This window comes from Mastacembelus armatus, chromosome 7 (assembly GCF_900324485.2).
Source record: "Mastacembelus armatus chromosome 7, fMasArm1.2, whole genome shotgun sequence".
Lineage (NCBI taxonomy): Eukaryota > Metazoa > Chordata > Actinopteri > Synbranchiformes > Mastacembelidae > Mastacembelus > Mastacembelus armatus.
This window is the reverse complement of record NC_046639.1, coordinates 1,209,501-1,278,659: the sequence shown is the minus strand read 5'-3', so window position 1 is coordinate 1,278,659 and position 69,159 is coordinate 1,209,501. Positions and strand designations below refer to the sequence as shown.

At 41.5% G+C, this 69,159-nt stretch overlaps 7 protein-coding genes across 15 annotated transcripts; 5 read left to right on the top strand and 2 right to left on the bottom strand.

Moving 5' to 3' along the window:
* The first annotated feature begins 10,731 nt into the window (after positions 1–10,731).
* LOC113145846 (uncharacterized) lies at positions 10,732–12,758 on the top strand. Its single transcript, XM_026332962.1, has 4 exons — positions 10,732–10,843; positions 11,367–11,697; positions 11,788–11,862; positions 11,946–12,758. Exons 2-4 carry the CDS (start codon positions 11,391–11,393, stop codon positions 12,224–12,226), a joined length of 663 nt encoding a protein of 220 aa, XP_026188747.1. The 5' UTR covers positions 10,732–10,843; positions 11,367–11,390; the 3' UTR covers positions 12,227–12,758.
* A 319-nt stretch (positions 12,759–13,077) lies between these two features.
* csad (cysteine sulfinic acid decarboxylase) lies at positions 13,078–16,508 on the top strand. Of its 3 annotated transcripts, none has more exons than XM_026333586.1 (14): positions 13,078–13,202; positions 13,287–13,432; positions 13,519–13,645; positions 13,724–13,814; positions 13,992–14,214; positions 14,305–14,384; positions 14,661–14,715; positions 14,876–14,992; positions 15,099–15,163; positions 15,330–15,411; positions 15,531–15,730; positions 15,898–15,949; positions 16,036–16,125; positions 16,240–16,508. In XM_026333586.1, the coding sequence occupies exons 1-14, from the start codon at positions 13,187–13,189 to the stop codon at positions 16,411–16,413; spliced, it is 1,518 nt and encodes a 505-aa protein (XP_026189371.1). In that variant the 5' UTR covers positions 13,078–13,186; the 3' UTR covers positions 16,414–16,508. The 3 variants fall into 3 exon arrangements, with proteins under 3 accessions (XP_026189371.1, XP_026189373.1, XP_026189372.1); XM_026333587.1 differs by having other exon boundaries at positions 13,095–13,202; positions 13,290–13,432; XM_026333588.1 differs by lacking the exon at positions 13,287–13,432 and having other exon boundaries at positions 13,081–13,202.
* An 857-nt stretch (positions 16,509–17,365) lies between these two features.
* On the top strand, positions 17,366–22,401 carry znf740b (zinc finger protein 740b). 2 transcript variants are annotated; one of them, XM_026333724.2, is made up of 7 exons: positions 17,368–17,527; positions 19,373–19,524; positions 19,704–19,937; positions 20,350–20,484; positions 20,585–20,714; positions 20,999–21,117; positions 21,476–22,401. In XM_026333724.2, exons 2-7 carry the CDS (start codon positions 19,480–19,482, stop codon positions 21,623–21,625), a joined length of 813 nt encoding a protein of 270 aa, XP_026189509.1. In that variant the 5' UTR covers positions 17,368–17,527; positions 19,373–19,479; the 3' UTR covers positions 21,626–22,401. The 2 variants fall into 2 exon arrangements, with proteins under 2 accessions (XP_026189510.1, XP_026189509.1); XM_026333725.2 differs by lacking the exon at positions 19,373–19,524 and having other exon boundaries at positions 17,366–17,527.
* A 10,839-nt stretch (positions 22,402–33,240) lies between these two features.
* copz1 (COPI coat complex subunit zeta 1) lies at positions 33,241–37,513 on the bottom strand. The gene is made up of 9 exons (XM_026333258.1): positions 37,421–37,513; positions 36,867–36,935; positions 35,931–36,012; positions 35,750–35,841; positions 35,001–35,056; positions 34,829–34,906; positions 34,667–34,718; positions 34,538–34,576; positions 33,241–33,873 (listed from the first exon to the last, which is right to left on the bottom strand). The coding sequence occupies exons 1-9, from the start codon at positions 37,436–37,438 to the stop codon at positions 33,826–33,828; spliced, it is 534 nt and encodes a 177-aa protein (XP_026189043.1). The 5' UTR covers positions 37,439–37,513; the 3' UTR covers positions 33,241–33,825.
* A 5,274-nt stretch (positions 37,514–42,787) lies between these two features.
* On the top strand, positions 42,788–47,149 carry nfe2 (nuclear factor, erythroid 2). Of its 3 annotated transcripts, XM_026331652.2 has the most exons (6): positions 42,788–43,029; positions 43,423–43,439; positions 43,818–43,860; positions 44,676–44,754; positions 44,867–45,004; positions 45,656–47,149. In XM_026331652.2, exons 4-6 carry the CDS (start codon positions 44,707–44,709, stop codon positions 46,925–46,927), a joined length of 1,458 nt encoding a protein of 485 aa, XP_026187437.1. In that variant the 5' UTR covers positions 42,788–43,029; positions 43,423–43,439; positions 43,818–43,860; positions 44,676–44,706; the 3' UTR covers positions 46,928–47,149. The 3 variants fall into 3 exon arrangements, with proteins under 3 accessions (XP_026187437.1, XP_026187438.1, XP_026187436.1); XM_026331653.2 differs by lacking the exons at positions 43,423–43,439; positions 43,818–43,860; XM_026331651.1 differs by lacking the exons at positions 42,788–43,029; positions 43,423–43,439; positions 43,818–43,860 and adding an exon at positions 44,295–44,583.
* A 342-nt stretch (positions 47,150–47,491) lies between these two features.
* On the bottom strand, positions 47,492–51,000 carry hnrnpa1b (heterogeneous nuclear ribonucleoprotein A1b). Of its 4 annotated transcripts, none has more exons than XM_033325291.1 (11): positions 50,872–51,000; positions 50,233–50,349; positions 49,858–50,004; positions 49,542–49,752; positions 49,363–49,455; positions 49,233–49,283; positions 49,097–49,150; positions 48,878–49,018; positions 48,654–48,794; positions 48,500–48,566; positions 47,492–48,321 (listed from the first exon to the last, which is right to left on the bottom strand). In XM_033325291.1, exons 1-10 carry the CDS (start codon positions 50,881–50,883, stop codon positions 48,511–48,513), a joined length of 1,023 nt encoding a protein of 340 aa, XP_033181182.1. In that variant the 5' UTR covers positions 50,884–51,000; the 3' UTR covers positions 47,492–48,321; positions 48,500–48,510. The 4 variants fall into 4 exon arrangements, with proteins under 4 accessions (XP_033181182.1, XP_033181183.1, XP_033181185.1 ...); XM_033325292.1 differs by having other exon boundaries at positions 49,372–49,455; XM_033325294.1 differs by lacking the exon at positions 48,654–48,794 and having other exon boundaries at positions 48,500–48,594.
* Positions 51,001–51,379: 379 nt separating this feature from the next.
* On the top strand, positions 51,380–56,363 carry cbx5 (chromobox homolog 5 (HP1 alpha homolog, Drosophila)). The gene is made up of 5 exons (XM_026331659.1): positions 51,380–51,648; positions 52,145–52,310; positions 52,879–53,104; positions 53,745–53,845; positions 54,749–56,363. The coding sequence occupies exons 2-5, from the start codon at positions 52,180–52,182 to the stop codon at positions 54,888–54,890; spliced, it is 600 nt and encodes a 199-aa protein (XP_026187444.1). The 5' UTR covers positions 51,380–51,648; positions 52,145–52,179; the 3' UTR covers positions 54,891–56,363.
* The last annotated feature ends 12,796 nt before the right edge of the window (positions 56,364–69,159 follow it).

Genomic DNA, 69,159 nt, shown 5'->3' with positions numbered 1-69,159 from the left:
ACCTTCTTGCTGTGAGGCAATAGGGCTAACAACTAACCCACTGTGCTGCCTGTAGATGACCAAATTACTGCAAAAACACTTAAACATATCCAAACCTGCTCCCACAGATTCACAGGTGAAAAGGAGAGTATTTGTTCTCTTATCTCTGAATGGGTTTGTGGGCGTTCATTTGCAATGGACATCAAGTATAATTACCTGGGAAACAACATAAAGGTGACTACCTACTAATACAAATTGAATTGCATTAGTCTAATACTACTACTACCAATAATACTAATAACACTAAGCAATATTGGCATTTGTATATAGCAACTGTGATGAAACACTGCATTGCAAAATGTGTCTCAAAACAGAAACACACAATTTGTCCTCTGAATCTCTGTATTGGTTATAGTTGTTCATGTGTTTGTGTGTGTGTGATATTCATGACACACTTTTCATTCTTCGTTATCATTAAAGCCACTATCCAAGTCGATTACATTTTAGCCAGACTCAGTACCAGCAAACCGTAATGATGAAGTCTTTATCACGGAAAGACAGAGTAACCAAAAAGGCAGGGATAGACAGAAATGGCTATTAGGGGCTGTAAAATATGCAGGTATGGCCTGGGTCTTAGAAGTGAATAATTGATTAGGATGGGTCGATGGTGATATGTATCATTGTTGTTTGATAAGCTAGTACCGTCTGCAAATAGCCCTAGAGAAAATCTATAGGTAAGAGTAGACTATTGATCAGCACATATCTAACAACTAAATGTGTGTTAGTGAAATATACAGAATAATGTCATTCATCAGAATACTTCAATAGGGAACGCTCATATTCTCCATTTGGTTTCATTAAATTCTTAATTATTACTGAAATAAATAAGCACTGCTGTTTCTGATGCAGTTTATAGTAGTTCGGAGTTTTTGTATTGTAAAAATATTGTCCAGATTCATTCAAGTCTGCGTTTCTTGATATTCAAAGCATCTAAACTCTTCTTTCAGATTCAGGTTTTGTTGATAAGTACAAGGTGCCGTGTGGAACAGATTGCCTGGATGATACACAAACATTAATGCGTGATCAACAAACACTCTTTGAAACGAAAACAACATACTGCTTTTTAAATGAACATACGTGATATCTGTTTTGTTCATCCATACCGATGGGTCATAAGAAAGTCCTGAAAAATATTACAGACAATATGTTTGGTTGTAGGAAACAAATTCCAGGCATTGCTTTAGGGAACCATCTGGTCTTGAGTATCACTATAATGACCAGCTTATGAAGGTTCTGTCCTGAAATTTGGCCGTATCTGTATAGCAGCAGACAATGAGCTGTCTGCCATCTGGGAATCACAAGTCCACTCTCGAATGCACACACTCACTGTGTTGGAACTGAGCTGAAGAGGTTCTTCAAACAACCACACAACATATTGGGAAAGGCATGTGCTTTGGACAGATCTAATGTCTTTGGTTCTCATTTTTGGCACCGGAAAGAAGAATCTGGATCCACTGTTCAACTTGTCAGACAACGTACATCACTGCAATAGCTGCATGTGTGTGTAGTTTTCTCATCTGACATCAGACAAACTTTACTTTATTCTGCTTCTTTGTCTCTCACACACAGTCTCTCATGAGGAAGTTTCAACTCAACAGCATGTGAAAATGTTTGAGTTTGAGGTGTTGAAATTTCACTAAAGTTGGGAAGCCTGGGTGAAAAGGGATCGTCACTTTAAAGTAAGATGGGATCACGTCGTTGTGCTTTGATACGGTGGTGGGAAGTTCAGCTGAGTCATGCGCACAAATGTGTTCGTACAGACAAAAGCACGTGTGCTAAAGTGTGAGGGGATATGCACTTTGCAGCTTCAGTATCTCTTTGTATTAGCTGAGGTTAATGTCTGCACCTCAGCTTGGAAAGAAAATGGAGAGTGCTCTGCATGTGTGTGTGTGTGTGTGTGTGTGTGTGTGTGAGTGTGGAAAAGAGCACGGCAGGATTGACCATTTTCTCCCCTTCTGTAACTTCATTAAAGAAATATAAAATGGCAGGCCATTAGGGCAAACGCATTCACCAGCCTCTTATTGAGAGATGCTTTTAGAAGAATCTAATTCGCCATGAATTGTATAGCACTCCAACGCCCCACACACATACACATTCTGCGAGCTCAGTGAGGGCTGCAGGAGGAGGAGATGAGGGCACTGCGCTTCCACAGTGATAAAGTGGCTCCTCAAACATGGCCGTCTGTTCGCCCTGCCCTATTATTAAACACATAGAAAAAGAATGAGGAAGCAGGAGAACTGGATTCACATGGACTGCAAAACAGACAAATCTGAACTTCACACTAATTTTTCCTTTCTGTGGCTCGCCCTCTAGCAGCCTCTGTGTTCTCACCTCTCTCTTCTCAGTGTGTGCTTCCATCACTCTTCTTCTTTGCGTGAGTTATTAGGGATGAGAGGAAGTCATTCTCTGTATGTGGTTATTAGTATTGATCTGAGCGCCGTTCAACAGCCGTTTCCTGCTGATTTCCTTTCGTTCGCCCTCTCTTCCTTTCTTACTTTATCTCCTTTAATAGTCAGAGCCCCGCCCATTCGTCTTAGCTTCCTATGTCACTGCTCCACAGTGCAGTTTGAACATAGTGCTTTGTCTGCCATGTCTGACTGATTTACTGGATATTGTGGTCTTAATACTGCTACACGCATTCACACATACACACAGTCAAGCACATGTAACTAACTGGAAACAATAAATTTACACTTGAGCTCAGGCCTGAGTGTTTTATTGGCCAATAAAGACTACACACACATACACACACACGCACACACGCACACACACACACACACACACACACACATCCACTTCATTCCTGTCATTTGCACACCATGCAGTTACTCAACAATCACTATTTACTATGGGGTCCTCTGACTCTCCTCACATGGAGGCATGAAATACTCTGCCTGGTTTGCAGCTGCTGCTGAGTCTGTTGCTTGTAGACTCAGAGTAAAGAGAAATGCATCTCACAGATTGACATATAAAAGGCAATAAATCACATAATCGTTTTCTAATTCAGTTAAATGAAACAACGTCAGCTTTAATCTGACTGCAGCTACATTCACTGAACCATTCCATTTCAATGCATATGCAGACGTGCACATGAAACGAGACAAGCATACACACTCTATGTGCCACTAACGTAGACGGTGCACTGGTTCAAAACTCATGACCACGTTGATGCACGTTTATTATTCATGGTGTTATGGCTATTCTCACTCAACGCAGTGGATTCTGCCAGTATCACCCTTACAAGTATGCACACATTTGAGCAATTTCATTTTGCATCAATTACAACAGTGTGGTGTGTTTATTTGGCCACTGGCAAACAGCTGGCATTGGCCACTTGACAATTTACAAGAGTCACTAACCATGATCAATTTTTTATCCATTTCACTAGTGTTAATTTGTAACTCTAACCTCAACCTTTAGCCATAATCTTAATCCTGGCACCAATCTGAAAGATCATTAACATTAGCATATTTAGTGCTATTGGCATGTCTGTCCTCTGTGACCGTGTCTGTTGGTTTTGGCTAATAGGGAAGCTATTTGTAATTAAGACAAACTGCTTCTGTTCTTAACGGCCGGTGGAAGATATGCAAACAAGGTAAAAAGTAAAGGCAGAACAGCTCATCTCAATGGTCATCATCACAGCCAGGCACTAACCTGGCCCACAGCAGCAGTAACAAACAAAAGCTAATGGTAAAAGGAGCAAGAGGCCTGTTCTGTGTGTGTGTGGGGGGGTCATTTTGCAAAAGTATGTTGTTTACAATAGTTTACAGTTCAACTTACTTACCGAGAGGCCAAATAGCACAGTGTCAAGTGTCTCTTCCAAGCATTGGGCTGCTCAGCAGGACACCATTAAAAATAAGTACAACTTAAAATCGAGGCTAATTTCTGAGGAGACAGAAGCAAAAACAGTCACTTTGACAGAGAACAATGCTAAACATGGGCTGCAATGACAGAATCTGAATGTTTGAGCTGAAAAGTATGACTGAGTTGAAAGTGGCTAAATAAATAATATCTAAATAAGGCTTAGTGCATTAGTGAGTAAAGATGTGAGTCTAAAACAAGGTGACCAGTGAGTTAAGTGAAATTTAAGTCTATAGCTGATAGTTCCTAAAAGATCAAAACTGCCTCATAAATTTTTGTGGAAACTTGGACACAGGACATTTTCAATGACTATGCCCTCGAACAAGTTGGGAGGGGAGAAGGAAGGGCCCACACTGGAAAATATACATTACATAAGATACAGTAAATAAGAAACAACACATGAATAAAAAACAGCAAACTGATTTGATGATGTTGAAAATGCCTTTATATTGCACCACGTTCATGTGTGTTATAACGGGCATATTGACTTCTAACCTATGTGTGCATTAAATTCAGTGAATGCTATAATCTACACTGCACCTTCAATTCACTTTCAAAAGGCTAATTGATGCACACACACATAAATGCACTTCTTCTACTGTCACTGTGAATGTCAATAAAGGCACAAACACTCTAATGTAAAGATCTAACCGGCTGCTCTATTTAGAAAATGTGCACAATATAACAGCCTTTCGTGCACTTGGCAGCCTATCAGAACAAAATGCTGAGTTACATATCTTTCTCTCATTTGTACTTCTTCTCTCTCACCATCTCCCCCCCTCCCTGTGAAGGTGAATGATAATCAGTTGCATGTTAATCCTCTGTGGATATTAATTACAGTCTCCATTAACATTTAATAAATACTTCCCAGGTGGGCTTGCTGTTGAGTGAACTGAGAGCCTTATCAAATATTAGGCCTTTAATTGGCCTTTCACTCCGATGAATGGCTTTTTAATTAGCATGCAGTTATCATCCCCCACCAACCACAGGGCCAGGCTGATCAGCACACGCAGATGTGCCAGTTTTGCTGAGAGAGGGCATCTTAATGACCTGAGGTAGGCCACTCGTTGCATAACACTATTCCCGTGGCCAAGGGAGGAATAGTGCAGTCTGTGGGATAAGGCCACAGCCAGAGAGTAAGTGATTGTTACAGCATGCAGGTGTTTGGGAAATGGAAGGATTGCAGTGTTTTAATAAGACAGAAATACATGCAGTTGAAGGTGCAGCCACAAACACACACTACATATCAATGCAGAATTTAACCGTGTGCAGTCACAGTAACACATGGTCACTTGTGTAAACCACACATGCAATACGTGCTTTATAATAATGCATTAGTGACTGACCGCTCGAAGGACACATGCACATTTAATGTCTGTCTTAACAAAAGTCAGACGCCTATTTTAGAACCTAAAGTCCAAATAATGAAACTTATTCTAGAGGATTTTTCAGCGAATCAAAACAAAAAAAGATCAAATTTACAGATTTTGATTCTTGTACAAAAAGTCAATGAGTTAACTGGTCTTAAAGTATGCTGTCGATGTGAGCTGTCATTGTTCAAATACTAAAAAGAGGAAACACTCCAACATATTTCATTAAGAAGCACATATAAACACATTTCTTTCTGTTTCTGAGGCTCTAGAGCAAAGCTTTTCTTTTTTTAATTGAATCAACAAGGAGACTTCCTCCTGCTGGGCGATGTTGGGTGCCTGCCTTCAGTAAATGTGAATCCTCACCATATCTGAACTACCATCAATTATAATACACACACAGGTGCCAATACACCAATGTGCACTGGAAACACAGCAGGAGAGCGTGTTGGCTGTCACCAGCACTTAAGATCACAGAGACATCGACACCAGGGCGAAGCTTTTTTTTTGTATTTCCATGAACAAGCACATACAGGACAGACACAAATCACTCAAAGTCAGACGTCTCTTTGCTGAATCGCAGTGTTTTTAATTAGCTTAAGTCGAGCAGAATGATGTTAAAATGCAAAGAGGAGAAACACACCGAGCATATATCCAGTGGACGTCTTCAGCCCGGTCAGAATTCACAGTTTTCCCAGCACTAATGGGATTACCAGGGTGTAGAAGGTGCAATAAAAATATGTGTCTTCATTTGGCTGGAAAAGAATGAAAGATCATTTGCTCGATCATACAGTTTTTACGATGGCACAGAAACTAACAGTATGGGATTTGATTTAGTCAGGAGCAGCACAGTTTGCCACTATTGATCAGATCAATAAAGTTCAGTTGATGATGAGCACTGAGGATAATTTAAGCCTTGAAAACTATTAGTCCCCTCTTGATGAAATAAAAAATAAATATGGCTCAAAGCAACACAGCTGATTCAACAATAGTCTATAATGTCTGTGTTTTATGAGTATTTCAGCATAAACTTTACAAATGAGTACTGCTTTGGAGTGTTTCACTGTGGCTGGAAATTCTCAAATGAAGTCAAATAATTAAGTTTATGTATATTTCCTTATGTGTGCAGAGCATATGGGGTCTGTAACTGGGAAAACTGTATTTTATTTGTTGTTGTTCTCTGTGTTTGACCTGCTCTCATTAATCATGAGGAAGTTAAATATCATACAAACCACTTCAGCACACACACACACACACACACACACACAGAGAGAGAGAGAGAGTTTAGAGAGAGAGAGAGATTTCTGTACATTTTTATCTGTATTTTATGTTCTGACTTTTAAAGTAACCAGAAAGCATAAACAGAAAATACAACCTCCAACACTTTGGTGGTTTTTGTTTTTTTTTTGTCATAATACTATTGAGATCTGAACAAGAGTACAGGCAGGTACCAGTGCACACTCCAAACACTGTGCCTGTGTGAAATAAAATAACTAATCATTCCCTTTCAAGTGTTTCTGCCAACCTCTCACTACCAATCTGTGAATATTTGTACGACTGTCAAATCTGAACACAACTTCTCTGCACTGTGTTCTCACAGCCACACTCTGACCAAACTGCAGGAACAATCATCATGTGGAATATATATATATATATAGTTAATGTTATATATAAACACAGTGATCAAACTAATTGAATGTTGCTGCTAATAGATGAAAATGCTTAGTTACAGCTTTATGTTTTTAAGGTTTTGGAGCCTGCCACAGACCTTGTGTTACATCTTTAGGTTTTCTTTAGGTGCAGTAATTTAAAGCACTAGGGAGACATCCTGACCATTTCACCCTGAGAGTTGAAACCTGCTGCATTGACAGAACTCACTTGATGTCACAGATGAATGTCGCAGTGGGGGACAGTGGTTTAAATGGTCAAACTGAGACAGACTTCACAAAGTCCAGAGTAACTATAGTTCTTACACAAAGGATGCTGAGTCTCAGACTGTCCACATTTCACTCCAAAGCCACGGAGTGAGGGTCCATTTTTGCCACTGGGTTTCTTCTGGGAGCCCAGGAAACCTGGCTCGCTCTCTTTTGCCAGAGGGACCTTGTCTCTCTCATGTCCAAAAACAGAGAAGCTGCTGGGCTGAGAGGGGTCTGAGGTTTATGGTTGAAACTGTACAAAAAGCATGCTTTGAATGAAGAGCTGAGTGAGGGAGCCTACAAAAGCTGCTGTAGAATGATAAGAGCTCCCTCTAGAGGGCAACACGCTCACGCCGCAGCGGTTTGCTCTCATTGCTCCTTCCTTCACTTCGCTCCTTTGCTCTTGATCTAATTTTGCAGATTTTTCCCAGTCTCTGATGTGTCTTCATAAATCCTGAAGTCACTGAATCAGCTCAGCTGCTCTAATGAATAAAATATATCAAACGCTAACATCAGATGACACCTGCGTCTCCCAGGGTCCAGTGATTTCAGCTCAAGCAGTAGGAGCATTATTTTTTCCACTGACCGTTTTTACTCCTCTGAACCCCTCAGCCCTGTCCTCCTTATTTAAATCCCACCTTTGACCTCCAACTCTTCTGCTTCTCTTCTCGTTCTGTCCTCTCTCACATACACACAAATACACACACCCTTGTTTTTGGCACTTAGGGAGGAGACTTACCTGAACTATAACACTAACTGTTTAACGCCAGCTCTTTTTCCTGACCTTGACGTCATCTCCATAGGATTCAATGACTCTATGGGGACCAGCAGCCAAATTCCCACCGTGTTGGCGGGCTCCTAGTTTTGGGACTATACACAACTATAGAAAAGCAGGACCAAACAGTCTCGCGTTCTCCTGCATTTTATTCTGTCTGCGAATGTGTCTCTGCGAGTCAGACTCACTGTCTTTTCTGTTCATTAGATTTAAAGCAAGGAAACTGCCTTTGTGTTGGCCATTTTTCAATATCTTCTCTAAGTAAGGGTGCTAAGGGGCACACACACACACACACACACACACATAAATTATTTACACTTCTATCAGTGTTAATGGGTTCATCAATTACATTATGGGCTCAATCTATAAATCCTCCACAAACCTGCGTCTTCCCCTAATGAGCAGCTTCATATATATTTGATCTGAGAGAATATGTACATAGATAAACATGATTATTTAATATATGACATATTGAATGATTATAGATGGTCGTGATACCTTTATTCCATGTTATGCTCATCTTTCCTCTGACAGTGAGGATAATAACAGCTCAGGTGGCATTACTGCACTGATCTGGCTTGAGCCTCACTGAACTCTCTTTTTCTACTTCTGTATTTTTTTGCACTTTGCTCTTCTTCTTCCATCAAAGTACTGTGTCTTTTTGCCGAATATTGAAGCTTTCCACCTACAGTTGGTGTGTTCACTCTACTGTGACTAGCAGCTTCCCTCTGCCCTCTCCCTGCCTGTCTGCGAGGACTCTCTCTTCTTTCCCTCCCTTTGTCATGCTGCCCTGTTCTCGTGCTCGTTCCTCACTCCCTTTGGTCTTTCATATATAATTCATGTTAAACAAACAGGCATGTCAGAGCCGCTCAAATGCATGGCTGTCCCTTTGCTGCTGCTCTATTCGCCCTGAGACGGAGAGGGTTGTTGCGTCTCAAAGGTGTGCAATAGCCTTCTGCATCCAATGCAAACCCTGTATTTCAGAACTAGGTATATAACAAAGGTGGTGTCTGAATCTATTGGCAAAGCCTCTTTTATTAAAGGTTTCAGGTCCAAAGCAACTGTTTACGTCTACGTTTGTGCATTTGTATACAAGTAAAAGTCTGTGCTCGAGTGAATACAGGGCATGTTTCGTCTCTACAGATGCAGCTTCTTTAAATTGAGGTTCAGGGTGCTAAGGCCTGACAGTAAGAGGGAGCTCTCTTGTCTTTTCTTTTACATGTAAACCTTATTTCTCTGTCAAGGCAGAAAGGGGGAAAGCTGCTGTGCTGGCTCACTCCTGAATGGTACACATGCAAAAACAAGCACTGACAAACACACCCTCATCTACAAAATCCCAATTTTCCAGGTGCAGAGGTCTGTAGAAAGGAACCAGAGCCACTCACCAGTGTGCACATACAAAATGGAGTTTACCACTCGACAGAGAGCGCGATGGGGGCGGAGAAGCACACGAGTACGAGGGGGGATCCTGCTCGATCAGCAAGTTCATTTTCATCTCCCATACAAAATATGGTCCACTTGTGTTGCAGTGATATATTCACAGTGCACACTTCACAAACACACAACTCAGCATTTGGAGTCGAAAGCTCCCACAGTGTCAACATGTGTAGAATTTCATTAGATCACTGTATATCAGCCATGTAAGTCTGAATACAATGCTAAACCACAGCATAATAAAGTCATCAGAAGAACATAAAGGTGGATGAATTGTGCATCTCTCTTACACAGCGGGCTCACCTGGATGGTTAGAATAAATAAGAATAAATGATGTTTCTCTCTAGTCTTTCCACTCACTGCAGGTAGAGAGAAAACTGGATTTATTCAGACAGCTAATACACACAGTGACTCAGAGTGTATACTGTGTATGGATGAAATAGGCTCCAGTGTCTTTTCCTCTCACCCAAAGCAAATATCTGTCCAGGAATAAGATATTGATTTGTCATTTCCCAGAGCTGAAGCTCAGTAAACAGACTAAACATGTGACCGCTGGTCGCCGTTAATTGTTGTCTGCTAACAGTTTTAATCATGTTCTCTGAAATGACACGCTGAATCCAGATCTGATGTAAACGCGACTTAATTCACTTTGCCTCGTAAGTACATGTAAATCATGCAAACGCATACATGCGTCTTCTATTTAGTATTCACACACTGAGTCTTTTTGCTCAAACAGGACAATCAAATATTTATTCCCACCTTTACAACAATCCACTTCCCCAGTATAAACAACAACATCTCTTGGCGTCGACATGAATGTTTGAGCTCCTTGTTCTGAGGAAGAGCACCCGGGCAGAGGAGCCATTTAGTTTACCGTTTAACACTTTAGATGAATTACAGCAGCAGCAAGTGTTTCTCTCCTGGTCCAGGGATTTAAAGTCATTTACACAGTTTTCATATTGCACATTATAATATGCAATATAACTAACATGATATAACTGCTCTCCCTCTTCTTATTGTTACATCATGGTGTACTTTTCCACACATAAAATTGTTTATACTCCATATATCTACAGTAGATGGCCCAGGCCTATTCTAGAAACATTTTATTATTATAGTGCTTTTATTTTTCTATTTATTAAATTCAAATGGGCGGTTATTTGCTGCTGTAGTAAAGTAAATGAAGCTTTTATTTGTGTGAACACTGAGCTCAATGCGCCATCACAGCCACCAGGTGTCATCGCAGGGTCTGGCTGCTGCAGTTAAACATCCATCCGCTGGACGGAAGCACGCAGAAAGAAAACACTGGCAGCAGCAAACATTTTCACTGGAGTCCAAGAAACAGCAGCAGGAACAGAGGAACAGGAAGTCTGGTGCTTGTGACCCAAAACACGAAAACAGAAACCGGCTTCTGTGTGTTTCCAGTGCTCCAGCTGTCAGATCACATGGTGAGTGTCTGATGGGGATAATGAAAGTTTTGCTCGTCCTGTGAAGTTGGTCACGTCTTAAAAGTGAAAAGCGCATCTGGAGCTGGACCACGACAGACGACGGCGGAAAACCAGGAGGGTCAACATGTAGGACTGAGTAGTCTTTGGGTCCGCACAGATGCTGTAGTCACGTCGTCTCATAATGTAAAAATTATTAGTAGCGTTATTTCTTCCAGGACCATAGTCCAGACCTCCCACCTCCTTTAGACGCACGAACTGTAAAACTGTCCCTGGATCAGGTTTTGCAGAATCCGCAAGAAATCAGCCACAGCAGGGTCACTGGGTCCTGTGCTGAATCACCAGGGTTTTACTGTGGATGCTGCCACAGTGACATGTTATAATCCATCAGTGTTTTATAGGACAGCACCACCTCACTCTCAGTCAAAATGGAAAATAACTATAAACTTTTTATTCAGTCTTTGGTTTTGCTGCTCTTTCAGTTTTATTTCTGATCTTGCACTAAAATAACACTTTAATGTCGTAGGAGCTTAATAACTGACGTTCACACATGGAGAGGGAACCAGCTGCAGAAATCCAGCTCCTCAGAACCCAGAAGGTGGCTCTGATAGAAGTTCTGAGCGCAGATGCTGATTTTGTCCTGCAGCACGCAGACTCTCGCGGCCTGCTGTCTCTTCACAGCTACCGGCAGCTGAAAGCTTGTCGTGGTCCTAGTGAGAAGGTAACAGACCTGATAGATCTTATTATCCAGACGGGGCCTGAGGCAGCACAAGGACTCCTGGAACTGCTGAAGGACCAGGCCCTGCAGGAAACCTTCCCAATGCTTAAGGATCTTCAAATCAGCACACTGTGTTCAGGTTAGAGCCAAGTGTGCTCAGTATGCTCACTCATGTCGTTATTAAATATAGTTTGACTTCTGCTATAAAGACGTTTTCTCTATTTACAAGGAGAAAACAAAAGAAAGAGAAAACAAGCTCCTGAAGTGCAAGACACCATTTCATCCAAAAGGATCTGCAACAGTGGTGAGTCACACTACACTCAGAGCTGCTCCCTTAAAAACACTGAGAGCTGCACTTACTTTATTTGTCTCTGTCTTATTGCACAGGTTCTCACCTAGTGACGGAGAAGCAGCTGATGAAAGTGGCTCGTGCCATTGGCAGACGTTGGCGGGAGATCGGCAGACTAGCTCTGGACATCCCCTCTGTGAAGCTGGAGCAGTTCGAGGAGGACCACTCTCAGCACGTGGAGCGAGTATTTGCCATGCTGCGTCACTGGCAGACCTGCCAGAGGGAAAAAGCCACAGCTGCTCGTCTGCACTCCCTCCTCAGCCAGGAAGACTGGGCGCTGCCATCTGAAAGCATTGATTTTCTGTTGGAGACAGACTGAGGCCTTCGCTAGCTGGAACCTGCAGGGACATGCAGGGACATGCTGGGACCTGCTGGGACCTGCTGGGACCTGCTGGGACCTGCTGGGACCTGCTGGGACCTGCTGGGACCGAAACCCTCACGCTCATACCGTTACTCCATATAGGGAAAAGAGAAAACAACACTTCTAGATGGGATCAGACGAGAGTCCCGGTTTGACTGACTGACTGAGCTGACTGTGCAGCTTTACAAATTCCAGTAAGGAAACGGTTTGTGCGATAGGAGCAGGCACAACAAGCTCCTGCTCAGGCTGCAGCTTTTTACCAAAGGCTTGGTTTTTACTAGTTTTACTGGTTTTCATGTTCTGTCAGTTACAAGATGATTCGGTTTTAAATTGTGTGTAAGTGTACTGACTGTATATTTCCAGTGTGTGTACATAGATATATGCAGATCATGTATGTGTGTGTGTGTGTGTGTGTGTCAGTTTATTGTTTTCTTGTATTTGCAGTACTGTAAATACCATTTGACCAGAAAGATAAAATATTCTATTTTTTCATGTGTTTAATGATTTTTTCAATTTGACATGTAATAAACATTTAGTTTGTCAGAGAAATGTGCTTTAGGATCTACATACTTAGAGCCAGTTGATGCTTTTAAGGATTTTATTTTATTTTAAAAATCAAAATAATCTTTTAAAGCAGTTAAAATCCAGTAAGAAACATTTAATGAAATCATCAATTACTTCTCTCATTTCTGAGGTTTTCATGTGAACTGATAAAACCAGTTAACTCCCTTTTGGTCACAGAAAACTCAAACTCGTTTCTCTCATAGTCTTCTCTCAGTCCTGACATTAATTAACTTGAAGGCAAAGGTCGACTCCTTCCCACTCTGCTGTATCAGGCCTTTGCTTCGTTTGCTTCGTTTTCTGCCGAGCTGAGATTCACCAAGTTTTTGCTTTTTGAAACGTGTGGATACAACAAACATGTTTCCATCATCATGTAAGTACAGTGAGCTCTATCCAGTTTTATTTCTAACCTTGAGTATTGGGGGCATTATTTTGAATGTAATTGTTATAACAATAGCAGATGGGCAGGGGAGGGAAGCAGCTAAACTCCATGACCTGAATGAGCCACTTATTGACCATGCAGAGGGACAAGACTTCTTAAATGAAGCCTTCAAAGTTATTATGGACGAAGTGCTCTGCAAGGGGACAGATGTCAAACAGAAGGTCTCTCCTAAAGCCTAAAATCACAATTATGTCTTAATTACAGATCGTTCTGAACAGAACTCATGGTCTGTGTTTTCCTCCTGCAGGTTTGTGAGTGGAAGGAGCCGGACGAGTTGGCTCTGCTGCTGGATCTGGAGTTGAGGGCGACAGGAGAGACGCAGCATCGACTTCTACAGAGAGTGAGAGATGTCGCCAAATACAGCACCAAGACGTGTAAGGCTGCTGCAGATAGCTGAGAACAGTGGAACAGACTGATCCTTCTCACTCCTGATGAGACTCTTTTCATTTCAGGCCACCCACGTTTTTTTAACCAGCAGTTTGCTGGAGTGGACTACCATTCCCTGGCTGGACAATTCCTCACTGATGCTCTTAACACCAACATGTAAGATAATACTGTACTGCAAATTTACACAGGGGATGCCAAGATGTGTCTGGAGAATACACTGCAAATAATATAATGAATAGGGCATTGATACTAGGCAGTGGTTTAACACCGTATAACACAATGCAGTATGAAGTACGATGTTTAAAATGATCAAACCTGCTGTGTTAACTGCAGCTGCACCTATGAGTTGGGCCCAGTGTTCGTGCTGATGGAGGCTGAGGTTCTAAGAGGACTGCGTCAGCTCGTGGGCTGGGCCGAAGGTGACGGTATTTTCTGCCCTGGTGGATCTATTTCTAACATGTACGCCGTGAACCTTGCACGATACCAACTCTTCCCAGAGGTCAAAACCAAGGGACTCTGCAGCCTCCCAAAACTCACCATCTTCACATCTCCAGAGGTCGGGAATCGCTGTTCAACGCTGTTCAACGCTGTGTGTGTTGTCTCCACATGAATGTGATTATAATAAACGTTCCTGATGCTTTTCCAGAGCCACTTCTCTGTGAAGAAAGGGGCTGCATTCCTGGGTATTGGGACAGACAACGTCATCTTGGTGAAAGTGGATGATAGGTAATGTATTTTTCATTTTCAAAACTAAAATAATTCAGTCAGGTAATTCGCTTATCAACGCAGTTCATCATTTATTTTTTATGTAGAGAAGCCCCAAATTTTCTTGCTCTGTGCAGCTGTCATTTATAAAGTACAACATCTTTGGGCTTTGGACTGTTCGTCTGCCAGAAGAAGCAAGTCCTGACATTTTATATACTAAAAGCTCAGAATATATGGAGAGATTATTTACTTATACCTGTACCTTGTGTTTTTCCTCCTGCTCTATCTGCAATACAGAGGACGTATGATTCCAGAGGACCTGGATGAAAAAATAAAGCTGGCAAAATCTCAGGTGAATTGGTATTCTGACATGTCAAATATAACATTATAGTTCACTTTTGAAACTAATAATTCTCCACAGAATATAACTACCCATAAAACCACTGCGTTCTGTTAATCTTGCACAGCAGAGTGCAAAGCAAATGTACTCACTTTCAGTTCCTTTCTGCCAGGGTGCAGTGCCGCTCCTCATTAGCTGCACATCCGGGACCACAGTTCGAGGTGCCTTTGATCCACTGGATCACATTGCTGATGTCTGTGAGAGGCACAAGCTCTGGATGCACGTAGACGTGAGTCCTCCTGTGGAAGACATGTCTTACTTTTGTGTGAGCCTGGGTTGTATTTGTTAAAATTTAAGAAGGTGCAGAGTTCTGTCTGTTCTGACGTTTGTTTCAGGCTGCCTGGGGAGGGAGCGTGCTCTTTTCCAAACAACACACACATCTAATGAAAGGGGTTGACAGGTATTAATATACATAGCAGAACCGTGCACGTTGCATTTTGAGGGCGGCAGCATTTTGTCAGTGCTTAAGTAGAGCTAGACATCTGGGTAGGCAGGGTCATATGGAAAATACCAACAATACCTTGTTTATTGTGTGTGTTTCTGAATGTGCCTGTGTGTTTACCAAGAGCAAATTCAATAGCCTGGAATCCTCACAAGATGCTGCTGGCTGGCCTGCAGTGCTCTGCCTTCCTGCTGAAGGACACTACGGTTAGGATTCACAGTTTGTGGCAACAGACTCTCCTGACGTACATCATGACGTACATTATTGGATTTATACTTTTGCAAAAAAAAAAAAAAAAATCAGTCGTTAATGTGTTTTTTCTCAGAATTTGTTGAAGCGCTGCCACAGCGCCAACGCCACATACCTCTTTCAGCAAGACAAATTCTATGACATGAACCTGGACATTGGGGATAAGTCAGTGCAGTGCAGCCGCAGGGTGGACTGTCTGAAGCTGTGGTTGATGTGGAAAGCTGTTGGCTCCGATGGTTTGGCGGAGCGTGTAGACAAAGCTTTCATCCATGTAAGGTAAAGCATAGCTGTAGTACAAGACACACAAGATAAGACGCTCGTAGTCAACTTTTGACAGCTAAGCTTTTAATTCACAAAGTCTTTACCTACCTGTAAATCTTCTCTCTCATGGTGGAATATTATTATAAAAATCTCACCAATGGCACCAACTTATGGTCGTACAGGTATCTTGTGGAGCAGATGAAGAAAAGAGAAGGGTTCCAGCTTTTGGCTGAGGTAAGGAAATATCTCAACATGCGTAAAAGATGAGTTGCTCTTATTTTGTCATTTCTGATGGCATGTCTGTGTGTGTCTATGGACAGCCAGAGTTTGTGAATGTGTGCTTCTGGTATATACCACCCAGTCTGAGAGGGAAGGAGGGAAACGCAGATTACCACGATAGGCTGGCAAAAGTAAGTGTCTGCAGAGAGATTTCACTTCACTCTGTCACACACGCAGGTTAAATATTTAACTTTTTAATTATTTGCATTGTGCCAGTTTTAGTTTTTATCTCCTTGCATTAAAAGGTGGCTCCAGTCATCAAGGAGCGCATGATGAAACAAGGCACTATGATGGTGGGCTACCAGCCTCTGGGAGACAGAGTCAACTTTTTCCGTATGGTTGTGTTCTCTCCCCTTGTTTCCCAAAAAGACATGGACTTCTTTCTCAATGAGATTGAAAGACTGGGAAGTGATTTGTGACCAGAATCACAAGCCCAAAACTTGGCATTGTAATGTCACGAAGTCACAGACCAAGATATGAATGAATGAATAAACAAAGATGATGATGGTCTTTACTCTTGATAAATGACTGACATTCATTTTAAAGGTGTTTTAAATCATTGCCATGGATTTATATGTTCTGCTCTGAAATCATGTCACCTGACACTTTTTAAAAAGCCATGTTCCAGGTCTGGGGAGCAGGGCCAGAGAGTTACGATCCTACTGTTAGTGGGGAATGTAGTTTCTGAATGGTCCGTTCAGATACATGATGACATTTGGTCTCTAAAACATCAGAAAACAGAAAAAAACAAATCCTGCAGATATGGATTAATCTCATCCAAATACAAAGTTGTTTTTCAGTGTTTTGATAACGCTAACGCTATTAGCCTTCTGTGAGGGCTCCAGTTATTCTGATTTTATAATTGACACTGTAGCTGCTACCTCAGTTCAGGGGTGATTGTAGTATCAGACTTTCAGGAGTCCTCAGCCCCCAACGAGGATGAGCCTGCTCTCTCTCCTTCTCTGTGCTGTCCACCAAATAACAAACTTAACATCCAATCACAGTCTATAATCTAATAAGCAGTATGAATTGATCCATATCGATTTAGAACATTATTCCTATGGTCGATATGAGCAGTGCAGTCAGGTGGTGTCATTTTGACCTCACTCTCTGACCTGAAGCCAGTTACTTTTATTTCTAGTGGTGCTGATGAAATGTAGAGCACCAGATGAAGAAGGTGCAGCCTGGTTGTTCATTACATTTGCAGGTTCATCTTGTGGAGAGACTTTCGCAAACACTAAAAACTGTTGTGACAATTGTCCGCATCGACATTATAAGGCAATAAAAACGTGTGTGCGTGTGCGTGCGTGCGTGCGTGCAGCACAACGTGAGGTTTGCATCCACGCAGCCTCAACCACTCCCTCACAAACATGGCTGCAAAAGTGGATCGCCCCGCTCCGATCACGTGACTGGACGTCTGGCCAATCACCGCTCTCCCCGGGGAGCACTTCCGGTAGCGTTTCCTGTCAGTGTTTGTAAACTGAGGAAAAATTGGAAGTGCGACAAGAAACAATAATCCGCGAAACTCGGAAGGTAAGCGAGCGGTTTTCCAACCTGCGTGTCCGTGGACGTTTTGTAACGTGCTGCCCGTCCGTTTGTAGCCGGTGAGGCCGGTGTTGTTTAGTGTTCGGATCCTGCCCGGCTGTTGTTGTGTTGTCTGGGTCGGGGGTGGGGGGGATCAGTCACACCAGAGTTGTCCCTTAACCCGGGTTAAGTCTCTCTAGATATAATCCCGTTTTACTAATAAAGCTCACATGTTCAGGTCACTTTTCCGACAAGGTACCAAATGTTTTTGGTCCGTTTGCATCGTGGTACCGGCGGGACTCACAAACCCACCAACATTATATTATTCCCACATTTAACCTGCAGGTTTACAATGAAAGGAAAGGCGTCCAGTGATAAATAGCGATGGGTTTGCTCCAGTGCAAATAAAAGGTCATAACATCGCGGTGTTTCTACAGTTGTATGCAAATGTCCGGGTCCTCCTGGGCCAATTAAACAGAATTAAATATGCTGCTGATTTGTCAGTGGAAAGAAGTAAACAATGCATGGTGCAGACACCACAAATGGCCTTTCTTCAAATGTTAGTGCTATTGCTGATATTATTTCTTATTCCAATAAAGAACCAGTCATATCTATGAGCTGTGAAACATCAATATGACCCGCAGGCTCATTACAGCCATTAGCTGCATGAATATGTTTTAAAGCTTCAGGTTTTTTTTTTTGTCTGTGTTCTACTTTATGATGCCTGAACTAACATAATAAACAGTAGCTAAAACTGTGTTTTACTGTACACTTACTGCTTTAAAACCACAGCAGACAATATATTTTATATATAGTTGTCTTTTTATATACAGCGCCAAGAAAAGGTAAACAAACCCTTTGAAATGACCTGCGTTTGTGTATTAATGTGTCTTAAAATATGGTTATATCTCCATCTTAAGCTGCAATAATTTACAAATACCATCTATTTCATCCTGTTGTTTTTGTCAATATTAAATAAATGAAGTGTTCCCAGTGTAGGTTAGACAAACTATGTGCACCCCAGGCTAATGATCAACAAAACTTAGTTGGAGTCAGGTGTTACCAATCCTGCCAATCAGCCAATCACTGAAACAACATGAGAACTACTCCGACCTGTAATAAAAAAACCACTGGAACATTTGGAGTTTGCCATTTAAAAGAAGCATTTTCCAACGTGGACCACACTCGTAAAACAGATCTCAGAGCACTTATAGTAAAGCAGCGGTGATTTGCATAGAGTTGGAGAGGATTAGATAGATTAGATAGATAGTTCAGATATTCATCAGTGCATGTTGTCTAAAGATGAAACCATTTATCACTGTGGCTACACTCTGCAGAAGCAACTGTTTGGCTAAAATTAGTCCAAAGGCCGAAGACTAAACACGTAGAAGCTTGAAGGAATCATTGCTCCTCAGCATCACTGTTCGTGAGTCTGCCATATATAAATAAGAACCACAGAGAACATGGCAGAACACCAGCACAGAGAAGTCACTGCTCTGATGCTCCTTAACGCTACTGGGAAAATGTTTCGTGTACTGATGAAACTAAGGTTGACTTGTTGAAGAACACGCAGCGTTTACATGTGGCATAAAATGTTTGTTTCACACTTCTACAGATGGTTTTTCACTTTTTCATCATATTTCATTCTTTTTCTTCTACCTGTTGTGTTTTGCATCAACCATGGAAACATATGGCCGCACCAAACCACTGGGGCGTTGCCTGATAAGCTGCACATATAATGCTGGACCAACATCTATGATCATATCATATTTGATCATATTTGGTAATTGGTCGCTCTGATTGTCCAGCTCTTGTGAATATTTTAGTTTCATGTTGTCGTGCCTTTACTTTCAGGCTTTGGCCCCTGATGTTTTGGGTGGGTGTGGTCTCTTCTGTGACCCTTCATCCTGAGTGAAGCCCCTCTCTGTTCCCCCAAACACACACGCATTCAAACCACGGCGATGACACACCATTCCAACAACTCTGTTCGAGACCACATGAAGTGGGTCAGTGAAACTTCGTCTCCAGAATCACCACTATGGTTTTAGCGTGTCCTTATGCCAGTTCATTTCACTGTTAGTTCCCTTACTCCACTCCCCTGGCTTCTCCCTGACTCCTTGTCTCTGAGCGGGAGTCCAGTTGCCTCTTTCTTTTTTTTCCCCTGACATGATGTTTGTGTTGTCAGGCTGGGTTGCTGGGCTGTGAGGCGGTGCTGTCCAGCATGGCCCTGATGCAAGCCAACAACATCCCAGGCCAGAAGAAGATGATGTCACCCCTGGGCCAGGGGCACAGGGCCAGTCCAGAGAGCCACCAGTCCCACTCGCAGCACAGCCACAACCACCATGGTCACCAGGCTCACCACGGACAACCCCACCACAGCCACATGGGCCACGCTTCAGCCGGCAGTGGTCCACCCCTGGTGAGAGCCACAGCTCCGTGCTCACGATGGGAGCTTCTTTGTTTTTTAATTTCTCAACTTTGCTTTTAATTGTTAAATCAGATGGATGTTAGCCAGTCAAAGTAAATCTTGACTGCTGGAGCATTTAGAGGCACTGTAAACATGTCAATAAATGGTTTATAACACACTTTAATGTGGCTGTAGGCAAACAGAAGGATATTTTACAACTTCTCCTGTGAAGACATTTTATATTACCAGACCTGTGTTTTACCAAATTGGCACTGCTTATCTGTTTATACACCAGCTTTCATTTATAGGTGTCACAGGAGGAGTTACAGTTGTTGACAAATGCATCGAACAGAAAAATGGCTGTCGCAGTGGCAAAGTCTATGGTCCTGTGCAGTTTACCAATTAATACCAATGTTTTACTTAGCTGATCCGTAAAGACGGCGATTATCAGTCAACGAGAATGATGGATGGGAAGGACATGCAGACAAACCAGAATATGCAACCGAAGAAAAAGCACAAAAAATCAGGATCGTCCAACAAAGTTAAAGAGAAAATAGAGGTAAGTTGTTTTTTTTTTTTTGTAGTTTAAAAAGTGCCTGGATTCATGACATTACAATGATGTCTAGTTGAGATTTGACTAATCTTGTTATTGTTCTCAGCCTTTACTTCCACCAATCAATTTGGATGACGACAGTTCCTTGAAAGTTCAGAAGAACTTCATCTGTGACCACTGCTATGGAGCTTTCCGGAGCAGCTACCACCTTAAGCGACATATTCTTACACATACAGGTGAGAACTGACTAGGTAACGTCCTCACTTCAGCGTGGCATTTCTGTCCCCTGTGCATTTAGTACGTTGGTGTACAAAACAGGTTTTCAATCTTTTCTAATGTTGTAAATGTATTTCTGTCTGAATATTGGTTCTTTGTTAGTTGATGTAACATAAGTATGTAACTCTTTTGACCAGGAGTCTCACAAAAGAGATTTGAATTATAGATGAATGAATTCCTAAATTTTAAATCAATAAATGTCTTGATAAACAGTCATAAAGGATCATCCTGTGGTTGTTCACAGGGGAAAAGCCATTTGCTTGTGACGCATGTGATATGAGGTTCATTCAGCGTTACCACCTGGACAGACACAAGAGAGTGCACAGCGGGGAGAAGCCATACCAGTGTGATCGCTGCCATCAGGTTAGTCAGTCATTCTATCATTAACCAATAAAACTGATTCAGTGCAGACACAACAACGGTAAAAACAGGAAGTTACTTTGTGCAGTTCTATAGCAAAGGAAAATTAAGGGTTAAAAAGAGAAAAATATAAAGTTGCAGATCATGTTTAGTTTTGTGACACGTAAAATACTACACAACATTAAAAGTCTATCACTACAGTTTATAATTTCTGACATGCCAATAATCCACTTGACCACTTTGGGGTAGTAATCTGTCCTAATCTGTACTCCTGTGCCCTACATGTCCTCTGGGTTTTAGTTGTGTCGGCATTGATCTGCTACTTTCACTCAAACGCGTGTCTCCCCCCGCCTGGTTTCAGAACTTCTCACGGACGGACCGGCTGCTGAGGCACAGACGGCTGTGCACAGTTGGGCTGAGCAAAGAAGAAAATCAGTATTCACAGGATGCATCTGCCCATCCAGCTTCCTGGAGCCCCCTGCAGTCTTCCAACAACCGCCTGACTGTCTGACCTTCAGCTCCTCGCAGAGGCCCCACAGATAACAGCAGTCTGCAGCTCAGTAACACTGAAGCTCTGGAGCTCAACAGCACTGTAACCCGAAAACAGCCGAACTCATTCATAGAGCCTGATGGTAGATTTTTTTAGTACCTTTTTGTATCTGCTGTTATACTCATGGTAACATGTAAAAGTGGAAGGACGACTACATGATCTTGGGCAACAGGTCATGACATTATGGCAATAACTGAATGAAAAATGCACAAAGGTTGGTATTTTTTGGTTTCGCTGCCAAGGGACTGCAAGTGTTTCTGGCGGCATAGACCGTCAATGAATTGAGCAGCTCCCATTAGGTATTTTGTCTTGTAATCAACCCCAGCCTGCCTGCTACTTCAGATGGTTCATCAAAGGACACAAACACAGGACCATATAGCGTTTTAGGGCTGAAGTCCAGCTTATTTTGTGTTCATTATGCTACAAGGTCACAGGAGACTTGATGTCCACGCTGCCTGGAGGAAGCATTTATCCAGTGAGCATAACGCCTCTGACAATAGATTTGTCATTTTTAGTAACACGGCTGTAAACATGTAAGGGGCTTATTACAGAGTAAAACACAAACTCCTCATTAATTTCATGGATGTATAAGCTCATAGTTATTACAATTCACAAGTCTTTAATGGTCCGAAACTAATTTCTTACTTTCCGATCATCCAGCTGTAAAACTCAAAGATGATCTACAGATAAAACCGTGTTGGTGTCGTAGGAGAAAATGGGTTAAAAACACTAACGGGTAACTAGATGCTCCTGAAATGACTCATTTTCAACTAATGTTGCTATTAGTTAAGTTGTGTAGCAAATGTTCACACACACACACACACACACACACAGTTCTACCTTGTTTTAAAGGGACTTTGTCTATTGCGTGTTATTACAGTAGAATGACAGCTTTTGTAGGAATAGGCCAGTCTTTTGATACTCTCGAGTAAATGAGCCTTTTTTTATAACGTTAACTGAATGGAGGGGCCGCCTGTCCTTCACAAAAATTATGTGTTTTCCTACAGTACTTCTCTAATAAGCCTGTCAATATAAATTTGTGTTTACTTTGTGTCTGTTCATAAACGCCACCGTCGGTCTTTTTTTTTTTTTTTTCTTCCATTGTGTTAGATCCTCGTGACTTTAAAAAGACTCCTGTCCTTTGGTGAATAAGGTGGAGTCGTGATGTGTGAAATCCTGACATACGCCTGAAAGTTCCTGACTACATTAGATTGTGAGATTTTGCCATAACTGATTGTTAATAACTGTATTGGCTTACACTTGGATTAAAACTGGTTCTAGGCCTAAAATGATGTCATTTCATCTCCAGTTGAGCTCTGACTATCTTCAATGAAGATTGGTGTATTGTGTGTATTTGAAGAGGGCCATATGTGGTGTAACCTACGTCATGTTACTGTATAATCAGGCTTCTGTAGGATTAAATAAGTCTGTAAACACTGGAGTGAAGATGTTAGGTCATTTCTAAAGGCAGACAGGAGTTTTAACATTTGGTATGTGTTTAGACAAACATGTTTTATAGTAGGCTGGTAGTTCTCCGACTGTCAAATCTTTAGATTATGTGAAAGGACGGCCCATCATCATCATACTCAAAGTACTGTTCATGAAGTTAATATATATTTAAATGGTATTAGGGGTAGACAACAGTATGTTTGGGACCTGCACTGCAAAAATGAATCAAAGCATTAAAGTTATGAACAATTGTCTTCTGATAACAACTGAAAAGTCCCTGGTGATTCATCTTCAACCTGCTATTAGGAATAAAGTAAGAGCTGACACTCCTTTAGTATAGTGAACAGTCAGCATGTTTTTTTCTTTTGCATGTATCTGAATGTTTTTTATTATTTTTATTTTGTTAAGGAGATTTTTTTTTAAAATGTTGGCCCCAACATTTGTTTGTAAATTCAGGAGATAAGTCACTTTCAACTCAGTCATACTCTAGTGAAAACAGTCTCAATAAAGCTGTTATGTATTTTGAACCAGTTTGTGCTGTTCACATATTCTACAACAGCGGTTGGATCCCAGTTACTCCTCGTTCCCCGCACAGCAAGACTGACATTTAGTATATTACAGCATATTCTGGCTTTGCAATATGAAATACCTATAAGTTACTGTGGCCTGTCTCAGTTAGCATTAAATTGCATATATTATACAACATTAGCACATTTCATAGAGAAACTACAGAATGTTTCAGAAATATGTAATGCTGCATTTGTGTCAGCAGATGGCATCCATGACCATATGAGGGACACAATAACACTACACAGTGAAGATGAAGAAATGCTTCCAGAGGGTTTTAACCCCCATTTGTGGACATTCAAGATTAAAACACAATGCACTGCTTACAATGATCTAACTAATGAGGTGAGAGGAGACACTCCTTATTTTTAGGAGTAAATAAAATGTATTAGACATAAATGAGTCCTGGGTGACAAATGTGAATGAGACAAATTTCCAGAAAGGGAATCAGCTTAAAGTTGAAGGCACGTACTCATTTCTTATTTGAGAAATGAATAAATAACAAGTTAAACCACTGATTGTTCAATGTATTTAAACTGATATATTTTCCAAACAAAATGAGAAGGTAATAATATCTGCTCACATTTGAGAAGCTGCAACTAACACTTTTTTTTGTCAAGAGGATTTAAACAATTAATTGCTAAAGAAAATGATCAGTAATTAACTGTCTTTATCCACCTATTTATCAACTAGCTCACCACACACTGCAGTAACATTTCACCCTTTAATGGGTTTATACAAAGCCCTGTCTGCACCACCGATCCATAAACCTCCTTGAGACAGTGAGAAACATATGGTGCTTGAACTATGCAAAGCAAAGCGTCCTGTAGTTTTCAGGGGTCTTTCTTAGGTCTTGTTAAAGCTGAGACAACTAATTAACAGCCGTGAGGAAGTGACTGATAATGTGACCCAGATATGGCTGAAATATGTACGAACCTGATGTGACGTTTCATTCCACTGAAACCTGTAAAGACGCGTAAGAATTTAGGAAAAAGGGGGTCCGGACCAAAGCCGGCAGTTTTTATGAGTTTGCATTTCTAAACAGATTGCAGCACAGTAATGGGTCTTAAGATCACTTATGGTGTGAAATATAGTGTGAAAGTGGCCAATTGAACAGACATAACCATCTGTGTGACGATAGCTGATATCCACATTTCTCAGGCCGGAGGAAAGAATTTCTTCGAGTACACTGCCCCGTCATCCTGCCTGCTTGGCTATTGCCACATCAGTCGTACGTTAGGAACTACAGATCATAGCCTCTAGCACCTTCCTCTTTGCTATTGACCAGTTCTTTAATTAAAGCATTAGGATCTGCAGGATGAGATCAGTCTGAAGGCTGCTGGGAGTGTGCACCTTCCCCCCATGGGAGACATCCCCTCCCTCTGCAGCCTGATTTACAGCACCCACAGGCCCCCGGCACTTAACAATGGACCTCCTTAAGTGAGGTAGATGGGGAGGAGATCAGAGAGGGGGAGATAACACTCCATCTTCATACACAAAGTGCTGAAATCATCTAGGTTCGAAATCATCTCAGCGAGACAGACTGATCATGGAGTCAGTCCAGAGGTAAAGTGTAGGAGTGCTGCCTTGTGTTCAGTCTGGCTCACTCTATCAGTGAAGCGAGCTCTCCTTAAGACTGATAGCCAGCTCTCTACATGCTCACCTCTGCTGTCAGAGGGATAAAAAATAGGTCCTCCAAAAGGAAATTTCCCCAACAACCAGTAAATCTCAGCTGACTGCACATACTGTGGTTCTGTCAACATATGGGTCATTCAGAGGTTTACAAAAACAAGCGCTCAGCAAAAGAAATGCTCTGTCTCCTACAAATGTTTGGATGCCCCCTGATCAAATACATCACGGGCTCATGGCTAATGATTGAAACCCTCCCAACAATAGCTCCTGCTATCTCCCTCTCCCCGAGGTGTGGGAGAGCCTTTTCATCTCAGGCTTTGATTAATAAAGAAATCGCTGGTAGGTTGAAAGCAACGATCTGCCCCCCCGAACATCCATCACGCCTGTGACAGCCCACCTCTCTGTGTTAATTAGCGGTGATATTTAAGCTGTCTGAGGTGTTTCATGGCCGTCAGCGAGGTAGTGCTTGTCATTAAAATTTCAATTCCTCTGTCCAGGTTACTCCCGATTTCCTGGACACTTCAGTAAAACAATGTCTGTTTTTTTGTCAAAATAAAACACACAGATGTAACGATAAACTAAAAGGGGCAGTCTGGAATGAGATTAATGAACTTTAAACCCGACCCTGTAGCTGCACTCGCTGACTTTACACATACATTTGAGTTTTACCCAACTGCATCAGCATGAATGTAAAAACATTCACTTGACGTATTGCACTTGCTCAGTAATTATTAGATATTACACCAAAGAATTTGCCATAAATTTCAAGTTCTTGTAAAACAATGAGACAAGAAAGTGCGAATGCATTACTTATTAATAATTACCAAATATTGTAATATTCTCTAATACTGGGGGGCATTATTCAGAAATAAATTATGTATATAGCCAAATCCTACTACGGTTCTACGTTAGAACCAAATGGCATCATGAGAATATGAGAACTTCAGTGGTGCAAAATTAAACAATAGCTGGGTTAGAGGCATCTTAGCAAACAGCAGCCACTTTACACCAGATGGACCAAACTTCTTGGTGGTTGGTCCATACGGTTTCTATTACTGTGACAAAATGATCTGGTGAACTTATGAAAATCAGCAATGGGATGTCAACGGCCACCTGCCTTACAAAGTGTCTCTGACGGAGAATGTTCTGTCATATCATGCTTCAAACTGGCCCATATTCAGTTGTCTGCCACCACATTTCTAATTAGTGTCACTCAACAAGATTAATTGCTCTCTGAACATCAGTCCCAATACCCATCTCACAGGTAACACGGGATAAGTATAGTTTGGCCTATTTACATGTTTTGATACATTCAGATCATGAATATTCATACATGAAAACGAACCTCAGGAGAAGTCAAACCTTGCACCCTAGTATATGTGATAAAGGGCTATTACACACTTTATTTCTGAACTCCAGCACAGGGGCTTCTCATGAACTGAAAGAGAAGTGTGGGAGTGTAGAGATGCTACTGATTTGAATGAGTAACTTTAACAAGCCAGGGGGAAATTGTTGCTAAATTCAAACAATTGCCCGATCTTGTTCTAACGCTTTAGAACTGTAGTACAGAGTGCTGACGAAGAGACGAGGGAGGAAAGAGGCCTAGAGGCTGCTTGGGCATAGGGGCTTCCTGCTCTAACATCTCCAACTTAGCTGAGGGTCTGCAGCGTGCACATGTGTTTACAAAGATCAAGTTCAGGTGATTTATTTGGCCCAAGAGCCATCCACATTCCCCTTGACAGGACGGACACGCCGGCGCCCTGCTGACTGTGTAAAAATCACTTTCCAAAAGAGGTGCGTTCAGCCTCGACAGATACATTAACATGCCTTGGCCTCTTGCCACCCTATTAATCTACAGCTTGTTGGGACACATTTGGACTGAACTGCTTCTCCAGGGAACAGCCAACCAGCCACAACATGGGACTGAACGCCACCCCAGATTTCAGTGCTTTCCTTTCTTCTGATCTTACCATCCACAATAGGCCTTTAAAGGGGGCAACATGCCAAGAGGAAGGGTTCATTTAACTTTACATGCAATGGCTTCTAATCCTTTATGGTAGGGAGGAGACGGTGCCGTTAAAGTTTTATATAGTTTAGGAGGATTCATTATCATCAACTGCAGGATTAAACAAGGCTTGTCACTGACACCACATGGTTGTTATAGCAAACAACTCTGCAGCCAAGCTAAGCTGTGCAAATATACAGCTTTATTTGCAGTTTCCCCTGACCAAGTAAAGATACGAGACATTCAGACAAACGTCAGCTTTCATCAGCTCAATAGACTCTCACATAAATTCATTTTAGGACTGTTTGAACAGACTCGGGTGTAGTGTAGGTGATTTAGTGACACAACAATGCCACTGTTGTTGCTTTTAATAAATATATAGCACAGATTTGGCTATTTTTAGTTCGCTAGCATGTCTCTGGGGATTCGTAGGGTCCTAGGAATTATTAGCATTAGCAGGCTAACATTTAATTAAGTGTTTTGCTCAAAGCATCACCGTTCAGCCACACAGAGCCGCTTAGCATGGTTGTAAACAGACAATTAAAACATGATAAGGAGGCAAAAAAATATCTTTACAGCTGAAGATGATCTCACACACTCACACACACACACACACACACACACAGTCAGTATTTGAGCTTCAGAGACACTGAATGCTCAAATAAACTCAACAGATCTAATGGGGAGAGATTAAAATAAAACCATCAACTTCTTCTCTACTTCACTGAGTTTATCGGAACACAAACTTTGAACAAAACTTTTCCGTGACCTCTAAACTGTAGATCTGTTTTTTTAAAAAAAGCCCCCATAAACACCTCACTGGTCTAAATGTTAAATACACAAACAGCAGAACAACAAAGACAAGGGTTCCCACACAAATCACGGGTCTGCAGAAAAGGTCTCATTGAAACAGTTAACTCTTTGTAGGTATTTGTCTCAGCCTCTTCTAAGACACCGCCAAATGATCAATCATCCCTCTGAGTTCAGAGGGATCATGTAAAACCTGTTTTCTTTCTCTTCCATGGCACATTGTCATGTGGCATGCTGTGTAACCCCGTGTTATCAAGTTCACAAGAAGGTCTCCTATGAGATTACACAATCCCACTTGACAAGACAAGTCTAGGGCTTTCCTCTGTCTATTTATTTTCTGACAATTCTCCACTTCAGCAGATGACCTCAAGTGTGAAGCAAAAGAGTAAAGAGAAGGATTTGATATCCAAGGGATCCAACGATGCAGGACTTCACTAAGGGTCGACAGACAGGGCAGGGGCAAACATGCTATTTACCCTCGGAGATTTCCATGGGTCGAGGCTGTTACAGGGCCACATTCTCACCCCTCTTGTCTTCTTGATCTTGTCAGGTTGATGAAGAGATAGGCTGCAAATAGATGATGGGGTTGCACGAACACTGCAGCTACAGCGAGACGTCACCGTCACTTTGGCAGTCTTTGCGATACAGTGATTTACTCAGTCATTTAGAATTTCGAGTCAACAAAAATGAGCTGATCATAAGAGATGTGACATGAGAGGAGAGATTTATGCACCTCCAACATGAATGTGGAGAAAAGTCAAATCTGAGGCAGGATGGATGCAGGCACAATCACTTTTTCCATTTCTTTCTCTCTCTCCATTGGCTCTCTCAGGAATTAATGGAATATTTTGTGAAGCATTCCTAATATTTTTTGATAGACACCTAGTGTTTTAATCTACTATACATTTCTCATCTTCCTCTGTGCTCACAAGATGCTCTCTTCTCCTGTCATGACGTCAGGACTATTATACTCCAGGGCCACCTCCCTTCAGGATAAGATTTTACAATTGCAACCTGACACCGTTTCTGTGTCCTATAAGCGACAGAGCTGTAACTCACTTCAAAGGCAGGAGGCATCAAATCACAGTGCACCCATAAATTAACCTGTCAAGCCTTGGCCAATGAGAAGGCAGCTTTAAATCTCAGCTGTCACGCTGGTGGCCAATGGAAAGACGATGGCAGTAAATCTGTCAGGGCCGGGTCTGTTAACGGTGTTGTGGTGGGGTTGGGGAATCCATGAGGAAGGAGGGGAGAAAGTGAGAACGAGTAGATGACAGAGGGAGGAGGGAGTAAACGGAGGGTTCAGATGCCACAGAAAATTATTTCTTTATATTCTTTAGCCCCTGCTATAAAAATACCAACACACAAAGTGTAGTAAAACAGTGTGATGGTGTGTGGTGGAATTGTTTTGAGCAAAACAACACTAAACAGGGCCAGAAAAGGGGAGAAAGAGACTGCAGTGGGAGTCGAATAACACCAACAGAAAGACTCATAAAGCTTTACGGCCACCACGGCCCTGTGCGATGTTGACTGTTTACAGTGAAAATGACTTATGGCCCTTCTTTAGTGCTCTTTTGCATCACCACTAGACCAAAGCGTAGTGTTGACTGTTTGATAACAGCTGTAACCCAGTAACCCCCGACTGTCATGACACAGCACCATCAGTAGCGAAGACAGACGTCTGGGCACCCGTTGGCCCCAGGATTACAGTCTGTGAAGGTTTGCAGGAGCTGTCCGCCAAGGTCCAGTTGAGCGCCATCTAATAAACAGATGTGCCCCAGTTGTGCAGCTTCAGGGGGTGATGGAGTTTCCCACGTGGCACACCAAACCCACGCAGCTCTGTTTGAGGATTCTGCTTTGCCATCTAATCTCAAAGAAACACAATATGGCCCTGCTGTATCACCCAATCTCAGTTTTGACCAGAGAGCATTTACACATTCATAGTGCTTCCACTAAAGTGTGCTTTCAGTAAAGAGTAATGCACTGCACAGGCACCAGAGAACTGTGGGGAAAGCAGCAGAGGGAAAACACATCAGGTAGAATATTTCCTCGATTAACAATGCCCTTGGTGGTGCACTTTCATTATCCTATCAAAGTTGAACATTTTCATGTAATAAATCTTACAGGTATCATAAAATAACTGGTTCTGCAATGGCAGTGCTATTCCAACCCAAAGGAAAAAGCTTTCCCTTAACAAAGCCCACATTTTTTCACCAACCTGTAACGACATACAATAAACCAGCCACATTTGTGGTGACATTTTTATCTTACATCAACAAAAAAATTAAACATTAGCATCAGAATTTACAGTCATCTTATGTCATTACTATGAATACTTTTTTTTTCCCCTCAGAAACATAAACAGCACGTTGAGTTATGGCAAATGCAGGCAACAGTGCAGCGGTGGAGGTGTTGTTTTTGGCTGACTTTTCCTGGAGTGGCCATGATTCTCTATTCTATGGGAATCCATAAACAGACTCGGAGAGGGCACCTGGGGCCATAAACCATGTCAGGATGCCGAGATGTTGCTGAGGCACTGGCAGCAGGTCTGGGCCCATACCGCCTCCTCGCTGCACATGCACACACACACACACAAACACACCACACCACATGGGCTCGAAGCTACTCCTGCACTGCTTCTGTAGAAAATATGGTGTTTTAGTTTGTTTTCAAAGCTGCAGTAAAGCAGTTTAACAATACAAAGGTAAAATTAGGTTGTTTTTTTATTTGCAAACATTATGTTAAGATGTTAAATCTTACTATCATCTACATATCCAGGGTCATTAAACATCATGTAGGTCATGCCCTTTGTCCTGCTCAGACAATAAACCAGCACTTCCTTTAATATGTTAACTGTATAGGATTCAGCATGCTGCCATTGTTTTGCACAGGGCTGTTTCTCTTTACCACATCAAGTCACTGGGTGGGTGCTCAGGCCCATTGACTGTGACATAAAGACTGCAAGCCTACAGATGATGATAATTTATTGACTCTAATTCGCATAGTCCACTCACTCACACTCACACACACACACACATGCACACACACGAGAAAGAGAGTGACTATTTTCACTGTACGCATCTATCAATTACAAGGCTCTAGTCCACATATCTGACAATTTTACTGCATGTTATGTACAGCATGTCAAGCCATGGCATTTCAAACTGTTATACTCATTCCTGTATAATTAATATAAATTACCTAGCTGTTTTTTTTATGATGATGCAACTGTAATTAGAAGATGAAAGCGAGCCGCTGAGCTGTCGATGGGGCTGCAGGGCGATCTAGATGAAAAGTGACGGTCTGAACAGGCACCTTGGGTGGAATCCTTTAACCCTCGCTCTTCCCTGCTGTGCCCACATTGAGATCTCACCTAATCACATTTAGTCCCGTCTACTCCTCGTTCTCTTTGACCTTCAGCCCCCAACGTGCCGAAATTACACACTAAGACAGAAACTGTCCTCATTATAACAGCAAAGCAGTGCAATAACAGTAAACTGGTGATATAATGGGCTCCATTTATAATCACTGCTTATCCCTTTCTCACTGCTTATTCTCCAGCAACATAGACTCCATTCATGCTATCTCTGCAGCCATAAAGAGCCACAGATCCAGGGCTGAATCAAACTGGAGCAGAGCCAAGACAATAGATCCACAGGTCAGAGCCAATAACAGTTTCATTGACTACAATCCTTTCTGTTAAGTGAAAACATCACACAGACACACACTGTTATATTGTTTTACATCACCTGCTGTCTAAAAGCAGTTCACTAATTGATGTACGACATGCTGACATCTTTGGAAAATATCGCAGTATTATATGGTCCTACTTTTTGGAAACAAATGTTTTGTCTCAGTGGAGCTGACTAACTAAATGATTATTTCTTTATAGCAGAAATTTCCCTCACAAGATGTAGCATCGGGACAAGATTGATTTAACTGGGACATTTATGTCTTTTCTCCCTGAATGTCTCAGAACACCATTATTGCGTTTCACACTTTCAAGGCCACAAGGTTTAACTGATTATTTGCCACTGGAATAGGTATGAAATTTTCCATGGGGCAAATAAATGGAGCAACGCTCATATTTACCTTCTGCATTCCGACATTACCACCACGTGTGATCTTTTCCACAAACAGCTCCAGGCCACGGACATTTCTACATCAAGAGAATTCACTTCTAAGCCATAAAGACTTTGATGTCTAAGCTGAATGACTTGTTCAGATATAGATAAGAGAAAGAATCTCAAAGAAGGCAGACGCCTTTAATAAGACAATTTGAGAAAAGGCCATGAACAGTAGCTAAATGACGTGTCACAACAGAAGTACAGGAGATGCCCGATAGCAATGACAAAGAGGGTAGACATGAGCTGCTAACAAGACCTGCTGCCTAATGTGATTCAAATTAGATATTGTTGGATCCATTTTCTGCTCAACCAACACAAATCTCTGCTAGCAAGAAATACCTTAAAGTGTCCAGAATGAGAACATATGGGGACACCCAGCTGGAAGAATGCAGATAGATCAAATCTTCTCTTGTAATATTCATTAGGTACTAACATGATGTAGTGCTTCTTCTCACGTCCATTTCTCTCTGGAGTGTATCCTTCATTTGCATTAAAATGAGTGTATGACATTAGAGTGTGCATACATGAAAGCACACAACTCATGACACACACGGTGGCCCACTACAGAGTAAAAATGATCAAATCAAGTAAGGACCCATAAAACTTACGGCATGTCAAAATACATAGTAGTCTAAGCTCCGGATCATAACTGCATGAAGAAGCCCCCCTCCCCCCCCCCCTCCAGAGACCCTATTGTCTACACAATTCATGCACCTCAGCCTTGCACTTTGCTGCAAACACCAGGAGATGGAGCTCCCGCTCCAGTCTCTGGAAGAACAAAGTGCACACAGCTTATCAGCTCTGAAATAAGGAAAGACTAACTCTTAAGAGCCTGCTAAAGTTGTGGATTAAAAACGGTTATCATAAATGATTTTAATATCATAAAAACTAAACTATAGTCCATGACTATTAATGGTGTGTGTTACATTAACAAATCTAATAATCAATGAAGATCCACTGTTCAACACAAAGTCGAAGCGTAGGACGTATTACAACTGTCATTGTCAAACATTTATTAAACATTCCTGATGATGGAACATCTCCAAACAAAGAGCAAAACACACCCCTGAGATCAGTGGTATGACTGCTGCATTTGTTGCACACTTTTTAAATCACAACATTTATGGAAATGAAATCAGAACCGGAGCCTCAATACTTTACACAGTAATATGGAGTAGATGACGGGGTGCTCTCAAACAGGATCTTGACACTTGGAATGTCGTCAAAGGCTATGATGAGGTTTATCAGTGTTTTGTATTGTGACAGGTTGCTTTGATAAACACTGAGGTTGTACAAAAAATTTACAAAACCCACAAAACAAGACAGGCCCGTCCTGATACTGGAATGCACACCCTCGACTTCCTCAGGTCGATTATGTCATACAAAGCTTGAACAAAAACATAACTGGAAAATGAAACTTTGTTGAGCAATAGTCCTGGAAATGTGAGTAGATGATTCAGTGGTACTCCGCACAGCTTTGATAGAAGAAATAGAAACTGGAGGAAAAGAAGTATATTGACCAGTGCCATGAAGACAGTAGTGAACAGGGGCTAGACCAGTTCAGGGGGTGACTATCGTAGAAGTGACCACTTGATCTGTTCTTTGGCAGACTGAAGAACCTGTGGAGGAAAACGAGTTTTGACAAAGCAGATCACCCCAATGACAAAACTGTAGTCACCAGTGTAAAAAACATCTAGAGTAATAAGAAAATATCAAATAAACAAAATGAAAAGCAAATGTAATCTTGTTGAAGAGGTAAAAGAGGAGTATGGTAAAAAAGTTACATATAAAATGTGAACAAAGAAGGATGACCGAGTGATGAAAATAAAGAGAAATACGCAGATCTAATTAATCATCTTAATTCACTGAATGAAAGTCAAATCATAACCATAAAGTACGGGGACTGGGGACAGCAATTAATCATGGCCAGAGGAGCGCCGGTGGTAGCCAGTCTCAGGCCTCTTAAATGACAACATTAATCAAGAGGAGCACACACACACACAGGCAGACTTCTGTAAGAACTTAAAAGTAGGAACCACTGTTGGCCAACTACCAGCTCACTACTGAATAATTCATAATCATGTACAGTGTTATGCATATAAGACAATGCAATATATGACAACCTAAAAGCGAGTGACAAAGTAGGAGCAGAGGAGAATGAATCTCTAACAATGCACTCATAGTCACAGGTTCTGAAGTACTGAGTTTTAACAGTCGATAAACTAATGGACCATTTCAACTTTACAGCGGAGAGAAAAACCAAGACAGGGATGTTTAACTCACCTGGGTGACTGTCTGCTCTGTCAAGGGCACATCATCCCCCTACAGAAACAATTGTGCTTAGAGCTGATACAACTAATACCAAACTTTGTTGAGTATTTCTCAGTAGAGATCAGAGGAAGAGGAGCTTACTCTGAGAGCCACACGGTGCACAACTTGTTGTGGGTCACTCTCAAGGATCACCCTGCAGGAGGCAGCAAAGAGTCAGACTAAAAATGAGTAATCCCCCAAAGAAAGGGCTGCACTAACACTGGAGTAGTTTTAGCGATAAAAAGCCGCTCCATTCTTACTTACCCTCCATCTACAATCTCATCCACTGCCAAGAAAAGCCCCTCCATGTTCTCCAACAAAGCCCTCCTCTCAACATTTTTTCTGCAGAGTAAGAAAGAATATACATCATTAAGAAATCCCAAAACCACTTTGGAGAAAAAGTTCTATTGAATAAATGACAGCTGCCAAAACATACCTCAGCATCTGACTGAGTGAGTCAAAAAGGCAGTTTAGAACAGCCATAAGCATAAGCTGTTGAGAATAAAACAATATATTAGAATCTGTTTATGCCTATTAAGACCACACAATTTTTTTCCAAATCCACCAATTGCAAACTACACAATATTTAATAGACACAAATGTACAAATAACATCATTAATTAAAAGATTGTATTCAGCCCTTCTAAATACAAACCAAAAATTATTTACATTTTTTAATGCTTAAATATCTTTAGTCCTGTTTTTGTATTCGACTTAAAAGCATGTTCAATTACTTTATATATGAACATACTGCATGACACAATACTGAACCAAACACTAAAGTGAGAGGCAAAACTTTAGAAAAACAAAAATAAATTGGTGGATAAATAATCACCAAAGCTGGTCTTCTGAAACATATATTAAAATGAAATGTGCTAATAGAAGTAGTTTTTTTTTTTTTTTTAATCTGAAATGAAATCTCTTACTCATCGGTTATCTGCTTAAATGAAATTTAGCAACAGAAGGAAAAAAAATAAAATGAATTGTAAATTAATGAGACTTCAAACAAAAATTTAAAATGCACAACCAATTATGACAGGAACCTACGCAATTAATTTTTAAACCAAATCTGTACAAGTCTGTTATGCATTTTAGGTAGTTTGAAATATCATATTACACTCTTAGGAAATATCAGTAGTCTTTCGATTTCCTATGATTGATGAAAAAAAAAAAAAGTCTAATTACCTCATTTTCATGTGAACTTCCAATCACATAAAAAAAGAGGTCTATGTTGCTCTTGTAGACAACAGTGAGGCCCTCGAGCAATGCTATCTCACCTAAGGGCACAGAAAAATCAATACATGCATGTAGTTAGACATGTACAAAGCAAAAAAAACAGTGAATATCGTTAGTATGACAGACTTACTGTCTGTCCTGTGCGTCTTGTTGAATATGTTTTTCTCAAACGCCTTCTGCTCCTTCACCGTTGGATATGTATCATCGTAATACTGTGGAACGATTTAAATTGAAGAAGTTATGATATTTAATATGGAAATTTATAACCCACATCACACTTGACCTACTTTGAATTTCAATTAAAAGAAAATAGGTTTTTCTTATTGTCATATTTGTTAATGCTGTCCAACTTCCACAGAAAGTCTATGGCACTTTGCCTACATTTATTAGGTTAAGTGGTGACATATTTCATAAAATGAATTGGCAAACATTTCTCAAACAAGGAGGAAATAGTGCATTTTTACAGACTGTTTTCTTTGATATGGTGTTCTAGTGAATATTTACAGTATTGCAATGGTAGTAACATCACCAAATGCTGCGGCATGTGTCTCTTATTTTTAATAACTTTTGGGAGGGTCTTAGCTTTATAAAGCTTTGACTATACAGACAATAATCATTAGGCTTAAATCATAGCTGACTGGTCTTTTCAGGGAACTTGTTGACAATAAGAAAAACATAGAATATTATTACATGTACCCTTTAAGGCAGGGTAAAGGAAATAGATCAAATCTGTCAATCCAACAACAACATTTGTCCTTGATGAGAGCTAAAAACTACAGTGTGAAGCCAAACATGATGATTCATACATCCAAAATGGACGTCCATATAAATACAGAGAACCTTATGATATAAAACTTAATTATGTTTATGTTTACAACACAAAGCATTTAGATATTCTGTCTTTTTATAATGACTGAACACATAATAAAAAAAAATATATATATAGTTTTAATGACTGAAATAATAAAAAATATTCAAATGAATAAAAGAAAACATATGAATGTGGGCAATAGAGTCGATTAGAAACCAGATAATTCACTATAATGAGTATAAGCACAGTTCAGACCTTGGCATAGAGCCTGTCTCCGTCGTTGTCCAGAATCAGAACCGCTTTGACAGTGTACAGGGAAGGTTCCTGTGTAAATAGAGGGCAAAAAGCGTCAACTTTAAGTTACACACAAACAGTGTGAGTTTAAGTTAACTGGCTAATCAGTGTCTGTGTTAAACTAACATACGCTGACAAATGAACCAGTAGCCACCAACACACTATCAGTAACATGGGGCCGTGACGGCGTTAACGTGGGATAATTGATATTCGACTAGTATTTCCAATAGCCGTCACTTAAGGGTAGTATTTGAAGTATTTGATATATTTGCTTACTCGCCGAGTCACAAAGATAATTCATAAAACTTCCACATCACCAGCCCATAACGTTGGACGACGAGCTAGCTGCTAACTTCACGGAAACCAGCTAGTTAGCCAAGCCGTTGTCGTTAGTTAGCTAACTCGGTAGCTAAACCACAACACTCAGCCAGGTTTCCAGAAACTATTCTCAACAACACATGACTCAGTGAAATGGCTACTGATAAATGATGCACATGCCGCAGCTAATACATTACCAGTATGGGAGAATCCATCTCCTTTCTTGTTAGCAACTCGGCTAAAGCGCTAGCAGCAACGGACGTAACACGTACCGGAAACAAGGCTCTTTCCCATTGGCTGACGCAGAGTCTGACGTAATACGCACAGGGCAAAGAGCAGTTCATTGCAGGGCGCGGAGCCAGGCAATAAATAACCTACGCTTCATTTAGACTGGAAGTTTAGCCTGCTAATAAAATAGGCTGCATTCAGACTCACCGACATTTGTCACACACGTCAGTGATAATAAGATAATGTCCCTCAAACGCTGGCTTTGTTACTGTGGTGACACGGGGTGTAGTAGGGACCCAGAGACCACATGGGGATGACCCTACAAAAGTCTAGAATTAAGCATTTGTCTAAAATTAGGTCCAGTTAGATTAAATCATGAGTTTGACAGATGGTTATTGTGTTTATAAAACTTTACAATATCTTAAAACGGGTGAGCAGTTTTCTGGTAACATCACAAAAGTTTTTTTTTTTTTTTTTTTTTTGCTGATTAAGAAACATTTTTCCTCACTCCAGGAAAAAAATAAATCCAGCAACCATTTGACACAGAATAAACAATACTTCAGTAAAGTGTTGTTTATTATGGGATGCAGTAACTTAGTCCTTCCTCACAGAAGCCAGAAAAGCTGCCTTTTGTTCTACTTAATTTAGTCTTATGGCTACAGGGCATTGTAAAGACCTAAACACCCATGGATATAATAATAGGCCTACTCTCTACAAGCAAACCTTATAGTAAAACCGTCACAGACTGTTTTTGAGTAATACTAGTAACCACTAAAGAGTCATGTGTTTTTTTGTTGTTCTGTTATTTGTACAGATGTGTGGATACTAAATGTGCACAGGGCCCAAATTTTCTGGCCATTTTCTGACTCACTGATAACAATAGATAATAACTAACAACTACTACTACTAATAAATAACATTACAATCATGCAGTGGTGAAAAAAGTACTTTAAATATTCAATCGTACATCTTTAAAAGTTCAAAAATAGTAGCATCCAAATATAATTAGTATCAAAAACAAAACTACTTATTATGCGGATCAGTCTATTTGAGAATTATATTATAATGACTTGTAATGTATTATTTTGGATTATAAAAGTCATAATTGTATTATTATGACTTGTATTATGACTTGAGTTATATTATTATGACTTGTAATTCCAGATGTAATTTTCTGTTGATTACCTGATGCGACTTCAACTACATTTCAGATTCATGAAGCTTTACCAAGGGTGGTTTAGCCTAGTTACACCAGAGTGTATATGAACAATCATAAATTTGGTCACTCACGGCCGTGTGTTTCTGGGGCTACGTCGTAACAGAATCACTTATTTACAAGCCTTTTTTTTTTTCATACTCATCAACATCTTTTTTCAGGATCCTCCTACATTTAACCAACTCCAATTATCTTAGTTCCTACTTCTGGGAAGCATTTGGAAACCCAGGATGATGGGGATTTCCCTGTATCTCACTCCATAAATGACATCATAGCCTTACTGTAAGATATGATTGGTTGTGAGTTTCAAATTATACTGGAATATGTACAGTTTTGAAAGCAAATGGTCTGGAGCTCTAAAACACATATGGTAAAAAGATAAAGTATTAGTAAACTGAAAAAAAAGAAATTTTCATATGAATTCACAACACTGCAGTCAAGTACGAGATGTTGCAATATTACGCTATGTTTACACAATTCAACCACAAAGATTTCAAAATTACCCTGACCAGAGAGGAAACTGTACGCCACCTTGAACTTTGCTAATACCTCAGCTATACTAAACACAAAAAGGCCCGTCAGATGTCAGTGTCATCGTGCAATCTCATTTAAAAGGCCCAACATATTCATACATGTATGTTTTCGAAAAGCTGCACAGTGAGGATGATGACTGGCACAACTAAAGACGGTGATGAATGAAAGCTGAATGATGAACCGACATATATGGTGAATGAGTATCCAAAAATGCACAGGGGCCTGTCAGCTTGCAGGATTGTGCATGGCATGGCTTTAAAATGGACCCGTACTATCTTTCAAATACGTTTAATAAAAAATACATGTAGGAAGAAATCACAAATGAAACAGAAAAAGTCTTATTCAGAAAATGAAAGCATGATTTCTGTTCATACTCAGAAAATATAAACCATATTATTAGTTCTGTATGCTCACGAAGATTTTAAAACAGAAACTAATAAGACAGCAATAGAGAGAATCAAGCAATGAGATGGTGCAGGCTGCTCCTGTTTTTAGCTAATGCCAGCAACCACAGCAGTTAGCAGTTCCCTTCCTAAGAAGCAAGTGGTCCTTTTATCAGCATTTAGCAGAGCTTCCGCCAGCCAACATCCTCCTTTCCCTACCTTCTGTCTTTGTCTGTATTACCGACCAGCCTTCACATTTATTGTTATGATGGGTTTTATTATTATTATGGGCATTTACACACATGGAAACAAACACTTAGAGTAGATTGTATGTAAAAAAAAAAAAAGTAATTTTTTCTTATTTGTAGTTCCATTTTATCACACTAGTTATATACTATGTAAATGTATACACACAAAAAACACAGGGTCAAATGAAATCTACCAGAAAATAATTAAGAAATACAACCTTGCTGTTGCAAAACATTATCTCTATCTAAGCATCTTGAGATAAGTCCAGGCATTAGCATGATGTTCGGAAAAATGATGCTGCATTTTCAGGTTCCTCATTTGTGTTTTTTCAGGTAATGGTGGCTCTGAGGGGGAGTGTAAGTGATAAAGATGATTTGAAAATGATTGTAAATGTGCAATGTGAATGCACATGTTTAATGTTAGGAGTAGGCTCAGGCATTGGACCTACATGCTCTACAGTATGTGGATCAAATTCACAAACCCATTCACGTTGTATATCTGTCTGCATATTAAAGCATTACCATTTTTATTTGCTTTTTTTGTAGTGCACTTTAATTAAAAGGCAAATAAGGTAAATAAGTTCAGTTTTATTTTTTAACATTTGAAATTAAAGTTACATGAAGATAATAAATTACTATAAGTAAAAATAATACTACATCTGCACTCTATTTTTTTCTTTCCCAGAAGCTGACTACAAAAACATTCCCTTTTTGATACCACAACCCAAAGCACACATTCATTTTGTTTAGTAGTGAGGTAGATTTTCCACTCAAGTCTGATACAGCTTTCTGGATGTTAAGACAAAACCAAAGATGCCACATTCCTCCATCTTTAATAAACAAATGAAAGGCCGTGGAAAGACCAGGACATGTAGAGGAGGTTAGGAACAAGAAAAAACACAAACATGTTGAAGCATCAAGTTGAGGTTAGATTTAACACACCCTAGTGTAAAATCCAATGGCCATTAAGAGAATTTCAGTCTCAGTGAGTCAAAAGTGAGTAGCTCCCAACAATAAGTAAAGGCTGATAGCCCTGAAAGGTTCAGCCAAGCTAGAGAGCAGAGATGTCAAGGACTAATTGAAGCAAACAAACACAAACAGGGAACGTGGGCGTTGACCTGGGAACTCTGTCCAGATTCAAAACCACTGTGGTCGCAGTAATAACAGGGTGCTCTTTGGCATGCTGTGGCAGTGGTTGAGTCAGGGGCTGGGTGCTAGGAACTTGGGTTGGGAAGTCCCTTCTTTGATTCCTGGTAGACATCCACCTTTCTTGACTCTGTCAGCCACCTACTTTTTCCAGCATAGAACAATGACAGAGAAAACACTGTGATTTATATGTCAGTGGGATGTGATATTGAAATGGGCCAGACAAAGTCTTCCATGTTCTCATGGTTTTTGAATATACATTGCCTTAGTGAAAGTCTAAAAAAGTCTGGTCAGCATTCAGAGCAAACATTAAGGACTATATAAGCAAAGTAAATATACTTATCTTCACACACCTTGTATTCTTGTATAAATGGAAATGTTTCATGTTTATTAGAATTATTACGTTATGTGTCAAAATTAGCTTCAGCTTTCAAATAAGTGTAAAGTTTTTAGGCACCCAGTATAAAAAAGTCCATCCATATCTAAATCCAGTGAACATCTGTGCCAGTTTGACCGTCCACAGCTCGCTGAAAGTTTTTACTTTTTTCAGTTTGTGTGTCAAACTGCATTTCAAAGTGATTGTGCCATCTGTTTTCAGCTTTGCATTTCTGAGAAAAAGAAATTCTGTGTGGTTCCATAACTATTTGAATACACTGCATGCATTTGTTTCACACTGCAGCTCTGTTCTGTGTGCAAATGACTGCAGGCTTGTTTCCTCTTTAGAAAATAAACCAGGGATCCGTTATATGGAGGTAATTCTAGAAACATGCACTTGCATCTTATTGTTAACGTATAACTTATTATCTTATTACACAAACTTTGCAGGCGCTGTTTTAAATGTGTATGAGGCCTTAACATATGATGTAGCCACACAATGTAAATTAACAGACACATATTTGTCCATCAAGTGATTTCTGTTCTCAACAAGAAATGCTTTAAAGAAGAAATTTCCACCAGTCTTTCACAGAGCATGACAGGTCGTGAATATTTCATGTGATGCAGATTACTTCCAAAATCATAATTGCCATTGAGACAAACTGCCAGTGTATCTCTTGCAGCGCGTAAAAATAAATATGCGTTGCTCTATGAAACAATAAATGGCAGCGTCTCTATTATCAGTAACTGTGTGAAAGCTATTGCACAATGGGGCATTTCTACGTAGCACACAGCCTTTGTGAATTTACTGTTCACAGTGTTTCAGATCAGGGCAGTGAGGGGATTTTTTCTGAAGGATTTTAATGGTCACTTGCTATGTAAGACACGCTCCACTCCATTCTCCCCCTGCTCCTCTCTCTCCCTTGGCGGGTGCTCTGCCAGATAGAGGAACAATGTGGTCTTTCTTACCTGTTGGAGGGTGTACATTCCATCTCTACTGAACGAAGTCTCAATCCAGCCTCCAGCCCACCCCTGCTTGAACAGGGCCCTCAGTGCAGCGCCGGCTCTAACTCCAGGTGCCTCACACCACACGCCTCATACCTTTCGTTCGGTAGGATTTTAAAGGACAATGCTCTTGTAGCTGATTAGCCAGGACATAAACCTCCACCCTGCTTTAGTTGCTTAACCTTATTCTTTAGTGTCTATTGTCATTTCATAATTAGAAGCAACATCGCTTACAGTTTTTTTGGATCTGTAAACATACCTTCTTCACAGTAAACTGACAGAATGATTGCTGTGGTGTATGCCAGACTGTTGGTTTGTGGTTTGTCATGTGGGCAAAAGGGAAATTTGGAGGTTGGGGTGCAAGTGTGCTATTAAGGATACAAGAGTGCAAAAAAGTATGGTGTGGGTGCTTTACAGGAAGATTGTGTTTGACTGCACAGAGCCATCCCATTTATGCCGGCGGCTGTATGTGTAGCTGAACAGAGAGAGACGGACAGTTGAATGAGAGATAGAGCAGGAGTCCTTGAGTGTTGTACTTTTCTGTTAAAAGTGAGTAACAACACAGCGTCTTTCTCTTTTTACGCAGTTTTTTCCTGCTCTTACCACCAGGATTGTCCTTCAACTTTGTTTTTTTTTTCTCACTCATTGAAGATGCAGACAGTGTTGCTCAGGTATGTTCTCTGACATCTTTCTACTGATTTATCAGTTACTCCCTTTGTCTTTTGCAAGATTACAGTACGCTGAGAGGTTATATCCACTAACTCAGAGCCTACGACTTTCTATTCTATTTAAATCAATGTAACACTGCATTTGTAACACAATTATATGACATGATTCACATCATCATGTAACAGACTGAAATTATTGCACAAATTTAATTATAGAATTGCTGGTCATTTAAGATGCAAATAATATATTTCAGTTTTCATTATATTTCAACAAGGAAACATCCACGAATTAGATTTTGTTTGAACTTTAATCATGCGGGTCAAAACTCATTGTTTTTGTCGTCTTTGTTGAGAGTAGAATTGTTAGTGCTGGCTCTGAATTATGTTTTCTTACAGTAAAGTCTTAAGAAACTCACTTACAGCAGGATCTATTAGTTATAACCACAGAGCCTCAAACATTACATAATAACATGCCACACATAGCAGATAAAGAAGCATCCTGGTCAGGAATGATGCACAAATACTGTAGAGTTTTGCAAATTTAGTTTTTAGTATTTAAGACAGTTTAAGGCAGGATGCAGACCAGTCTTCTCTCAGGCTACACCCACGGAGACATACTGTAATCTGTGACACTTTCTCTCAACCTTTTTTAATGTCAAATAATCCTGATTATAAACGTGTATTCCATATTACAGTTTACTGTTGGGAAGACTCCTGCTTGCTGACAATATTACAGCTGACACATTCAAATTATTCCACTAAAGACTGAGAATGAACATTTCTACTCTAAGCCATACAAAAGATGAGTTGATAAGTTAAGTAACTCTCAGCCAGGTGTGTAAGGACTGTTACTAAAAGTGTATTTATTTATTTATTTATTTAACAAAATACATAAATATTTTATTACATTTTTTATTGGTCATCTGTACTTGAAGGTAAATTGTCACCCCATCCTTAGGCTTGTAAATTTAGATAAAAACAAATATCTACAGCTGATTCGGGTTGAAGAACGCAGACTGTGTACAATGCATATGTCTATGTGCATGTGCACTGTACACACACTGTGTATGTACTGACATCCAGACTAGATATGAGCATACATGCACAGCATATATGTGTGCCTGTAAATGGTCACGTCTATGTCGACGTTAAAGCCGCTGTGTTATCTGAAAACTTCATGTTCCAGATGTGATTTTAATTCAGGTGATTTCATAATTAGGAATGTTTCACTGAAATGTTATCAAATACAAGTTGGACGCATTAAAACTGTAAAACAGCTTAAAGCATACTGCACAAATGCTGTACACCAAATTTTCCAATGCAGCCCTCAGGCCCCCAGCCGGTGCTCAGAGCACACTGTTTTCCCGCTGATTGTCTTATCAGGGGTTGGCATAGCTGCACCCCCGGTACAGCTGATAGGAGGAGTCAACCCAACTGAACTGAACCCTTCGTGTGTTCCAAAAGAACCTACACAACACCCAGACAGCCATTTATTTAACACCAGCAGGTCTAGAGATATGTAATGTAAAATAGAGGAAGGCATGGTGCGACTTAACGGTTTGGAGAAAGTTTTTCATTTATACTTCTTCTTTCTCATATGTCAGAGGCTGGGTAAATGATGATAACTCATCGTCCTGTGTCTCCACCAGGTTGATTTTTTTTAGCAAAAGCTTCTCCTGAATGTGCTCAACAGCTAACTATGTTCTCCCAGTGAGGAGAACCTGTGAGGTAGGTCTATGAATAATTAAAAAAACAACCACAAATATAATCAAGCATGTATTGAGTGTTTTTTTTTTTTTTTTTTTTTTAAAATCTGAATCATTTCTGTTTCTATTACAAGGTATTAGCTACTCCCGGCAGGCTGTGTGGGGGGGTATCCATGTCAACTCATTTCCCTGGAACCAGGTCTCATGGAACTCCTCAGGACACAGAGATGGATGTGGCATGGCAGGAGCTGATGGCCATCACAGAGCTGCAGGTAAGTCCTTCAGCACCGACACGATTTAATAGAGTTTTATGGACCGATGTTACTATATGTTGTGTGTCTTATTACAGATGTGCCTGTTTCTGCGTATTATCACAATAGCTAATGCTCATTATCATGGAGGTCCAGGTTGTATTATTAGCTAATTTTACAGTCTCATTTCTTGGACTTTTCCAAACTGAACAAAGTACATAGCAGGTTTAAACAGAGAATTAATTTGAATGAAAAAAGTAAATCACTTCTAGTGTCACGATGAAGTAGAAAAGTTAGTCAGAAATAAAAATAAACTCTAAAAACAATATGTTTGCTTGAGACAGACAAATATGATGCTGAAAAACATTCACAGTGTATGTGGTGAGATGCGTAGCAGCGACCCATTTGAGTGATGGGCAGATATAGAAATTGTGAGAGGGAGCAGGAGTTGTCGCAGGCGCCCTCTGCACTGCACAATAGCCACCTGTGTCCAAGTGAAACCTGACCACACATATGAGAACCCTTCATAAACCACGGGTGGCAAAACACGTGAATTGTGGTCCACTAACTCAGGCGTCTTCTAAAAGTACTAGAGTCATTTTAGTTCTGTGAATGTGACAAGTATGTGCCGGTCCGTCATAACTAGGTGACACCCTTTTGTTTTTGTCACAGGAGTTTGAAGTCCCAAGTGAAGGCTCCTATGAAACAACGCAATATCAAAGCATGGAGCCCATGGTTTCGATGGGAGGGTACGGGATGACTCAGACCCATCCTGAGCCTCCTCCTGCTGCTGCTTGTGAGCTCAGCACTGCTAACACTTACAACGGATGTTACTCTGACTCGGCGCCTGTCTGTCATCGTCAAGGCGGCAATGCAGATGCAATGTACGGACACTCTGAACCTCAGCTCAACCAAAGAATGCTCCCCCTCTCTTCCCATGCACAGCCCTCACTCATGGCCCTTAGGGAACACATGAACATGTCAGGTGCCAGTCAAGGGCACAGAAGGGCCAATGCTTGTTTCTCTCAGGGTCTAAGTCGACACATGCTGTGGAACGCACACGGACAAAGCTCACACATACGCTCAGCTGATGATCTGGAGTCAGACTCCGGCCTGTCTCTGGGCTCCAGTCCACCTTTGGCCTCCCCAGATAATCCTGTTGGTGGTGCACCGGGGTACCAGAGCGTAGACATGGGCATGACGTATAGTGACGGCGAACCAGACGGCGTGACTGAGCACACCAGAAGAGCGCACAGCCATTACTCAATAGACTACCAGAACCAGTCTCACTCGTATTTAAATTCAAGTGCACAACCTTATTTTTCACCCCAAGCTGCTTTATCTCACTCTCACCATAGTGCTCGGAGGGTGGTCAAGCAGCAAGAGGAGGCTGCCTCCTACAGTGACTTTGGAGTATCCAGCAGGGGGAGCTCACAGCATAACATTTTTTCAAAACCACAAGGAAGCAGCTCCGCTCCTCCTCCGCTGAGCAGAGATGAGCGGAGAGCAATCACTCTGAAGATCCCCTTCCCCATGGATAAGATTATCAATCTACCTGTGGATGACTTCAATGAGCTCCTGACCCAGTATACTTTGACAGATACTCAACTAGCACTGATCAGGGACATTAGACGCAGAGGGAAAAACAAGGTGGCAGCTCAGAACTGCAGGAGAAGGAAGCTTGAGAGCATAATTCACCTTGAAAGGGAACTGAACCAGCTGCATGCCCAAAGAGAGCACCTGACACAGGAAAGGCTGGAATTCCAGCGCAGCTTGGCTTTTATTAAATGCCGCCTCACAGACCTCTACGCAGAAGTGTTTTCTCACTTGCGAGATGAAGATGGACAACCATACTCTATAGATGAATACTCTCTGCAACAGACACCTGATGGTAAAATCTACCTGGTACCTCACACAACCATGCAAAAACGAGAGCAATGCTGAACAGCTGGGGACAGTCATTATTTACACTGCTATGGAAGGTGAACCGCCTGAATATTTACAGGCTGAAAGGTACAAATTTCATGTTATGACTTAGCTCCCCCATGTGGAACTTGACACATTTGTCTTAATGGACACTTCATGTTCATAAAATTGACTGATACAACAGTGCTTTGTAAAAAAAATAATACTTTATTTAAAAAAAATAAAACAAACTGCACAGCAGTCTTCTGCTTGGTTAAAAAGTTAATTCTTCTACTCCACCATGACTGTTCATCCAACCTGTGAAAAACAATCAAGTTAAATAAAGAAATAAATAAAATTGACAAATGTAATGAGTAAGATCAATGATTTTGTACCTGATTGATCCATTGTCACAGAAATGAAGTCAGGTATCGGAAACCAGAAGTTGTCACCTAGAAAGCAAAAACGTAAGATGAGTAAAACGCAATCTTTCAAAATAAGAGTTGATTCTATTGACTGCATGCAATATGTTGTTGGACCTCTATGCACATTTAAGAGGCCAAGTTTACCAGTCAATAAGTCATAACTTGTCTGCACAAAATGTTATTCATTATTGGGCTACACAACTCACTACCAGCTACATGACAAAAATAAAATATACTATCAGTAGTTGAGAAGTCTGGTCTTACCTACAGACAGCACTTAAGCCTTTTGGTAGCTGCTGCCTGCTAGCCTCAGGCTTCTGTTCTCACTCTCCCCTGCTTCAATGATCCTGGCGGTGGTTTTGCTACTTCTCTCCCTCAGCTGGCTTCCATGGCTAGCCTCAAAGACTTTGCATGTAAGCTAGCATCCTCCAGATGATCTTTGCAGAACTCAGGTTGATGGACTCTTTATGACGACTGCATTTGCGCACCACTTCTTATTCCTCAGCCCATACTGGTATTTTAAGACCGAGTGACTTACGCAATATACACCAACTAATGCAGGGCTTCTCACCTCTCCCTCAGGAAAATGGGATTTCCCAGACCCCTATGTAAAGCAGGGCTCTCATCCCCAGTTTGCACAGCATCTGACAGTAAACCCAAAACCACTAAAGAGGCTAACAAGGCTTAAAAAAACTGAAAGATGGTTTATTTCAGCTTGATTTGATGCAGTTACAAATAAAAACCAGACTTAAAGAAAAATCTACATAAAACCTTATTGGAATGCTTGCTTTCCATAAACACATTTCGATTAAAAAAAAAAAAAAAACACACAAAAAAAAATTTTTTTGAATGAAGTCCCTCCATGATTTATCTACTGTACATCTCTTCTTGCAGCAGCTGTAACCTGCCACAACTGTTTGGCTGAGCAGATTTAGGAGGTAAACCTGCAGCTGCCCTGTCACTTCGCTTGCTCTCCTCTCCTTGCTCTCCTCTCCTAAGTACTCAGTCCTGTTGAACAATACGGAACAACATTGTTAACCGTGCACTGACTTTGTTATAGCCTGAGATGATCCAGAGTGATTTTTTTTTTTTTTTAATGTTATCTGCACTTAACGATTCCCTGCAACGTCAAACTCTGGTTCTATGATACAATATTAGTAGCGCAGGCATGCCTTCGAGTCCTTACCACTTCACATTTTAAAATCGTCCTGGACGGCCATATCCACCGCTGCTTGAGCCACCTCCATAGCCACCTGGACGCAAAGATGAGGTTCAGTTTACCTAGAGCACAAAAGGCCAGTATGCATGTGAGCATCTGCCATCCCCATCTAGATTCTTACCAAAGTTCCTGCCACCACCGCCACCTCCAAAGTTGTTCTTCATTGGGCCAAAGTTAGAGGCCTGGGGGTCGTAGTGGCCCATGTTATTGTAGTTATTGCCGCCGCCACCACCTCCACCACCACCACCACCACCGCAGTTGCCTGAAATTCAGTTTAACATGTAAATTCAGTTGACCAAATATCAAGCACAAATCAGTGAGATTATGAAAGCCAATTTCACTTACCATAACCGTTGCTGTCATAGCCATTTCCTCCATAGCCACCACCACCTCCACCCTGGTTGTAACCTTGGTTGTAACCCTGATTATAACCACGGTTGCCACCATTGTTATATCCACCAGGACCTCCAGGACCACCTCCATAGCCTACAACAGAAATGACCTCTTGAGCATGTTGCTAGGCTCCAATAAATAAAATTGACAACAGCTGAACAGGTCACTTACCACCATCACCTCCATTGCAATTGTAAGGACCATCTCCATATCTACCCCTGCCACCTGGGACAATAAGGAAAAAGAGTAAGGTTAGGTTGCAATATTCACTACAACTATTCAAACACCACAGTCTGTGCGTTCTTACCCTGATTGAAGCCTCTGTCATATTCATAGGGTCTGCTACCACTGCTGCGACCTTCATTTAAAATAAACGACAATCCTTAGCTATAGAATATTATGACCTGTTTGTGCATATTAATTACATAAAAACATACCTCGCATACCCATTCCTGCACTCTGCATCTCCTGCCTTGTGAGAGCCTTCCTCACTTCACAGTTGTGGGAGTTGATTGTGTGGTATTTCTGGACTGTGGTGTAGAAAAGGTATGAACGAGCCATTCAAGACAATAACCCAGTTATTAACGACTGCCTGCTACAGAACAAGTTCACTCACTGACAATCCTGTCGACTGAGTCGTGGTCATCAAAGGTGACAAAGGCAAAGCCCCTTTTCTTTCCAGTATTACGATCAGTCATGATATCAATGACCTCAATTTTGCCAAACTGCTGGAAGTAATCCCGTAGGTGTGACTCCTCTGTATCTTCCTTTATGCCTCCAACAAAGATCTTTTTGACGGTTATGTGGGCACCTGGCCTGTTTGAGTCCTGCGAGAAGAGAGATCAACTTTAAACAATAGCACTCCTCCCTTTATATGTAGGTCATATTCTTTAAAGATAAATTACTGCAATGCATTTCCAGTTTTTACGTACCTCTCTGGAAACAGCACGTTTAGGCTCCACCACTCTTCCATCAACCTTATGGGGGCGAGCAGACATGGCAGCATCGACTTCCTGCACCGAGGAATATGTAACAAAGCCAAAACCCCTGGACCTCTTGCTGTTGGGGTCCCTCATGACCTGGCAGAACAGCCTTCAATTAATAAACACAATTTCCAACCCTCCCACAAATCATGTATTAAAATTTAATTTAAGACAAGCTTAATTTCTTTTTTCTCATAAGTTACAAAACACCCAATAATATCCTAAAATTTCCCCAAATTGTTTGATCACAGAATAAAAAAAAAAAAGAATTAGGACATCCTCACATTGAATTCTGCTTAAAAGCAATAAATGGCCCTCACTTACCACACAATCTGTAAGGCTGCCCCATTGCTCAAAATGAGCCCGCAGACTCTCGTCCGTGGTCTCGAAGCTCAGACCTCCGATGAACAGCTTGCGAAGCTGCTCCGGCTCACGTGGAACCTACACAATGGACAAAGAGGGAGCGTCAAGCTAACGGCTAACATCCACTCACAGCGTCACGAACACCTGTAACACCTGTGTTCACCTTAAACCGCCACAGACCCGACACGAACGCGTATTAAAACAGCCTTTAACACAAATCAGGACAGGGTGGAGGAGGGAGCCGCCGCCGCCGCCGCCATTAATGATGTGAAACAGACCCGACGCTCCGTAATTTCAACAGCAATTATGCTCCAACCCTGAAGTCGTGTATTTGTTGATCTAAGGCTTCTGATTTTGTGTTTGAAAGCCGACAACAAAGGTTTGATAAAGCCCCTGAGTGTTGTACACAATGAAGCCCCTTAACAAAAGGCCATGAGGCCCAGATGCTATAAAATGGCGGCTCGACGCTACAACGCCGCTGCAGCTCTGACAAAAACACAGCGTCCGCTCAGTGGGCACGAAAACGTCAATTACCAAGTATTTTCACAAAGCCAACACGCCGAAAAACGACCGGGGATACTTCGCTAACGCAGTACTCACATCTTTCGACATATTTGACGCTAAATCCTTGAAGAACCTTGTGAAGTGACAGGGTAGCGATGATCTGCGTCAGTCGAACCTAGCCCGATTTTCGACAGTAGAATTAAGTAGCGAACGTTCCGCCTCTTGTACACGGTGATTGGTCAGTCATTCCCGCTGCAGTCTGTCGTCAGCGGTGTTTTAACTTTCATTGGACCGAATACGATCAATCATGACAAAGAGCCAATCACCTGACGGTAGGCGGGGCTCTGGCGTTAATTAAAATGGTAATGGTGCGTTTTGTGTGTGAATGGGATTTTTCTAAGATGTTGTTTTGCTAAGATAAAACACAGCTGTCTGCAGCAGATTTGCAGAAGGAAAATGCATAAATACATAAATAAATAAAAGCGACAGATGTGAAATCCTAAATCCTGATTTTTGACTCGTGCAGGGTAGGCTGCGCCAAAATTGTTTTAAATGGCAGATAATACACAACACACACACTTTCGTACTAAACGTGCACCTACTGGTGAGGTGCATAAACACATAAAAACTGTTTCTGACGTTTGGAAAGCGCAGTTAATCGCGGCGTGAGCACACTGACTGTGTATGTGCGGGTTATCAGCTGACCAAGGGGCGGATACTTTCATTGTGCGCTTTTAAACGCGCGCATCTTTTTGTGACCCAAGCTAGATGCTAACGTAGCTCTAGGTTGGCCCCGACAGAGTCCAGGTCCGCAAAAGAACCGCCGTTCATTGTGGTTAACTAGTCACAACCGGCGGTCGACACCTCCAAAGGGTAAGAACTAGTCTATGCATTGACGTATTTCACGCTGCTGCACGTTTCTTTCTACATTTGCCGCCTGGTGTCAGAGCTAGCCACCGTTAGCTCGATGGAGCGTTAGCCCGCTGGTTAGCTAGCCACTTTAGCAAACACAGCATGTTATCTTTATCCCTATGTGCTCTCCTTCAGCTGTGCTGTAGTCTGAGCTTTAATTGTCTCACTCTCGTGAGCAGCTAAAAGAAGGTGTTTATCTGGTTGGTTAACTAAACCCGTGTAAGTTTATCGTGCGTGTAGCAGGTTGGCTATACATCAATGAATCGGTCCTGTCGCTAATGTCTGGCTAAGCTAACTATCGCAGGCTGAGACTTTACCCGCCTTTAACTTATGTGGCCGCTTCATGTTTAACCTTTTTTTTAAAAAAGTGGTTTGTTTAGTTTTCAGCGAATCTGTGGACTAAGACGTAGTAAGGGCTTTATTTATAATCTCTTCTTGAACGTGTGTTCTTGTGCAGGGAAGTGCCATTGGCCTGCAGCAGCAAACTTTGCCATGGGCAAAAAGTCTCGTGAAGAAGAGTCCTCTTCGTCTGATGAGGAGGAGTATGTTGTGGAGAAGGTGCTGGACAGGAGGGTGGTGAAAGGCAGAGTTGAGTTCTTCCTCAAGTGGAAGGGATACTCTGAGTAAGTTGTGCTGACCTGTACTCTCTCTAATTCACCCATGTCCAAGTTAAACACCACAAATATCTGAAGGTATTTTTGTTTAGCTGGAGGTTTCTGCTCAGAAACAAAATAGGAGCAATTGAAACCAAATGAATGGATTAGTTTACCAACAACAAACTATTTGACAACTAGTTTTGGTAGTTTGTCATTTGATGTTTTTCCAAGCAAGAAATGCCAGAACACTGACCTTGCTCCACCTTCTCCACTGTAAGGATTTTATACTTTAATAGTTGATACTTTAATTTATATTTAATAGAAACTGAATGTCCTTGGATTTTGGACATTTGGTGGAAGTGATGTGATCACATTTTATTGGGCTCTGAGAAATTAAAATGAGCATTTTTACAATTTTATCATAGTATAGACTAGTAGTTAGATAATGAAGGAAATAGTCAAAACTGTAATTTATAATCGAAGTATTTGCAGCCCTAATATCATTAGCCTGGCTGGCAGCAGTCATTGTTAGTATTTTTCATTGGGTGGTCTTTAAGGTCTGTACTGGCACTGACTTGACTGTAATCTTTTTCAGCAAGCACAACACGTGGGAGCCAGAGAAGAATCTGGATTGCCCGGAGCTTATTGCAGAATTCATGAAAACTTACAAGAAAACCAGTAGTGGGACTTCCACACCCAGCAGTGGGGGCAGCAAATCCAGCACAGGCTCCTTGGGGCGCTCCAAAGACTGCAGCAGCTCGAAGAAGAGGAGCTCGGATGATGATGAGGAGGGTGGAAGTAAGCCCAAAAAGAAAAAAGAGGTACATAATATATTGGTGATTTTATTGTTTTTCAAATAGACATTTTAATGCGTTAATTAATTTGAGTTCTCGTCAAGTTCAAGCTTAATGTGATCTATATGATTCAACCAAAATTTAAAAAGTAGATTTGAAGGTCTGTAGTATACGGGACATAACTCAATTGGTAGATAGTTTGCCTGTGTGAGATTTAAACCCCTTTCCCCTTTGTGTACTTCACAGCGGGGAATCGAAAGCAGCTCTCCACTCTTGGGAGAAACAGTGGCTTAGCCCTGGATTAAAAAGCCATTATTTGTATGTTAATTACCACTGAAGACAGAAACTGTTGCACCTACACATTTCTAAGGGTACATTGCTAAAACCTTTATTAGATATGTTTGACATATAGTAAACACTTATTGAATCAGTGAATTTTGTCTGAAAATAAATTTAAAATATTTATATAATTTTGTGAACCTGTTGAACGACTATTAAAAATGAATTAAAAAAAAAAAAAAAAACTTCTGAAACAAATGTTTAACTTTTTAATGCAAGGTGGTAGAATTTTAACTAGAACTAGAGGCACATTGTGTAAATCGTGCATTTACACAATCTACAGTTGACTTCTAACTACAAAATTGTATTTCTTTCCTTTCGCTCTCAGGATGATGTTCTAGTTGCTCGTGGCTTCGAGAGAGGACTTGAGCCAGAGAAGATCATTGGAGCAACTGACTCGTGTGGAGACCTAATGTTTCTTATGAAGTGGTAGGTTTTATACAAATGTACAAAATGTCTTTCTTTAACCTAAATGTCCTAACAATGACAAAGTGGACCCATACTCAATGTTGCATCTGAAAAAAATCGTACTAGTGTTTTACCACCTGCACCAACGCCTTTGTTAGTGCAGGTGTTGCACGCTGCAGCTGCAGTCTGTACCGCTACCGCCTGTAATGGTGTCATTGTTTGAAATGGCTGCTTTCAGTGTGCCAGATTGCTACTGGCAAATTATCCATTAACAGCACTAATCGCCTGGATGTCCATTCATATACAAACAGTATGCTACACCATTAAATTTTATGTCAATACATATTAGCTAAATGGATACATGTAGTACCTCATCCCTCATGTTTGGTCAAGCATCTGTTCAGGGTGTTAGCTGGATCAAACTGAGGTAACATTTGCACCATAATTGAGTGATTTATCTATGAATAAATGTTGGAAAATTTTATAGGAATGTTATACTAGGAAAATAAATGTAAACATAAAGTTGTGCTACTATCACCTGCTGTGTGTGTAACTGTATAGTTGGAAAATAAATGACAATGATCGTGTAACGATGTTTGACTTTAATATTTGTCAAATTTAAAAAAAAAAAAAAAAAAAAAAAGCCCCAAATTGTTAAACCACTTAATAGACTGTGTTAAAGCAGTTCTACCTAAAGCTGATGTTTTTTCCATTACATTGATAGAAATATATCATTATTTTTAAATGACTGTTTAAATTTGACTGGTTTGTTCATGCTGAAATCTAATAGTTATAAAAGTTGTAGTATTTTTGTTTTACTCCATTTGTGATGCAGATAGTTTTTGTTTTTGTCATTTTTCTAGCCTTTTGTGTTGCAAACTATGACACAGTTCTGAACAATTTTAACATCTCTATCTCCTGCAGGAAAGACTCTGATGAGGCTGATCTCGTGCTTGCCAAGGAGGCCAATCATAAGTGCCCACAGATTGTCATAGCTTTCTATGAGGAACGTCTCACCTGGCATGAAGACAGTGACAAGAAGGAGAAGGATGCTGTCAGCGCGTGAGTGTGCCACCTCGGGAGGAAACGGGACCTCCTCCACTGCAGGGACAACCTTAAGTCAGACATTTTTCACACCCAAACCTCCCATTCTTCCTCTTTACCATGTCCAACAACAACACAAAGACAGTGGACACACTCATTATCTCCATCCATATCCCATTGGAGCACATGGCCCAGACTGCTAAGAAAGATCCATCGTAGCCGAGGAGAAGCTGTAGTGGATGTGGACAACATGCTACTGGGGAGGGATTCTGCTGTTCTGTCTTTGTGTTCTTTAGTGTCTCTTCGTCTTAACACGTCATGTTTTTAGTGCTTACGGGATACGGTTATGCGAATAAGGTATTTTGCATCCTTGAGTGCAGATGACTGTCTGTTAAAAGTCAGAACATAGGTTTGAGAGCCAGAGTAGGTACATGCTGTTTTAACCATACGCTTGTCCAAAGGGTGAGTGGACCATCCCCACCCTAAAGTCTTTATAGACGGCGTGTCTCTCTTCTTTAAGAAGCCAGTGAAAGTAAGACCATAGATAGTCTCAACATCCAGGATGCGACCACCCCACGTTTTCTTGACTGCATGACCACACCTTTTTAAAAAATTTTTAATCTCTTGTAGGTTTTTCAGTTTGTCCTGTCTATCCAGATATAACTCTTCAGTGTACAAATCTGCATAGAACACTGGTCAATTATATCTTTTATAATGTAGTGATTATATCTTTTTATTTTATTTTTTTTCTTTTATCTCCTATTTTACAGTTTTAACATGTTTGTGTGTTTTTGTTTTTTTTTTCCCTTTTACTCTTAATTGTTCAAGAAAAATAATAAAATAAATTTTACTCAGTTTTGTACTTTTTTTACACTGTTATGTTTGGACTTGTCTTTTTTGTCAGGTTAGACAATCTTCACTGTATCCAAGCTGACTGAAACCAGCATTCACACCAGTCGATGGGGTCTGCCACCTTGTGGCTAAAAGATGACAGTCATTTAGAGTGTGACCAATTTCTGATTACAACCCTATAGTTTTAATGGTGTTGATCTCATTTGTGATACTTTGATTTTTATTTTTTTATTTTTAATGGAAATGATGCAAGAAGTAAACTTCACTCAGCAATTGGCATATTTGGTCTTCATCATTGTAATGTTCATTTGAAACATTAAAATCAGTTTCTGATCTGATTATGTATATCCTGGGTTTTATTGTGATGAGTGATTTGATTGTTCTTGAAGTATTAAATGTTTTCTGGGATAGTGTAACAAGCAGATCTCAATTACACACATGATTGTATTTCGGTTTGATCTGCTGTGATCCAATATGGATTCATTGGACCAAATGTTTAGTGTTTACACACTAAGATCTGCTGATTTCCTTTTGTTGCCATTATTCAGCATTGTGCAAGAAGATTGTGACAGTTTACATTAACCATGCCCCTTGTTATCAGATTGTTTTGGTGTTTTCATTAAAAAGTATTTTAGTCCTTTCATTGTATTTTGTCTTCGGTTTTTGCTACCCCAGAATTTAAAAAACTTGTGTGAATTACATGTTACAAATATGTGTACAGTAGTGCTCTTTAATAAATCTTTTCAGTGTACACCTTGCTGTCAGTTGGCTGTTATTTTAGCATATGGCTGGAATTTTTGCAGATGATAAATTACTTTAAACCTGCGCCCCAGGATGACATGAATCATACCGAAGAAGGAAGATAAAAGTGTCAGTGAGTAATTTAGTGGGAATTGTTTTGGTTGAACCGAATGACAAATAAATGACACTAAATCTCCGCTTAACATTTCTTAATATTATAATGATTGTCTTCCATGGGGGTGACAGTATCATGAAACCAAAGCTTTTAACGTGGCCCCTGTGGAAGTTCAGACTGTTTCACATCAGTTTTTTTATTTCAAGAGCACCCACTTCTGTCACCCAGCAGGTGGAGACATTGAGCAACGTCTCTGCAAAAGTCAGAACCATTTTTATGCAAGTCATTCACAGTTCAAACAGCTCACCACAGCCACTCGTAAATTAGTCTTTGTGAACAGCCTTTATGGATTATTATGCATCTTTTGGAGGTTTGTGGGTTCATGTCAAGTTTACTGACTAACATCACATCTTTCTCTTAGACTTCAATTGTTCTTCTGAGTCACTTCAGTACTTCTTGATGTCTGCTGGACCCACCGCTTGGCCCAGAGTCCCATGTTGTGTAGGAGGCTCTACTGTGTTCCACTTCACCCAGGTTTATTTTAAATTCTAGCGGTGTTCTCAAGGTTTCTAGAGATACCAGATGCTGTTTTTCCAGATGGAAATTTGTCTGATGCACAACATAGAGAATATTTCAAATAGCTTGTATTTAATGTTTTTGCAAAATTATTTTTGCAGGCCTTCATTTTGCCTTAATTACCTAAGATATATATAGATATACACAGTGAACCATGTGTTTCTGCTGGAAACACATGGTTCATGCATGGTTGGCATGTGCAGGCCCTGGGCCACCACAGCACCCTGCTTCAATTTAATGTAATGCTGAAGCCATAAAAAATAAATTAAAATGCAGTCAGCGTATGCACCACGTAGCCTGAATTACAAATCTAATACAGTGGATATGCATGTAATGCTATAACAGGAACAGGTTTCTCAATTTAAAACCAGTTTGAAGAAAAATAACAATGAGGAGGCGAGTACACCAAACAAGTTCCAGTAAAGTGTGAGACCTACTCTGTCATAATCTGGTCTCCATGATAAAAATGAGACAATATGGATTGTTTATTTGAATAAAGAAAATTGATTTTTTACTAAGAATAGTATCTGTTGTTTGGAATTATGGCAATATCAGTAATAAACCGAAGTGAAGGTTGGAGTTTAATCCTTATTCTTCACTCACCACCCTCTTTTTCTTTCTTGCTGCCTTTTATAGTGACTGTTTCTCACACACACATACACACAAAGTGCTGCTCAGCTACGTCTAAAGTGATGGAATTTTCCTAGCAAAAAGGCTTTTACACTCCAAATGGAATGCAAAGGTCACTAGTAAATTTCCAGCCCCTGGGACCATTAAGCTGGGCAAAGGCAGCGAGCAGCAGGCTGTTTTATGGAGCCTGGAGCTGTCTGCTGACAAACCCAGGCCAGTAGGTTTGGTTGGGAAAGCCACAGTGGCACTCGTGGGAGCGCTGCCTGTGATGTGTGTGGCAAATACAGATGTAGAAGCAGTTCTTTTACATGGTCAACAGGCATTGCAGAGTGAAGCTTCATCGAAGCTAAAAATTTAAACGAGGAAAATCTGCTTTAAGCTGTTTTTCTAGAAAACGTGTATGTGTTACAGGGAGCCTTGTTTAGTTAAGCATCAGCTTTTCAGGGTCAAAGTCATAGATTTTCTGTTTTCTGTAACTTGCACTAGTTTTAATTAGAAAACAAATTTTTTGACCCAGGTTTGCCCTTTTTGGTATATATATTTTTTTATTTATTTATTTATCTATTCAAAGTACCCCGTCTGTACTTCAACCACACTCCCTACTGTACCAGTATGTTCCAGTGCAAATGAGTTCCACGGGGTATTGCCCACGGCAGAGGTGGGTCGTCTTGCAACACATTACAAATAATGAGTGTCGGGGGAGCTACTGTGCAGCTGTGGTGAGGACAGAGACTGCTGCAGTGGGCCTCATCAGCGTTACACAGCTTGTTCAAGGATACAACTGAAACAACAAACAAATAAATGTGCACTCGTACAGATAACACACAGCACAATACGCTGCTAGCTCATATATGAAAAAGATTCATAGGCTTCAGTTTCTGCTGCAGAGAAACTGTGGAAATGTTTTGGTCCGATGTTGTAAGTCATGAGTATCACAGAAGCCGCTGACTTTAATGTGGCCTTTCTTGTGCTGTGATCATGTAGGCACAGCTGCCCAACAGCTGTCTCCATTTCCTTGTTGCGACCAGATAAAAAGGTCTGCGGCGATGATTGGCGCATCATCTCTCAGCTCAGTGCGCTGATCTATGTGAAGGTGATTGCTATGTGATGCTCTAATTTGGGTGGCTATCACACTTAATGTGCAGTAAAGCACCATAGACAAAGCTTCTTCGTTCTAAATACCCCCCTGTACTGCGCCAAGGCTCCCACCGCCAACCCTGCTGGCTGTGTTTCCCCTTCCCCCCCCCCCCCCCCCCCCCCACCTCGCCCCACACTCCTCCCTTCATCTCCTCTCCCCACCAGGGGAAAGAGTTATGGCTGCCATAAAAGGCAGGTAATGCATTGTTAACTAATTCTGTCTGCTCAGAGCTGATATATCCTCTGCTCTAAATCTCTGTGCTTCCAATAAAATGCAAATGCTAATGCTTGCCCTCCATGAGCTGATATCATTTTTAACAGGCCAGAGGTAAATGCTAGAGAGGGGTGGGGTGGGCCAGAGGCAGCCTTAGACACGGTGGGGCTCGTAGCCTTCATGGGACATTCTGTCAGAAAGGAGACCTTGTGCTTGTGTGAAGTGTGCACATATGGCTGGAGGTATGCACATCAGACTGCAGCAGTACATTTTAATAAGCTAGGGCTGCATGGGTATGAGTACTAGTAGTTAACCTGTGATAGTTAAAAGCAAGTGCGGTATCTGTTATTGAGAAGCCGGCACTAGAAGCGTTTTAGTCAGTACTCACTCACCATCAAATAACAGAAGCCTCTGGATTTGCCTGTGGATCTAATGCATCATATTTCCATGTTAATAGTAGTGTCATACTTCGTGTAACCTTGGGCTTCTAAATATTGATCCACTTCTACATTTTCAATTATCCTGTGCCGTTTTTCTGCCATCTGGTAAGGACCAGTGATTTGTGTTCCTTCATATCTGGAGGCTTGTCCTGTAATTAGACCATAAATTAATTTACAGAGAACAGAGAGAGCAGAAAAGATTGAAGGCATTAAGTAAGTCTTCGTTGGTTGGAGACAGAAAATCATAGGAAACCACAGCACAGTGTTTTATTCACTAGAATAAGATAATTGGATTGCAAATTCCAGCTCCATAACTTTTCTGTTCCCGCATGTGTCACTTGTTTTTCTTTCAAGTATTTAAAACCATGCTATGGCTAATGATTGCTTGTAAGTCAGCTCTTCAATAAATGGCTAGAAATCATCCACTGACATAATTACACCTAATTACTTGGAGTGCAGCAGCAAAATGATTAGGAAAAATGGGGCATATTAGTGTCAAAATGTGTGTGAAACTTTGTAGTGAAATGTACTGTGAATCCATCAGTGGTCTTAAAATGACCCCCCAAGCAGGCGGAAAACAATGTTGTGCTTTGAACCTAGCTGTTATTTACAGCACAGCTTAAGTGGAGGTCCTAAAAAACCAAAATGCATCTTGATTGATTTTAAATTGGGAGTATATGCTCTCCTGCAAGATTAGCTCATTGTCCCCTGCTGCTAAATTACACATAGTGATTGGGGCTGTCGCTGCACAGTGTCTGAACACTACAACTGCAGCTCTCTTTGCCATGTGGAAATTCACATTAGACAAGCCTAAGTTACTCGCCTCAAGCAATTAAGAGAAAAATGATGCAACGGAATGGGGGTTCTCGTGTGGTGCAAAATGCAAAATCAGCAGGGTCTGGGTTTAAAACACTGTACACGCACGACAAAATGGACCAAAGTGAAACGGGGCGAAGTGGCGGTAAGACCAGCACAGTCGTCTGTCTGTAGGGTGAAAGCTGAATCAGTGTACCTGCTCTACGTGATGCCTTGGGCGTTGTTAAGCAAGGCCACAGCTGCCGGCATATTCTGATCATATCATGTGGGGCTCGAGAGGCAAGGTCAGCCAAAGCAGAGCCCACCTGCTCCCACATTCTCCATCACACACCCCGCTCAGCGCTGGCCTCCCGGAGGAAACACGCCTGACTGCCACGCTGCTGCTGCAGACAGCATTTGTCCCTGAATTTATGATGGTGACTTTTTGGCGGCCTTTCGCGTTAAAAGTCATCTTGAGTTTCCCAGTCTGGCTGTATGTGTGATGAGAGTTAATCCATTAACATTCAGGGCAGACACGAACAGAGGATGGCTTTCTGCCAGTCCGGAGCCCCAGTAGTCTTTGACCCACTGCTGACCACCACATTCTCCTAGCCTCTGCTCCCAGCCATAGCCAGCCTCCACATAACACTGCGCCATAAACTCTCTAATGTTACACTGCATATGAATCTGAAGTATTATACGCCTGAGGTCTAATATTCAAGGCTTAGGACTGAATGAGAAAACTCCAGCCGTGACAGCCTCATATTGGCAGAGAAGGGGAAGAAAATCTGTCTGTCAACTGTAGAAGTCTACACATCTTACATTTGGACCTTTTTGCATTTCAGTCAGATCAACATCAAGTTTCAGGCCTTTCTATTTCCATCATGGATTAGTGCTCAGATCAGAGTTCAGGTCAAAAAATCCCTGGGATTTTCTGTGGCAGTATTTATTTCAGCAGAAGTTCGTATTAACGGATCCACAAGGAACAGTTCTGGCTGACTTGTCCAGGCCTAGAATAGAGAGCTTGGTGTGCTCCTGCACTGATTATAATTTTAGGGCCTTATAAACCCTTGATAAATACTTTATAAAGCCATGTTGCATAACAAATCAAACAGGTTTTATAATTCAATATTATAACCACTATCCTTGTAAGAGCCTTGTCATCTCTGGAGGCCCACAGGATATATACCTTAAACACACATTAAAGTGCTCCCAGTCTAGTCCATTACACTGATTAGCAGTAAACACATTCGTAATAAAACTTAGTGAAATAAAGGACGATGGTCAGTGCACTGATTCATGGTTGAAATAGATCGTGTCCTAGGTGTCGTACTTCTGAGGGCGCAGGAGTGATACAGGGCTGTTCTTTGCAGGATCTGTAACACATAAGAGCCAATTTATCCAAACAGCTCATGTCTAAACATTGAGTCCTTCATCTCAACTGCTGGCCAGAAATAAACCCGAGCAAAGCAGTGTGGCAGGGGCCCAGTAAACGTGAGGGAATCTGGGAAGCAGAGCAGACCAAACAGATGTCTTTCCACCACAGAGACACCTCCTACTTGTATCCCCTTGCTCTGCTGTCTATCCCACTTTATCTCACCATCCATTAGTCTGAGTCTCTCTCTCTCTCTCTCTCTCTCTCTATCATAGCTCTCCTTCTGATTTCACTGCACTTGTGTTGCCCTAGTTTGAAATCTGTTCTCCATGAACTGAACTACACATTACATAAGCATTATTGGAACATTTAATGATCCGTTTTATCACAGCATTTCTTTATTTTTTATCACCAGGCAGCGGTTATTAGAGGAAGAAGAGCAGGAAGAAGAAAAAGAAGAAGAAAGGGTGGATCATATGTTTCCACTTTTGACCTCTCTCTGTGGCATGTACACACCTGGTTCAGTTTAGATTGCTGTTTCTGTGGAATAGCTGAAGGCAAACTAGCTAGTGGTTTCATCTGGGGAGAGCAGGTCTAAGTGTTTACACCACGGACTCACTCTCAGAGGTTCTTCTAGGTGTGTTTTTCAATTTGTCGTCGTGTTGGAACCTGAAGAAAATGCTTTCAGCTTTAGGCGACATCACCAAGCTGGTTAAAAAGTAAAGTTTTCCATTATATGTTAACACAGTTTCAGAGCACGCTGCACGTCAACGGGCCAAGAAAAGAACCTTTAGTACTTTTTGTTAGCGAGGCTGCATTACGTCAAAATGACTTCTTTAAAGGCACATTTTAACTCCAACTATGTGAAAATGTGTGTCAGATGTGTTTCCTTGATGATGGGAAGGACAAAGCACGGGCACCTCGGACTCAGAGCTTCTCATCTGTTTCCTATTGGAGGAAGTGATTCTGGCAGGAAGGCAGGGGCAGCAGATGAAGGCAGGCTGGGGCAGAATAACGGTAAAAAGAGAGTAAAAGGGCAGAGAAACAGGAAATGACTGTGTGACCCACTGGGCCTACTTACTACATTGCCAGAAGCCCCAGGCCACGGCCAACCTTCTGGGCCAGCAATTTCCATTACCTGCTGCTTCTGGTTCCTCAACATAAATCCAGGTGTTCCTGAATAAAGCTCTCTCTCTTTCCCCAGGAACCACAGGGTGCCAGGGGGGAGGCTGCAGGCTGGAGGGGCTGTGCTGCTGCAACAGTCAAGCTCTGCCTCCTTGTGAGAACATGCCCTGGAAAACACTGCTCCAAATAAGGCGATGCTAAAAGAGGCAAAAACCTGGGGATTTCCATCTACCCCCTGCTGGGGCAGAGCCATACTCCTTCATGTTATTAATTCTGTCTTCTAATTAAAAGAACTTGGACCATTCAATATAAAGTTGATGCATCTTTTTATTAGGCTGCTTTCCTGCCTGCCTTGTATTAATATAACCCTAGTCCACTGGGAGGGAGAGGCTCAGCCCTTCCCAGCTCCTCACTGCCCCCTGGCATGCTGAGCGGGCGCTGCAGCCGCTGAGCTGATAAACCCTAGAAATCATTCCAGACTCCAGCCAGAGCTCTTTACAGTACCTTCAGCGCTCCCTGGTGATGGATTAATGCACTGTTGTTGTCATTTTATTGCCATTTTATTGCCCTGGTGCAATTTACCAGGCTTTATGTTCCTCCGCTGTCCGGCAGAGCAACGCGCAAGCGCATGAGACCGGCATTCCTAGACAAAAGGCTGCCGCTCACCCGATCACTGCGCATGTGCACCACCCTGGCTCCACTCCACACAAGATGCACACGCGCGCGCGCGCGCTCACACACACGCACATGCACACACACACACACACACACACACACACACACACGCACACACATAATCTAAATCAAAAGCACGATTCATTCAAACACAAATGGGGTACTATACAAGCGAGCAGATGAAAGCATCAGTAGTGAATCTTTCAGCTGCTTGATGGACTTCACATCCACCGCTGCTGTTTTACACTCTCACCACCTGAGGGCAACATCACTCAGCCGGACTGCAGCTGCAGGCTGCAGCAACAGTTCCTGCTCTCCACTCAGCACTGTATTTATTTGTTTGTGCTGTCTAGATGTGTTATGTGCTCCATAATTATAACATTTAAACTGGAGAGAGTGCGCTCTCTCTGCGTCTGTATGCAGATATAAGGGTTGTTATGATTTCCTTCCTTTGCCATAAATCCCACTTAAGGCTTTTTCTTTTTCAGACGCAACAGTTTAGAGAAAGATCAGCTTTGTTTTTGTGCTAGAATAGTCCAATTTATATTAAGCCTGAGGATTTAATTTCCTTAACATTTAGATATTAGCCATTTCAGTCCAACACTTAAAACACAGCGAAGCACATTTGATGTCATATGTTACAGTTAAACAGCTTTAAAGTAAACACCCACACACCCATGCCACACACAGCTGCTGGTCTGAGCTCGTTGTCGTAACATGTGGAAAAGTTTTCTAACATCTCTTGCCAAATTCATTTCTCTCATGCTGTGGGAAAATCACACTAACACCTACACCCAACTCCTTCGCCTGGAAAAAAACAAAACAAAAAAAAACAACAACCCTCGTGGTTCCTGTGCTATTTACTTCTCTTTATGAGAATATAAAACACTAGTGTCTAATTTGAAACACTAATTATAGATTTTGTTGGTTATTTTAGACATTAGAAAATAACAAATAAATCAAAACAGGGCCTAACTATGTGAGCGTGAGCCTGGAAGGAAGCGACCACCAGAGGGAGCACAGATTCTGTCAAATCCAAAAAGGAGGTACATGACAATTAAAAAAGATTAGGTACCTGACACTGAAAAACATTAAAGATACACCATTGTTCTTACACATGCTAGAAAGAATTAGATTATCACAGATACGTATCAGCTGCTATTAAATTATTTCAACATCAAAGAAGCTCAGTTCTCTCCTCCTTGCCTACCCCTGCCTTGAAATTTATTGTATGTCTCGTGTTGTCCTTTTGCTGTAAGGGCGTATGTGGATGTGCCTGTGTGTATATTTCTTTCACTTTTTCAGTGTAAAGTACAATCTTTACAAGGACCTGTAACCTCAGAGTTTCTAACGCCCTGAGAGCTGCTGATCCATCACTCTTAATGGAAGAGGATAAGTTTCAGCCAGTGAAAGAGAGAACAGACAAAGGCCGGACGATTTATGGCAGACGGAGAAGTGGAACTCCTGATCCACTTGATCTGAGCTGGGCTGCGGCTAGGTTAGGCTGGGATTTGCCCCAGGACAGGGTCGTTCACGTGCACGCCCGACCCACCCAGCCACACACGTGCACGCATGTTAGTCCAGGCCCAGAAAGCTTCAGCTCCCAAAATCCAAACCTTTCTTTTAAGCTTTTGAAGTTCCCCTGCCCTCTTCTTCTGGAATAACTTTTGTGCGTCCATCTTTTCCAGTGAGTGGCTGCTCTGGGTGGTGAAATATTGAGTGGAGACCTGTTACATGTTAGCTTAGAAGATAGCCCAGGTGTAAATTACGTGGGAGTCTCTAGCCAGCCTTATTTATGAGAGGTCTGTCAGGTGTTTAGGTGTTGGAGTGAGACGTGTAGCTTAAACCGTTCACTTCACTGTAAATCAGGTCATACGAGCCGTGTCTGTTTGGGCAGTTTATGTTTACATGTCTTTGCATACTTTTCTTTTCTTTTTCTGGAGCACCAGGTGAGGCCAGGTTGTGACCGTGCAAAGGCATAGATGATAATCTTTTGCTGTGAATGTGAGGGCGTGTGCACGTGTGTGCAGGTATGTTTTGTCTGGAGGCCATCACTGTGGGTGCAGATGGGCTGAAGCACCAGCTATAGTTAGAGTTATTATGCTGTCTGACTAACAGAGATGCTTTTTATAGATCCCCTCAATACCTACACCTGTCATCACCATTCTACATTATGATCAAATGTGAAACCTACTCAAGAGTTTTCCTCTTTCTTTTGTGATGCCCCTGTCTGTCTTTATCCCAGACATATCGCATAGTGGTGCAGAGCTGAGAATGTAGCCCATCTGAGGACATCAGGTATCACTCAGCTGGTAGTTAGACCTGTCACAGCATGATGGATACTGGCTGCCAGACATTGAAACTGCAGCAAGCAGGTTGCATAGACACTGCATTTGTTACCGTTATCCCCCCACAAGGTGCCGCCAATAGTGTGAGATGGTTTCTCCCCTTCTGTTCGCCCTATTGTCCGCTCTCTGGCTCGGCCTTGTCTCGGCACAACAATGGCATGAGAATCGGCTGGAGCGCTTTGTTCACCCTAAGTGGGAAAGCTTCGGCCCTTAAATGCGACCACAGGGAAAAAGGGAGTGGAAGAGAGATGGAATGACTTAAAGGTTGAAAGGGGTTAAGAACATGAGACAGAAACCTCCAGAGGGAGAGCGAGAGAAGGGGTGGGAAGAAGGAGAATGAGGGAGAGGAAGAAGGACAGAGGATGATGTGCTGGAGGCAGGTACATCTGCATTCTCTCCAAACACAGCATAGTCCTGTCTGAGGTATCTCTATCCCAGCAGCACTCACTGGCAGATTTATGACCTCTCTTTGTGCATGTGTGTCTATATGTGTGTGTGTGTGTGTGTGAAGGAGAAGGAGGGATAAATTGCAAGCGAGAGACACAGGGTACAAGAGAAAGACTGTGTGTGAGCAGAGGCGAAGGGCAGCAAGCAAATAGCACCCATGTTGCATTCCATCGATATCACAATCCCTCCCCCCAGTTCCCAGTCTCTGCCATATTTCATCCTTCCTCTTTCCCTTTATCCGTCCCTTCTTTCCTCTCCTCTCCAGCTCTGTCTCATCACCCTGCTCTTTACTTGGCGCTCTTGGCCCTTCCATTGCTCTGCTGGGTCCCAGGCTGTAAAGCCCTCTCAGGGGGAAGGGTGTAAATCTGTCTCCCCGTCTCAGGAGATTTCCTGGAGCTCAGCAGACTCAACAAAGCCCAGGCAGTGTGGAGGACCAAATGTTTTATGCACACACACACACACACACACACACACACACACACACACACGGTTGTTTTCATTCCTTCGTGGGGACTTTACATTGGTTTACTGGAGACTTACCCTAACCTTAACCATAACCACTACTTGCCTAAACCTCACCCTAAGTTTAGCCCAACCCGAACTTTAAACACAGCTGTCATTCTACAACTCAGTGATTTATGTGGTGAGGACCCACATCTGGTCCCTTCAGTGTGAGTAATACACGACACACATACAACACACACACACACACACAAATATACAGAGCCAGAGAAATGATATGCAGCACATCCTACATACACCAACATGTGTTAAAACTCACTTACACACACTTGACCTTGTTTGGAAACTCCTATAAAAACAAAGCATATTTGCCTTTTTCTTGTCCAGCCTAGTGCCTGGGACACCAGTGTGTGTGTGTGTGTGTTTGTGTGTGTGTGTGTGTGTGTGTGTGTGTTCACAGGACACCCTACCCCCTAACATTTTGTCCGGAGGAGCTGCCCACATGAGCTTGTTGTCTCTCCTTATTTTCTCTCTTCCTCCTTCTTCTTTTCTCTCCACTTCCCTCTCTGCTTTATTGCACTTGATTCTAAGCGCGTCCATTCCTGAGATGGCTCAGATAGCAGCTGAAGCTAAATTGCCCGTCATAAAGCATCTGCAATAGCAATGGAGCTCTCAGGGTGGGACTGCTGCAAGGGGGTATAAGGCGGTTAGGGCTCACTATGAAAATACAAGGTCCTCTTTTTAATCTTTAAATGTGGAATATGAACTCTGGTTCAACATCTACAAATCAAAAGGCCCTTCCTTAAACATTAAACGATTCTGTTGCATGATCGATTTCCTGAGTGCCTCCTAAATCAGTTTTATGCATATAATTTTCAGGAACATTTGGCTATTTGAGTGTGTGGGTTTTGGAGAAAAGTGACTGAAAATCAAAAGTAAAATGATCTAATGGTATTTCGGGACGCCAAAACGCTTCTGCATGATACTACTAATTACTCACACAAGACAGGCTAGTTAGAGTGAGATGCTGTGATTTATGGGGGGGTCATATATTTGGCTGTACTATGTTCCTGTCAAATGGTTGACAGATAGATGACTGCTGGACTGTAATTGGCCTTCCTGTTTGTATCTCTTCTCATGTTAACAACAAAGGCACTTCCCAGGTTTGACTGTAGGGGGTGCACTTTTGAGAATGTGGCCTTGTGCTCTTATGACAACAACATATTTTATACAGGAAGAAGAAACAAAGGAGAAAGGACGGATGTGGACGTAATGGTCAAATGGGAAAGACACAAGAGAGGTCATTGGAGTGCAAGGTGGGTAAGGCTAACTCACAGAGAGAGAGAGAGAGAGAGAGAGAGAGAGAGTGAGGGAAAGCAGGTCTGATCAGTTATGTTCCTGCAGGGCTTTCTATTGACTGATCTCTAAAATGGGGAATCTGTGTGTGGTATTTGTATCAAAAATGCCTCATTATCCAACCAACATAATCCCTCGAGCTGCCAAATTAATCTCAACAAAGATTCGTTGCAGTCAACACAGTACCGTGGCCAAAAGATAGAGAGATAGAGACGTACAGCTGCAGCATATTCAAGTGGGAAAATCCCGTTCTGCTTCACACTGCTTTTGTCTACAATCTGTTTTATTAAAGCTGTAATATTATTGCTCTGGAACTGACTGCGAAGAAGAGAAATTCCAACGGACCACAGAAGCAAGACAGGGCCAGCAGCCGGCTTGGCAGGAGCCCTGGTGTGATCATCAGCTATGGGAGGAGTGCCGCCCCTCACTCCTGCCTCCCAGCTAGCCTTGCCCTGTGACAGATGAGCCCAATGACAGTAGGACGCAACAACCTGCAATTGAACATTCCCCTGCGATCTGTCAATGTCCCTGATGGTGTTTCACTCAGGAAAACACACAGGGACACACGCACCTTCACACACACCCTCACATTTAGTCATTTCCCAGGTATTAGAAGAATCAGCGCCCAAAGCACCTTGTCATATTTGCGGAATACCTCAGATACCTACTGCAGGTGTCTTTTCAGATTGGTTGGGCGGTGTGCGTGCCGTGGTTCTGTTCTGCACAGGCTCATTCACTCACCTGTGAAACAGGTAATAATTACAGGTTCTCAGTTCCCTGATGGGAACAAGTTGCATTGTACAGTCCTACATGTGAGCTGGTCCTGCTTTTGTGCTTGATTTTAGCTGGTGCTGCAATTCTCCGCTTTGACCACGAGGTGTCACCTCGTTCACAAAGAGCATATGGCTTCAAGCCTGATAGGGGCTTTATTTTCCGCTTTGGTGGCAGTGCTGTGGTGTATCACGGCGAAATGAAATAGGAAAAATGAAAATAGGACATAAAC

Coding starts and splice junctions, on each gene's coding strand:
- csad (XM_026333586.1), top strand. Junction 15,164..15,329: donor CTAATGAAAGGGGTTGACAG/GTATTAATATAC, acceptor GTGTTTACCAAG/AGCAAATTCAATAGCCTGGA. Junction 15,412..15,530: donor TCCTGCTGAAGGACACTACG/GTTAGGATTCAC, acceptor GTTTTTTCTCAG/AATTTGTTGAAGCGCTGCCA.
- hnrnpa1b (XM_033325291.1), bottom strand. Junction 50,005..50,232: donor GCAGCCTTACAGATTGTGTG/GTAAGTGAGGGC, acceptor CTGTTCTGCCAG/GTCATGAGGGACCCCAACAG. Junction 49,284..49,362: donor TGCAGGAATGGGTATGCGAG/GTATGTTTTTAT, acceptor TTTTAAATGAAG/GTCGCAGCAGTGGTAGCAGA.
- copz1 (XM_026333258.1), bottom strand. Junction 35,842..35,930: donor CAAGACGCACAGGACAGACA/GTAAGTCTGTCA, acceptor CTGTGCCCTTAG/GTGAGATAGCATTGCTCGAG. Junction 34,577..34,666: donor TGCACCGTGTGGCTCTCAGA/GTAAGCTCCTCT, acceptor TTGTTTCTGTAG/GGGGATGATGTGCCCTTGAC.
- LOC113145846 (XM_026332962.1), top strand. CDS start 11,391: ATGGAGAGGGAACCAGCTGCAGAAATCCAGCTCCTCAGAACCCAGAAG. Junction 11,698..11,787: donor AATCAGCACACTGTGTTCAG/GTTAGAGCCAAG, acceptor TCTATTTACAAG/GAGAAAACAAAAGAAAGAGA. Junction 11,863..11,945: donor CAAAAGGATCTGCAACAGTG/GTGAGTCACACT, acceptor CTTATTGCACAG/GTTCTCACCTAGTGACGGAG.
- cbx5 (XM_026331659.1), top strand. CDS start 52,180: ATGGGCAAAAAGTCTCGTGAAGAAGAGTCCTCTTCGTCTGATGAGGAG. Junction 52,311..52,878: donor AAGTGGAAGGGATACTCTGA/GTAAGTTGTGCT, acceptor AATCTTTTTCAG/CAAGCACAACACGTGGGAGC. Junction 53,105..53,744: donor AGCCCAAAAAGAAAAAAGAG/GTACATAATATA, acceptor TTTCGCTCTCAG/GATGATGTTCTAGTTGCTCG.
- znf740b (XM_026333724.2), top strand. CDS start 19,480: ATGACACACCATTCCAACAACTCTGTTCGAGACCACATGAAGTGG. Junction 20,715..20,998: donor ACATATTCTTACACATACAG/GTGAGAACTGAC, acceptor GGTTGTTCACAG/GGGAAAAGCCATTTGCTTGT. Junction 21,118..21,475: donor AGTGTGATCGCTGCCATCAG/GTTAGTCAGTCA, acceptor GCCTGGTTTCAG/AACTTCTCACGGACGGACCG.
- nfe2 (XM_026331653.2), top strand. CDS start 44,707: ATGTGCTCAACAGCTAACTATGTTCTCCCAGTGAGGAGAACCTGTGAG. Junction 44,755..44,866: donor CAGTGAGGAGAACCTGTGAG/GTAGGTCTATGA, acceptor TTCTATTACAAG/GTATTAGCTACTCCCGGCAG. Junction 45,005..45,655: donor TGGCCATCACAGAGCTGCAG/GTAAGTCCTTCA, acceptor TTTTTGTCACAG/GAGTTTGAAGTCCCAAGTGA.